Genomic DNA, 72,089 nt, shown 5'->3' on the forward strand with positions numbered 1-72,089 from the left:
TGGAATGGCAGTTGAATGTTGGTGTTGGTGGTGGATATTTGGTGGTGCTAGTGGTGGTGGGATAGTGGTGATGGCGGACGGTGAAGTGGTAGAGAAAGAAAATTGTTGTATTTTGAAATAAATAAGTAAGGGCATTAAGGTAATCTATTTTTAAATGAATAAGATTTTTAAATGATAAGAGTATATTTATTGTTGTATAAGGGTATATTTATTGGGTGTCAAAATTAGAGGTATATAATTAATGTAAATTAGGGGTATATAATTAAGGGAACATTATCTATATACCCCTACTATGAGGCCCCTTGAAATATACCGTTACCAGCTTAATTTATACCCTTAAGCTTAATACATTACTAAAATACCCTCTTTTATATGATGTATATACAAAACCATTATCACTACACTATTCAAAAAAAAAAAAAAAACACTCTACTGCTCACCATATTGTCCACCACCGTCAACCACCACCACCACTGTCTACCGCCGCCGCCCTCTACCAACCACCACCACTTTCCGCCACTGCCATCCACCAACCACCGCCGCCGACCACCACCACCATTTTCCGCCATCGCTGTCGCCAATCACCACCACTTTCCGCCACCGTCGCCGCCAACCACCACTTTCCGCCATTACCGACCATCAGCCACCACCACCACCGCCGACCACCACCACTTTCCTCGTATCCTCCATCCACCGCCGCCAACTACCACCGCCATGTGGAGTCAACTTGCTGAAGTTGTGTCCATATCAGAGGCAACTAGCTCAAGTTGTCTCCAACAAATAGTGTACAGAAACAAGTTGCAAAACAAAATGGAGCCAACTAACTCAAATTGTCACTGAATACGAGGCAACTAGCTCAAGTTGTCTTCAAAAGTGAAGGCAACTAGCACAAAGTTGTTTTCAAAAATGAAAGCAACTAGCTTAAGTTGTCTGCAAATATGGAGGCAACTAGCCTAAGTTGTCTCCAAATATGGAGGAAACTATCACAAGTTGTCTCAGTGCAACTGCACTATCATCAATTCATTTACCACCTACACTTCTAGCTCAGTGCAACTGCACTATCATCACCAGTAAGCAGACTCACATCTTCAATTGCAAACCCAATAAGCAGACTCATATATTCACCATACTGCAACTCTACCTGCAACAGCTTCATGACCACAACCATCTACAAGAACTTGCAATATGAGCCAACAGCTGCAATCACTTTCATATCCCTTACTCAAACACCATCAACATCACACAACCAGCAACAACTCCTTGTTCTGCTCTTCATTGCCTGGATACATATTCAGTCCCTGCTCAACACACAAGTTGTCTTCAAAAGTGAAAGTAACTAGCCCTAGTTGTCTCCAAATATGGAGGCAACTAGCCCAAAGTTGTCTTCAAAAGTGAAAGCAACTAGCCCAAGTTGTTTCCAGATATGGAGACAACATCAAACTGTTCACCAAGCTTCAGCTGCAACACCAAACTTTTCTGCACCTCAACTCTCATTTATTCACTGCTTTACCAACTGCAACATTGTTCCACAAAGTTATAGCTCAACTCCAACAAAAACAGCTGCAATTTTGCGTTTGCAACATCACCAAAACTGCAATTCCTGCACTTGCATCTTTACCAGTAACAGTTACTGCAATTCCAGCTCATTCACTCACTCCTTGGCTTCAAACGCCATCTGCATCTTGATAGACACATTTTTGTGTCTGAATTGTCCTCAGTGTCGCAATTGCTAGTGCTTGATTCTATACTTATTATGGTATTTTTATGTTTGTGTAGGTGTTTTTGGAGAAATACACTTATGTGGAAAAAGTTGGTCAAAAAATGCTATTTGGACCCAGATTTGGCTAAGGGGCACCCAAGGTTATGCGTAGCCCAAATTCATCCGCAGCACCCATCTACTATTCGCACTCCCGGATTGGATAAGGGGAAGTCATCTTCTTCGTTTGAATTTTGAATTTTGGCGGGAAAATGGTTGCAGATTTAGGGTTTGATAATTGAAGTGGCTTCATCGAGACTAAAGCGCTGAAATTGTATAGGCATCTTCCTTAAGCCTAAACAAGCCTGGTATGATCGATATATTTGATCAACATTGTCTAGAATGGTGATTTGAAGCAAACAGATTGAAAGGGAAAGTGGCGGGAAACTGGTTCTTGAACTGGCAGAATTAGGGTTCGAATTTTAATCATGTTCTAGGGAGATTAAAGGGCCTAAACTCATTGGGTTTGTTTCTTTTGGATTAACAGAGCTGGTAATGGTCGTATTTTGGACCAGAATTGGCAAGAATGGTGGATTTAATGCTGGAACAGGTTCTCGAGTTTTCTTCCTGCGGAAACTTTGTTAGGAATTTTGACAAGTTTCAGTGAGACTCGACCAATGGTTTTGGTTGATTCGGGTCTGTTTTGACCAAAAAGGAATGTTATGGTCGCTGGAATCGATCTAGTTGGGCTGGATAATCATTTGGAAGCAAAACAGGGAGTGAGGAAAAACTTGTGTTTTCCTGCATTTAATTTGTGAAGATTGATGAAGATATTTGGCGAGATTCTTGGCTTGAACTGGATTGGTATTGATATGTTACGCTAAAACAGGGGTGATCACTGCATTTGATTCAGAAAAGGAAGGCCGATTCTCTCATTTGAAGAAAACAGGGCCCATATATTCTTTGTGAAATATTCTCGGGACTTCTCGTTATTTTGGGAAGTTATTTTGTTATTTTGATATGTTATTTTGTTATTTGTTATTTTGTTATTTTGATATGTTATTCAGAGGCGTGTTTGATGTTATCTGGTGCGTGTAGAATCTTTTTGGAGTGTGTTACATATGTACAGACGCATGAGAAGGAAAATCAGGGAAGAAAATATTCACGAGAACATTTTTCTTCACTGCCGTATAATGGGAGATTTCGTGGAGTAATGAGGGGTTATTCTTGGCCCCGTTGAGTATAAATACGACTCTAGGTAGCATAGAGAGGGAAGGAGAGTTTGGGGGAGATTATAGAGCTGTGAAAGTCGAGTTGCAGAAGAATCACCATTTCTGCTGCTGTGAAGAACACCAAGAACATTAGGCGCGCAACAGCAGTCGTTTCTCAACAATGGAAACGACACACAGGCGAGGGTCGAGAATCAGCGACAGTACTCTGTTCTATCGTTCTTTTCAGTTTGTAACACTTATAACTGTTGCAAACTCGGTTTTTAATACTTTTTCTCCATTTCATTTTTGTAAACACCCTTTGAGCAATAAAAATGAATTTTGAGTGTGTTTTCAACATGATGATGAGCTAATTCTCCCACAACCAAGGCAATGAGGAAGCTATTCACGCATGAATAATTGGCAACTATTTCATTTTCTCTAATTTTTAATTATAATCACTCAATCACTGCTCTTACAGAGTTTTTAAATGTTTACATAATTTTCTTAATTACTTGTGATTCAATTTGATAGATTATACTTTGTTTAATCAATTGATAGTCTATTCTTGGGGAATACAATTAATATTTGAGAATATGTTTGATTAATTGTGAATTAAGAAATAAGGGACTTAAAAGATAATTAGAGTTTTGGATTATTTTCCATAATTTATTCATGTGTGATAGTGGAATCAGTGTCTTGGTTATTCCTAATAATCTTGAATTAAGTTTTGTTTGTTTTTAAATTTCATTAAATCTAAAAATCTATTGCTTTCACAAGTCTCAACGAACTTTTTACTACAACTCAATTTGAAATGACATCAATTTTTGGCGCCGCCGACGCGGACTTTTCTTTAGGCTAGAGTTTTTAGATTTTTTTTCTTTTAGGTTTTTATTTGTTTTTCATTTTTATTTTATCTGTTCTTCTTTACGTTTTTGGGTTTTCGTCTTTTCCTTACAGATTTTGGAATTTGGAGCGAAAGAAAAATTTGCCAAAGCTTTTAGTGAATACTTAAGGATTTGGAGTAAAAGCAAAGCGAAAGGAGCGAAAGAAAAGGAGAATAAAAATTAACTAAAAAAAAAGAGAGAGAGACAAATTTTTTTTTTAGATTATCTTTTTCTTTTGCACTTTATTTTTGGACTTTGGACTGTGGACTTTGGGACTTTATTTTTTTTAAACCCTACGGAAGGGTAGTTCAAATATAAACTGTTTGCAGAGAAGGACGGCGATTACGATATCACCTCGGCCCCTCGGGTTCGTACATGACATAGGAGTCGTGGCCCGAGTTGACTTTAGTGGTTCATCCTCCGTCTGGTACGGGAGGTAAGTTTGTCGAAACACTCGCGAATCTCCTGTCAGCGAGTTACTGTATTCCTTCGTTTGCATATGTGTTGAGGATTTGAAAACGGATGCTTTAATTTCCTAGTAAAGGCCAAGGATTGGCCATACAAGATAAGGGTTCGGATTTCATCACCGTTCCCTTCTTGTCCGCCTTAGGAAAACGAAACCAAACGCGAACCTAAGCCTAAAATTTGACTATAACGAGACCTATAGGGTAACGAGCTTAATAGGAAAGTCATTCGAAAAAATATTGGTTACTATTTTAAGCATGCTTCAAAGTTCATGATGGTTTATGTGAGTTGAATACACCGCCTTGTAACGCCGGTGAGGCCTTGGGTATCAAAGCTCCATTGAGCTTCCCTCGTCTCGATTCAACTTACTTAAACTCGGATTGATTCCAGAGGGGTTTGCTTAAATTGTAACGAATTTCCTTTCGAAGGATTAGAAGCCGGTCTAGAAACAATCTAAGTGGATCCATCATGCTTTTTGTTTGCTAAAAATCAGTAGGTTTGTTGTGGTGGAGTCAGCCTTGTTTGTGGTTGCATAGAATTTCCCTTCCTTTTAGGATTTATTTCTTTATCTTTTGTTTTTCTAGTGTATGCCCAAGGTTATTAAAGAGCAGGCTTGGAAAAGAAACACTCTAGGTCGTTTGATTAGTGATAAACCTAATAGTTCTTCTTGTGAAGGCGGTGAGCTCGAAAACTCTTCTTTTGAGAGCCTTGTTTTTGGAAACTTCAGTTTTGAGAATCTGTCTCTTCGTGAGGAAAATACCCCTAGTACTTCAGCTGTGCCAGCAATGGAAACTTTGAAAGATTACATGTTCCCAACTAGGTCCACCCGAGCTTCGTGCATTAAATTGCCAGCCACTACGGCTAATTTCGAGATAAAACCTATTATTCTTCAGATGATCCCTATATTCTTAGGGAAAGACGATGAGAACCCTTATTTTCATATTAGGGACTTTGAGGAAATTTGTGGGAAAATTAGAATAAAAGACCTTACTAATGAAGTCTTGAAACTTAAGATGTTTCCCTTTTCCTTGAGATATAAAACCAAGACCTAGATGAACAACCTACCATCTGAATCCATTGAAACATGGTAGGAACTTATTGTTGCTTTCTATATGAAATTCTACCCTAAGCATAAAACTGCGTCTGTTAGGCAGAAAATTAGTGCTAGTGTGCAACAAGAGGGAGAGTCTCTTTATAGGTTTTAGAGAGATTCAATGATCTCCTATCCCAGTGTCCTCACCATGGATTTGATAAGATGAAACTCGTAGAGATTATTTATGATGGTTTAGACTATTCAACCAAAGCCATGGTTGAGTCTATGTGCGCTGGTGAGTTCACTAGTAAAAGTGTTGATGATGCTTTCACCTTCTTAGGAGCTGTCGCTGAAAAATCCCAACAGTGGGAGTCTTGTGTTGAACCCCCAAAAGACTCTTGGTCAATAGAAGTAGCACCAATGTGGTAGATACAAGCTTCGGGTCTGATGCTAAGTTTGTGCTTTGTCTAGAAGGTTAGAAGCTTTGGAATTGAATCATCCTAAACATAGGTCTCTTGTTGAACCTGATGATAGGTTTAGAGCCTCTCAAGTGTCTAGTTGTGGAGTAGAACCCAATAACTCGTTTTGGGAAGGTCAGGTTAGTGAAGAGCAAGCCCATGCTGTCTATAACAATGCTAGGTTTGAGAACCGTCAGAAGTTTGACCCATACTCAGAGACTTACAACCCTGGTTGGAGAAACCATCCTAATTTTTCTTGGTCTAAGGGTCAGAATCAAGGACACTAGTAATTCTCAGCCTCCCCCAGGTTTTGGTTATGCTAAGAACTCTTCAGGTCAACCCCAGTTTCAGAATGAGAAAAAGATCTCCACCTTAGAAGAAACCCTTACTATGTTAGCAAAGAACCATGAGATGTTATCAAAGAACCACTATGGTTTTCAAGAAGAAACCAGGCAGAATTTTAAGAATAATTCCCAGTCTCTTGCTAACTTAGAACTTCAAGTCGGCCAAATAGCTAAGTTTCTTAGTGAAAGAGAAGATGGAAGATTCCCTAGTCAAACTGATCCTAACCCTAAAGGAGAGAAATCGTACAATCATGTGAATTCTATAACAACCCTTAGGAGTGGAAAGAAAGTTGACAATAAGGTTGCCATGCCTGATAGTGAACATGGTAGTTCACCCTTCTGAGCCAGAAAATGAGGAGACTGATAGAGTCTCCAAAGAGACCAATGAGGGTCATGCTGAGCCCGGCTTTGTTCCCAGAGCCCCGTTCCCCAGCTGCTAGTTCCAACTAAGAGGGAGTCCAACTTTAATGATATATTGGAGGTTTTTAAGCAGGTTACTATCAACCTCCCATTGTTAGATGCGATTAAGCAGATTCCCGCTTATGCCAAGTTTCTTAAGGATATGTGTACGCGAAAGCGAAAACTTAGTGTCCAGAAGAAAGCCTTCCTAGCTAGTCATGTGAGTTCTATTATTCAGAATACCACTACTCCTAAGTATAAAGACCCAGGGTCCCCTACTATTTCTTGCACAATAGGTAAATACCGTGTCGAGAAAGCTTTGCTTGACTTAGGAGCCAGTGTGAACTTACTGCCATACCATGTGTACCTTAAGCTAGGACTTGGTGAGATGAAACCTACCCAGATGACACTTCAGTTAGCTGATAGGTCCGTTAAAATTCCTCGTGGTGTGATCGAGGACGTTCTTATTGAGGTCGACAAGTTTATTTATCCAGTGGATTTTGTTATCCTAGATACCCAACCTGTCCCTGACCCAGAGAACCAAATACCAGTGATTTTAGGTCGCCCGTTTTTAGCTACATCCAATGCGATCATTAACTGTCGAAATGGTATTATGAATTTGTCTTTTGGTAATATGACTATTGAGCTGAACATTTTTAATATTAGTAAGCTACCCTCTGAACTAGATGACTCGAGCATAGAAGAGGTGAACATGATAGGAACATTAGTCGAGGAGTCATTACCAAACACTTTGTTAGAAGATCCATTAGAGAAATGCCTAGCCCACTTTGGGATTGATTTTGATGATGACGATGTGATTAATGAGGTGAATGCTTTGTTAGATTCAACCCCTTTGATAGACACTAGTAATGGCTGGAAACCTAAGTTCGAACCTCTACCCGTTTCTGAGTCTACCCTAGTTCCTTCGTTAGAAAAGCCTCCTAAGTTGGACCTTAAACCATTACCAGATTCCCTGAAGTATGTGTTTTTAGGCCCATCTGAAACTTTACCTGCGATTATAGCATCCGACTTGGATAGTGATCAGGAAAGTAGGCTAGTGACTGTCCTTCAGAATAACAAGGAAGCTTTAGGGTGGACCATAGCAGACATTAAGGGTATAAGTCCTACTGATTGTATGCATCATATCTATTTAGAGAGTGACACCAAACCTTCTAGGGAGATGCAACGTCGACTGAACCCTAATATGAAAGAAGTAGTTCGAACCGAGGTTCTTAAGCTGTTAGATGCAGGCATTATCTACCCCATTTCAGACAGTAAGTGGGTCAGCCCCGTTCAGGTTGTTCCCAAGAAATCCGGTATTACTGTAGTCCAGAATGATAACAATGAGTTAATCCCAACCCGGGTGACCACGGGTTGGCGTGTCTGTATTGACTATAGGAAATTGAACAAGGTCACTAGGAAGGACCACTTTCCCCTTCCCTTCATCGACCAAATGCTAGAGAGATTAGCTGGACGTAGCCATTATTGCTTTTTAGATGGATACTGCGGTTATAATCAGATTGTCATAGCCCCAGAAGACCAAGAAAAACCACTTTTACCTGTCCCTTTGGTACCTTTGCGTATAGACGCATGCCTTTCGGGCTATGTAATGCCCCTGCGACCTTTCAGCGTTGTATGCTGAGCATATTTTCTGACATGGTAGAACGGTTCTTAGAGGTCTTTATGGATGATTTTTCAGTGTTTGGTTCGTCTTTCGATGAGTGCTTGCATCATTTGTCATTAGTTTTGACTAGGTGTAAGGAAAAGAATTTAGTGCTTAATTGGGAGAAATGTCACTTCATGGTTCGTTCAGGAATTGTTCTAGGGCATATCGTATCTTCGAAGGGTATAGAGGTAGATAGAGCCAAAGTTGACCTTATTAAAACTTTACAGGTCCCAAAAACCGTAAGAGATATTAGGTCATTCTTAGGGCATGCAGGTTTTTATCGTCGATTCATTAAGGATTTTAGCTTAATTTCTAGACCTCTTTGCAATTTGCTTGCAAAAGACGTTAAGTTTGTCTTTGATGATGCTTGTTTAGAGGCTTTTGAGAAGCTTAAGAATTTACTCACTACCGCCCCCATAGTCCAGGCACCCAACTGGAACCTACCCTTTGAGATCATGTGTGATGCTTCAGATTATGCTATTGGTGTTGTGCTAGGTCAGCGAGAAAATAAGTTACTTCATGTGATTTACTATGCTAGCAAAACTCTGAATGATGCCCAGTTGAACTATACCACTACGGAGAAGGAACTATTAGCTATTGTGTTTGCCTTAGACAAGTTTAGATCCTACCTCTTAGGTTCTAAGGTCATAATCTTTACTGATCATGCTGCTTTGAAGTATCTTCTTTCCAAGAAGGATACTAAACCTAGATTGATTAGATGGATCCTATTGTTGCAGGAATTTTCCTTAGACATTAGAGATAAAAAAGGTGCAGAAAATAGTAGCAGACCACTTGTCTAGGCTTGTTGTGGATACCCTTAATGATTCTCCTCCTGTTAGGGATAGTTTTCCTGATGAACAACTGTTCTTTGTTACCCAAGCACCTTGGTATGCGAATATAGTGAATTATCTTGTTACTGGTCGAATGCCCCAACATTGGGGTAAACAAGATCGTTCTAGGTTTTTAGCCGAGGTGAAGCACTTCTTTTGGATGATCCTTATTTGTTTAAGTATTGTCCAGACCAGATTATTAGGAGATGTATACCTGAGAGTGACCAGTCCAGTATTATTTCCTTTTGTCATGATCATGCTTGTGGGGGTCACTTTAGTGCTAAGAAGACTGCTGCTAAGATATTGCAGTGTGGATTCTATTGGCCTTCATTGTTTAAAGACTCCCATAGTCACTGTGTTACTTGTGAGTTGCCAGAAGTTAGGAACCATTTCCCGTAGGAACATGATGCCCTTGAACCCTATTTTAGTTGTTGAGGTCTTTGATGTGTGGGGTATTGACTTTATGGGTCCGTTTCCTAATTCTTTTGGTAACCTTTACATCCTTGTCGTTGTAGACTATGTCTCTAAGTGGATTGAGGCGGTTGCGTGTAAAACCAATGACCATAGGGTTGTGATTGAGTTCTTGAAAAATAATATACTTACACGTTTTGGTACACCGCGAGCTATAATTAGTGATGGAGGGTCGCACTTTTGTAATGGACCTTTTAGACTTTTGATGAAGAAATATGGTATTACACATAAGCTACCCCATATCATCCACAGACTAGTGGTCAGGTAGAGGTTTCCAATAGGGAGATAAAGCGTATATTAGAGAAAACAGTTAATCCTAATCGGAAAGACTGGTCGTCTAGGCTTACTGATGCCTTATGGGCTTACCGTACTGCGTTTAAGACCCCCATTGGAATGTCGCCTTATCGGCTTGTGTATGGCAAGGCATGTCATTTACCTGTTGAGTTAGAACATAGAGCTTATTGGGCTGTTAAGCAGCTAAATTTTTCACTTGACAAGGCAGGAGCCCATAGGAAACTCCAGCTCAATGAGTTGGAAGAGATTCGTATAGATGCTTACGATAGTGCGAAGGAGTATAAGAACAAAATGAAACTTGTGCATGATAGAAATATTTAAGGAAGTCATTTTCTCCAGGTCAAAAAGTTCTTCTGTATGATACCCGCTTGCATCTTTTCCCTGGGAAGTTACGTTCTCGGTGGACGGGTCCTTTTATTGTTCGCACTGTCTTTCCTCATGGAGCTGTTGAGATTGAGACACCGGATGGTAGTAGTTCTTCGAAGGTTAACGGTCAGAGATTGAAACCCTTTTTAGAGCCCTTTCCTACAGGTGATGTTGAGGAGGTCCCTCTGGAGGACCCTGTTTACCCTTGATTGACCATCGAGGCGATTGTATGTTGTATATTAGTTTTTGATTTCTCTCTTCACCCAGGTACTATCTTTCCAACTTCTCCTCGTGTTATTTTACTTTTGGTACTGCTCTTTCATTAGAAACATTGAGGACAATGTTAGATTTAAGTTTGGGGGTGGGGAAGAACTTTTTAGTTGCATTTTTGAAACTTCTAGCGTCACATAGTATCCGGTTAGCTAAGTTTACATACGGTTTCTCACCGAAAAGATGGAAATTGGAATTGCTAGGGATAACATTCTTCTGAGACATTAGAGAAAAAGACATTGAGATCTTTGACATTCAGGAGAGAACTTGTTCCTTTTAGAGGGTAACCGTGATGGACCTAACCATCCATGATGGAAAGGCAAGTAGGTCAGAAGGAAATGCCAGAAAGACAAAGCAACCTCACAATGTAGTCTTAGTTACTGGATTACGACTCTCTCTCAGTAGAAACTTATCATCATCAACAAGCGGAGCGACATAAAAATCTAAGAAAGTTGAAGACGTTTAAGGTTTAGAAGCAACAAAAAAAAAAAAAAAAAAATCAAAGTTGAAGATTGAGTTACAAGAGCAAAGAAAATCAAACGATATACGTTGTTGAAGTTCATGATACCAAGACATTACAAGTTCTAAAGTCCTTCTCTAATGGCCATGTAAATTGTTGTCTTTATTTTTCAAAAAAAAAAAATACATTTAAATTTTGTTTAATAAGGCCATAGGGAAGTAGAAATCTATAAGGAAGTTTCAAGCAAGAAATCGAAGAGAAGAATTAATTGTCAAGGTTCTACGAAGTTCGAGAGTTTATCATCAACAGTTGAAGACCGAAGAAGACGTTGTTTCTACTGAGCACTATGAGAGAGTCGAGGAGAGATGCATATTGGTTGTTTTGTTAGTCCGCTTTCCATCTGACACAAGATCTTTCTAGCACTGGTTCAACTCATGACACGTAATTAGTCCAGCTGTGTAGCAGATGTCCCTCTCATTTTTATCTCTCCTAATCTTATCCAGCTGTAAAGCGGACGCATCTTACAATGTTTATCTAGCTGTGTAGCGGAGATCTCTTTATCTAGCAGTGTTGCAGATGTGTCTCCCCTATTCTTTGTTTAGCTTTAGAGCTGGCACCTTTAATTTCTCTGGCATTCTAGTTACTTGGAGATAGGTTGAGAATCTGCATGTCCTCATAGCTCTTTGGATGCTTGTGACCAATTAGAAGTCATGGTTTTGTGGGTACACCTCTGGTAAACCCTCCCGAGACTATATCTCGGTCACTAGGGAAACCTAGTGAGTTAGGCTTTTATTTTTATTAGTTTTGCTCGAGGACTAACAAATAATAGGTTTGGGGGTATTTGATAGACATATTTTTGTGTCTGAATTGTCCTCAGTGTCTCTATTGCTAGTGCTTGATTATGTACTTATTATGGTGTTTTATGTTTGTGTAGGTGTTTTTGGAGAAATACACTTGTGTGGAAAGAGTTGCTCAAAAAGTGCTATTTGGACCCTTGGAGGACATTTACTATACGGACCCCAGATTTGGATAAGGGGCGCCCAAGATTATGCGTAGCCCAAATTCATCCTCAGCACCCAAATTTGTCCTCGGCAGCCATTTGCTATTCGCACTCATAGATTGGATAAGGGGTAGTCATCTTCTTCGTTTGAATTTTGATTTTTGGCGGGAAAATGGTTGCAGATTTAGGGTTTGATAATTGAAGTGGCTTCATTGAGACTAAAGCGCTGAAATTGAATAGGCATCTTCCTTAAGCCTAAACATGCCTGGTATGATCGATAGATTGGATCAACATTGTCTAGAATGGTGATTTGAAGCAAACAGATTGAAAGGGAAAGTGGCGGGAAACTGGTTCTTGAACTGGCAGAATTAGGGTTCGAATTTTAATTACGTTCTAGGGAGATTAAAGGGCCTAAACTCATTGGGTTTGTTTCTTTTGGATTAACAGAGCTGGTAATGGTCGTATTTTGGACCAGAATTGGCCAGAATGGTGGATTTAATGCTTGAACAGGTTCTCGAGTTTTCTTCCCGCGGAAACTCTGTTAGGAATTTTGACAAGTTTCAGTGAGACTCGACCACTGGTTTTGGTTGATTCGGGCCTATTTGGACCAAAAGGGAATGGTATGGTCGCTGGAATCGATCCAGTTGGGATGGATAATCATTTGGAAGCAAAAAAGGGAGTGAGGAAAAACTCGTGTTTTTCTTCATTTAATATGTGAAGATTGATGAAGATATTTGGCGAGATTCTTGGCTTGAACTGGATTGGTATTGATCTGTTACGCTAAAACAGGGGTGATCACTGCATTTGATTCAGAAAAGGAAGGTCGATTCTCTCATTTGAAGAAAACAGGGCCCATATATTCTTTGTGAAATATTCTCGGGACTTCTCATTATTTTGGGAAGTTATCTTGTGGTAGAGGCGTGTTTGATGTTATCTGGTGCATGTAGAATCTTTTTGGAGTGTGTTACATATCTACAGACGCATGAGAAGGCAAATCAGGGAAGAAAATATTCCCGAGAACATTTTTCTTCACTGCCGTATAATGGGAGATTTCATGGAGTAATGAGGGGTTATTCTTGGCCCTGTTGAGTATAAATACGACTCTGGGGTAGCATAGAGAGGAACGGACAGAACTGTGAAAGTCGAGTTGCAGAAGAATCATCATTTCTGCTGCTGTGAAGAACACCAAGAACATTAGGCGCGCAACAACAGTCGTTTCTTAACAGTGGAAACGACACACAGGTTAGGGTCGAGAATCAGCGACGGTACTATGTTTTATCGTTCTTTTCAGTTTGTAACACTTATAACTGTTGCAACCCCGGTTTTTAATAGTTTTTCTCCATTTCATCTTTGTAAACACCCTTTGAGCAATAAAAATGAATTTTGAGTGTGTTTCCAACATGATGATGAGCTAATTCTCCCACAACCAAGGAAATGAGGAAGCTATTCACGCATGAATAATGGGTAACTATTTCATTTTCTCTAATTTTTAATTATAATTCACTCAATCACTGCTCTTGCAGAGTTTTTAAATGTTTACATAATTTTCTTAATTACTTGTGATTCAATTTGATAGATTATACTTTGTTTAATCAATTGATAATCTATGCTTGGGGAATACAATTAATATTTGAGAATATGTTTGATTAATTGTGAATTAAGAAATAAGGGACTTAAAAGATAATTAGAGTTTTGGATTATTTCCCACAATTTATTCATGTGTCATAGTGGAATCAGTGTCTTGGTTATTAATCTTGAATTAAGTTTTGTTTGTTTTTAAATTTCATTAAATCTAAAATCTATTGCTTTCACAAGTCTCAGCGAACTTTTTACTACAACTCAATTTGAAATGACATCACATCTTACAAACTACTTCGTGACCTGGCCACTGCATCACCAATTTTAGTTCAAGATTAATTTCAGTTTCATCATCTCTTGTAAAAGCAACACCACCTCCTACTACAACAACATCAATCACCATCTCCATACAACACCACACCACAGAACACAACATAACTCAGCTCCTTACATATCTCATCGCTGAATCCACTCTGCAGCTTCAATAACAACCACCAGAACCAATATCGAAACTCATTTCAGTTTACTATTCTGTTGAAATTTTGTATCTTCATAACCAACCCATTGAATCACTTACAGAACTATCCCTCAACACCCTTCATCTGTATCAACTCATAACATCACAAAAATCTTAGCCCAACACCCAGATTTCTCAACTTTCAATCACAACCAATACTGCATCCGCAAAAATCAGTTCAAGACTGATTTCAATCTCACTAGTTCTTGTAAGACATCACCACCTCCACTGCAGCAAACATCAATCACTAGTTCAACACTTTCTGATACTGAAGCACCACCATTTTCCTCCAGTGCAGCAGCAACCTAACATTCATCTAACTTCAACTCTGGCATCACTACTGCTAAATATTCTTCAGCTCAATCATCAAGCAACCACCGCAATACAACCACCACTAAAAATCATCTAAATTAGTACTTCATTTCAGCTTATCCTTCACCATCTGCATCAATTGAGTCCAAAACCACTAAACCAACAACAAAAACTTCATCTCAAAAGCCAACACCAACTCAATCTCGTTTGTTGTCATCAAATCAACCAATTACAGATTGTATTTGCACTTATATCTCACTAGAACATACAACAAAAAATAAGAATTAAATTCACCACCTAAAAGAAATAACAATCTTACCTGTTAATCTCGGGATCAACTTATATAACTCTACGAATCTTCAAATTGAAATCACCAAATCTTGGAACAGGATCAATTATCAAATTTTGTTGCTCCTGCTGGTAGTTGATGATTTCAACCGAATCATCCAATCACTCAAATCTCTCTCTCGACTGATAATCCATTTTTGGTGGTGGTTGTATTTTCAGATAATCAATTTTTGGTGGTGGTTGATAATACCACCAACACCAGCAGAAACTTCAAAGCAAGAGAAAGAAGGTAATCCATTTTTAATCGTTTTGGATGATTGGATTTTCAGATCCAACAAATTGATAACGATTTTCATTTCGTCTTCAAATCGAAGCGAAAAAATCTGTATTAACAAATTGATAACGATTTTAGGTTTTTCAATCCCAATCCAGTTAAAATCGAGATAAATTTGAAGTTTCTGATGCTTTAGATTAGGTTTTAGTCATCAAGTTATCGACAGTGCGATGAAGATGAAAGTGTCGGAGATCTGGTGATGTTGGTAGCGGGTATGGCGGCGGAGAAACGCTGCTGATGATGGTGGTGGTGATGAGTGAAAGTGGATAAGAGCACACATACAGTTGCATTAGAGTTAATGTTCACGAAATAATTCTGGTGTTGTTTTCTTTAAACTTAATGGGTACTTACGGAATTATAAAAAAAAAGATAGTTTCCTTCTGAAAGATGAGGGGTATATACATAAAGGATAAGGATGCTTATGAAAGACCCATGGATAGTAGGGGTCTTTATAACATTCCTACTATAATTAATGTACCCAACTATGTAATGGCTAAAGTTTAATCAATTCAATCTTTCAGTTTAATTAAAAAAAATAAAAAAAATAAAATTTTTGGTCCGATTTTTGTTATGAATAAGATCGGAAAACAAAAATAAATCACTAGATAATTCGAATATATTTGTTGTTGGTGGTGGTGGTGGCGGCGGGGTTGTTTGCTTTAGTAATCGGAGAAAATCATCGAATATATTTGTTCACTCTACTAGAAATTGGGTGATTACTACTAAACAAGATTAATACACGCAGGGGGGATTTTGGGAATTTCGGAAAGCATGTCGAGTACCTAGTGATGCACCTGAGGCTAAGTCCAAAATGGATGATTTACCATTGAATAAGGGAATGGTAAAAAACACTTTTAGTGGTCGAACCCTCGACACCTTCCACCTCTATAGCGAAGGAACGGTCTTTGTTGTAGAAGTTACACCTTCATAATTCTTTGTTGTAAACATATCACTAAAACCAATTAGATTATTCACTGATCAGATATCATTGTTATAAAAAGGTATGGCCTTTGTCTCTAAGATGATAAAAATTATCAGACGGACGACGTTAAATATAGAGCCGATCTGAAGGTCGGGATATTCGGGATGAAGTAGTCATTAGACGGTTAGACGGTTGGGAAGGACTACCGGACACGAGAAACCCGCACTGTTTACCTTAAAAGGGTCTCCTGCCACTTTTATGGTCGAATACTTTAAATACTTTTGACTCCTGCCAAAATTTTTGGATTCGAGCAAAACTGAAAACACTCACTCTCTTTCCCTCTTTCGAACACAAGAATACAGATTTCTGTAGCTTTTGTTTAGATTTTTCAATCTTTGTAGTTTATTATGGTTCGATTGTTATGATGCAGCGCTTCGAAGAGTTCTAAATCGTTAAGATAATCTACAGAAAACATTTGTTGTATCAAACCCTAATTTTTCAATTTCTTATATTATATCAACATGGTTTTTAAATTTATTGTTATTTTAAATTATGGGGTTCCTCCTCTTCATGGTGCTCGGTTTAGGCAAGATCAGTGTCGCTCCTCTTCCTGTTCAAATCAATCTGTTTGGATCATTGCAGCCACTAATGTTGTTTGAACCAATCTCTATGCATCAAATCAATTTTATGAGGTATTGTTATTTGATTTGCAACATTGTCCTTTTCCTCTCCTTATTCACTTAAACTCTATATGGTAAAATCTATGTTATTGGTGCTCAAGATGGTGACTGATCAAGCTGAATCTTAAGAATCGTAAGAAGACCCTATTGTTTTGATTCTAAATTAGACTGACTCTGAGATTTTTTTTGCTGTTTTGTTTAAATTTAGTAGAAATCTTGTGGATTTTTGCTAAATTGTTGAGTTTGTGATTGTACAAGAAAGGTACAATTTTTAGTACTGCAATTCTTCGTGTAGGAGTTTTTGTTTTTCTTACAATTTAAGATTATTACTTTAACTCTAATGCAACTGTATGTGTGCTCTTTTTAGCCATGTAGAGCTTGGAGATTTTAAAGCATCAGGCAATACGCAATGGGGAGGACAATGTCAAAGCTTTGTTTTGCAAGGACAGGTCAGTCTTTCTCTAAATAACACAAATTCTTGTACGAAAGAGCAAGCTCTTAAGGTTGTACGTAGATGAGCATTGTTCCTACAGAAATGATTGAGGTCATTGCGCAGTGCATTGGGATTACACCCGTATTTTGATGTGCCTTCTGCCGTATTGGTATTGCGATGGAGATAGCAGAAAAACCATAGCACAACTACTCATTACCAAATTGGACCTGCACACTGTGTAAAGTGTTGCGATACATTTCAATTAGGCGCTCTAATTTTCTCCCAGTGATACCATCGACTGCATCTGATTTTTCAAATCACTAACCTATTACCTATCCATGTGTGCAAGCTGCTAACATGTTCATGTTCAACGCCAGGCTACCAAAACACTTACAGAAAATGGTTAATATTATTTTGGTTGGCCTGGGTGTAGCAAGTAAGAAAGGTATTATGTCACTCAATGGTCTTAATATGTTTGCAGGTAAGTCTTCGTAAATCGAGAAGTGGTTAGTCTGTTAATTTATCAGTATACTCCATAATTCCATTAGTTTATCAGTATATTTCATTCACAGCTGATCGTAGTCATATGGGCTAATATTTCAGTTTTGAATTTAATTGTTATTCCACTCTGAACTGCATGCAGGAGCGTTTCAAATACTATCCCCCCCAATTGACACAACTACAAACAAAACGTTGTCTATGGACTTAAATGAATCCATAGGGATGCTAGACAGAATTTTACTAGGCTCTCCGATCATATCTCTATTAATACCGAGTCCTTCCTAAGTAGAATTAAAGGACAAGAAATCAATAATTTGATAGGAACATATCCTAAACCTGGAATTGGACATCATCGTCCTTGACCTGTGATGAAGATGATCAAGAGAAGGAACCATCTACTACGACTGGGTAATATTACAGTAGTTCTTCACTCGGTGTTGACGAAAAATAATAATGTCTCTCTGAGTAAATAATAGGTACACGTCTCTCTGAGTTAATAAAATGGCTACTTATGATATTTTCGTAATTCCGGTTTGGATTACAGGAAAACAAAAAGATCTCATAAAAGAAAAAACATGGCATAAAGTGGCTTCAGGCACCAGCGAAGATAATGCGTCTTCTGATATGCAATTTTGTAAGTATGATTTCTACCGTGGATGCTTTAAGAGTGCGACCATATTGGTTCTTGGTCGTTGTGTGTGTCAAACCCTGATGAAACCATACCTAAAAAGACTTCAAAAGCAGTTATGGGACAACAATTAGGTGGTGAGTTTGTGAGTTTAGGTCGCCCTATTATGTAATATCATCTACTTAGGGATTGTAGGTGGAAGACCTTAAGTAAGGTATACAGGTACAGAAAACTTGAGAATATGTATTATGTATTAAGTAAGGTACTTTAGCATTATTTGTAATTCATTATACATGTAAAAATTGCATTCTTAACAAAAAAATTTTATTTCGGTACAGCTATTGCCTTTTCAGTTGTTACTGCTTTGGTTGTAATCCCATTTTGGAATTCGTTTAAAGCGGCCCAAAATCTGAAACACTTGAATCGGTAACGAAGTGTGAGTCGATATTTGGGATTGGGGGGTCCTGACAAATTCAGTTTTCTTGAATCTTTGAATATTGTTTCACTACCACACATGTCGTATAGTATAGCACCTAATGTGTATTTTGCCGTCAAAGTTTAGGAACATATAAACTCTATCTCCGCCTCTAAAGAATTAGAATAATATTGTTTTTCCGTACTGATTAAAGTCTACGGACATGGTGAATCATTTATGTTGGAAGAGGCTAATTTCATGCATTTTCCTTTAATATAAGTAATTCTTATGCATTTTTTTCATAAGTAAGGTTTCACTTCATGTGAATACAAATAAGCACTGCGTAGTGGATACAAATAAGAAAATTACATAGTGTACCGTTTCTGACCATGAGAATTTATCATGTCTGAGAGTTTATCAGCCCTAACACCCAACTATAAGCAGTAGACAGACCTTAAGAAGAAACTCAATGAACCCAGTAATCTTAAACACGGCTGACCTTAGGTTTGAAGTGACCAAGTATCCTAATATAATTTTATTTCCCGTCCTAACTTAATTCCCTAATTAAAATCAGCTGACGTTAATGCTAAGTATTATTTGTCACTTGGTCTTAGACTCTTAGTCCAGAAGCTAAAGTTTATTTGAGCACCAAGGTTTTTGTGAAGTAGTTTATGTTAGATCCAATTTTTGTGTTGTACTTTCCATGCATTACTAGCATAAAAGTTGTATTAAAATGAACTGGGAATATCTGAAAAGTTGCAGTCAATCTGTAATAATTCACACTTTATAATTTAAGAAGGGGAGATATATGGAATCACTAATGCTAGATGTACCGTGGAATTATAAGTTTCCACCAAGTTGTTTCGTTTTATTCATATTCTGAAATGCGCGGCCTAAATAATCTTTATGGTCATCTAATGCAACTTATTTCTGTCAAAGAGCCCCTAGGCGATCTACTACTCCATTAGTTCTATTCGGATATTTTAATTAATTAATTGTGTTTTTACCATTTCAGGTTTTCGAAAGAAGCATCAGCTATGGTTTTGACAAGAGATAATTTCATTACTACTGTGTCTGCTGTCGCCAAGGGTTGATTGATTTACAATAACATGAAAGGTTTTATCAGGTACGTTCCGGAGCTACGTTTTTTTTTTTTTTTTTTAATTCGGGATAGATATACTCTGAATGTCCTTATATATTATGGATATCCCCTGTATGCATAAGCGTCTTCTCATTTACTTGGTTGTGTGTAGCATGGTTCACATCAAATTTTTCTGTTCTGATTCACACATTTCCAATTTGGAAAGACTTTTTTTTTGGGTGGGGGAAGGAACTTAATAGATAACTGTGTGTTTGTTGGCGTATATTGATATATGTCATCGATTTATAATAACATGAAAGAATAGCCTTATCTAGCTCAACCTGATGTATATTGAAATGGTATGAGTGCTGAAAGAGGGAAGATACCACTTAAACATGACCAAACTTTGTAGTGTTTGTCTATTTGATATTTGTGCAGTTAGACATAAATTTGTTACTGAGATCCTGTACATCACAATGTCATGCTTCACCCAGCGGAAGTTGGGTGGTGGAGCTCGATAACTGTCTGGAGCTTGCATTTTGTTAAGAAAACTTATTGAGTTGTTTTTTCTTTATCCAAACTCCGATGAAGGACAGCATGTTAAGCTGTGGCAAAATTAAGATCAAGAGTCTCTAAATACCCATCTCTCTCTTTTTTGTATATATGGATGCAATGAGGCCTTTTTCATGCTTGAACGCTTTACAGTAACATAAAGTTTTACCAACAAATGTTCATTTCAAGGATGATCCATATGGACTGACATACGTTAAGCATTAACCAATGAACTATGATAATTGCTGGATAAACCCGATTATTCTGGGTTGATGGCATGGTGATTTGAATTTCACTTGGATACAACGGATGTGGAGAAAATCAATGATTACGCAGATGTGGGCATTTATGAACATGCCAATTGGAAGCGAAAATGACTTTAAAAATATTACAGATAGTAACTTCTCAAGGTGAAGAACCATCTTTTGATTTCCCCTCTCTGCGGGTAAGCCTTTCTTTCGTAGTTTGCTGTTATTAGAATTGATCTCTTACATATCTGTGAATGGTGTTATTATGTGTGCGAAAAAAATTGATGCTGCTATGAACATTGAACATATACGTGAATGATGTTCTAAAATTTAAATCTTTACTCATAACTGCAGGTATATTGAGTACCCACGACCCTTATTTGGTGGTGAAGAAATCCTGGAGTTAATGAATACCAAAGAAGTTAATTTTTTTAAAAGCTTAACACTCCAGATTTGCAAAGGTGACAAGGCTTATCGGAGATTGGCTTAAATAAACTTAAAGCAGGTAGATCAGATTTATAGTTAAGGAACAAAAATTCAAACGTTATTACTGTAATTGTTTCTTTGGATTTTTCTGCATTTTTGCTTTCTTTAAGACCAAGTTTAGTAAGTTGGATATCTAGACAGCCTTGCAGATTAAAGAATTAGGTTTTTTTAAAGGTAAGCTCCATTATTTCGCTGCCGCTGAATGGCATTTGCTTCTATAAGCATGTGGGTTTCCTTACATTTTCCAGATTTTATAGATCATTTACTCACAGAACTTGCCTACACAATGACGACATCATGTTGGGATTATGTTTTTATTCTTCAAGCAAAGAGTAGAAAAGTTTATCAAGGTAAAGCTGATTTTTTTGATCTAGGTCTAAATCTGTTAAGCTACTTACTCAACAGATTAGGATTTCATCCGAAAAATCTTCCTTTTGTCTTCAATTTTTGAATTATTAAAATGGGTAGTGAGAAATTACTTTCTACCACATTGGCATGTAGCGATCTTGCTAAAATATGAGATTGGGGATATAATAGATGATTAAATTCTATGGATTATGGGTATTCAATACCTATGTAATTATTTTCAGTATGATTTGACATTTTTATTTTTTCAGTTAATATTGGTTTAGAGGAGAATAATTATGAAACCCTAGATTAAAGAAAAAGATGAGATCTCAGATTTTCCAAAGAGGAAAAAAATCAAAAGAGAGATGAGAACTTCCGTATACGATTTGAAAGAGATGTTATTGAGAAATTGTGTCTAAGCTTATTCTTTTGCAGTTCCCAACAAAAACGAGAGGTGAAGGTGCCGAGAGACCCTACAAACAGAAGTTATAAAAACTGTACTACCAGAAGTTATCAAACTGGAATGGTCGTGCGTTTGAGAATGTTTTATTCTAAATAATTAAATAGCAGCTGTTTTAGATCAGAACTGTCACTATAAGAAAGTGGCCACAGAAGAGTAACAGTTTATAACTGTTATTGTACATCAATGTAGAGTGACAATTTTATATAAAAACAGTCATTGAATAGTTATGCAGTAACAGTTCTAAAACTGTCACAATTATTCAGCACTATTAGTAAGAGTTTTGTTAAGAAACTGTTATCTATATCACGTAGGTAATTCTTTTGTAACAGTTAAGTAGTGAACTATCATGGTATTAAAATTTGAATTGTCACCAAAGTACATATTTGTACTAGATATCTGTTCCTAGTAACAAGCCAGTGGAAGTTGAAATAGGTTTCTATGGTAGTATTGGACGATCCCTATGAAGATCATTATATATCAATAAGTTTTAAAAAGAAAAAGGAAAAACTTTAGCGTGTTATATATCAAGGTAGTATATATAGTTTTTGCTCCGCATAATATATTGAACCATTAATAAATAAGTTTAAAATTAGTCTGATATGCACCTATTTCACAACTTTAATCTATCTTGCTTTTCTTTGTGCTCGGATAATAGAATATGAATACAGATTATGGCCGAGAAACAAATTGGTTTAAGGTTATCTCTTTAAGTCTTTCTATGGTTATGTGGTTTCTTTGTAGATATTTTTATTCATACTGATTGTTGATTATGTATTTATCTATTGGCTGCACCAAGTACGGTTTTTCATTCTTGCCGCTACCGTTGTTTTTATTGAAAAGATCTTCGCTCACAGGGATCTGAGCAATTCGTCCCGTTGCTTTTACAGAACTTCCCTCTTGTATCATTAAACCGTCACCCATTAATACAACACCAACATTATTTGATTCCAAATTAAGAGAAACTCTGTTATAGCCATTTCTGTACATTCAATGTACTCTACGGATAGAGGAATACATAGAGTTGAACAGAGTAAAATAAGAAATTGAAGCACCATAGATGCATACTGCATCTGTCCCATATTAAAATAAATGGCGCAATGGTAGCGCATCTGACTGGACGTCAAAAGGTTGCGTATTCGATTCACGTCAGGTCCAATCACCGGTCCAAATAATTGAAGTGTTATTTTATGTTTTGGTTGAGATGTGCACTGTTTAGTATATTATATATTTGGTGTTTCGTATATATGTTGTTGTAGATCCTCACAACATTGAGAGAGAAGCTAGTTTGGCTATAGAGAGGTTACTTGCTTCTTTGGTTGAGAAACGGAGAAAGTTCATGGAGACCTAAGCAATGCCAACCATTATATTTACTTAAGTTCATGGTAGAAGAAGGATGCAGAAGTGATATTAAAGCTTGGCAGCATGCCAAACAAGCGTGGGTGGTATTAATGAGAGAGAAACAATAAGGAAAAGGTTTGTCCCCGTAACTGTTAAGAGCTAAGAGTACATTGCAAGTTCAAAATCAGATTGCTTACTGCATTGAGCTAAGAGTACATTGCATAGTTCAAAATCAATTTGCTTATTGCATTCAAGGAGTGTAATCAGGGTCCTAATCCATTAGAGGGTGTGGGTATGTGTTTTAAATTTGATTTTTTGTTGCTAGATATGTCTTTATAGATTGTAGGATAGGATGAGAAAGATACGGTTGATGAAATCGATTATAGCATCACTTGACTCTAAAACTGCAGGATTGAGTGTATGTAACCCTCCATCTTTTTCATACATATAACTCCTTACCAAGTTACTTGATAGACTAAGAGATTACAGATTTTCAAAGTCTTCGTAAGAAATGTGAACTGCCCAAGCACCTTAGGAAGCTGATAAGGCAAGACTCGGGTACTTGATAGCAGTGTTGCCATATTATTTTGTTAGTATCAAACCTTTTAACACATGTTCGCTTTGAAGGAATATGATCCATATTGTTTGAGTTCCAAATTGACTTGGTTGATAGAAAATTGTTGTTAGCTAAACTGGGAGCTCAGGCATATCAGACGTATTGATTTCATTAGTGTCATGTTGTTGTAGTCCCTGCACTCCAGCAATACATGTCCTTTGCGTAGTCTCTCCCTAGCTTGACCAAATTTGGCTCATAATCACATGTTATCTTATACACATTTGTTTTGCTAAAAAATAATACCAAAACTGTACTTTCGAAGTAAAGCACCTGGAATTTATTTTTTCTTGGAATTGACCGAAATTGAGCACTTCTGTTCTTATCATATCCTAAATATATTTTGTAGAGAAAAAGGTCACCTCATTTGTTGCTCTCTCATCCTTATCACCATTATGTTACTAAACTAAACAAATTTATAGTTACAAATTTATGTTACCAATATGGATCTAACTTTTCTTTTGATTTTTTTTTGAATTTCGGTCTTTGATAGCGATTATTGGTTTTAAAACTAATCAAGGATAAATATTGATGAAATTAAATCAAGTGATTGATATTTTTTTTCCAAGATATATTTTTGTTGGAACCGTGTTTAAATATAAAATGAATCTGTTAGTACTGATGTTATGCGTACTGGAATGATATAAGTTATCTATTGTATAATTTATTAAGTTATAGCCATTTTTAATGTATTGCTACAAAAAAAAAATGCACGATAAAGCCTATAAGGAAAGATTTAGCCGGGGCCGTAAGTCCCCGGAAATACCTAGTTCACTTAGAAAATACAGTCTTTCTTGTGAGCCAGACAGGATAGGTGATGAACATATTTTTATTTTTCCATGACATAATTGCACAAAAGGTCTAAATAGTCATTTATTTAATGTTTTATCTTTCCATCTAAATAATAATAATAATTATTCGTATTATCTTCCTGTAATAGCACGTTAATTACTTTAATAAAATCCATGCTTCAAAAAAAAATAAAATAATAATAATCTAAACGTAGTATTTCTGTTGACTTTTAAAAAGAAAAGGAAAAAAAATCTTTTTGTCCGCTCCGAAATGCACAAGTTAAGAACATAAAAAACGCAGTTACAAATTATTGCAAATCTTACCTTACAGTGAGTTGCGTAAGGGAGAAGAAAAAAATATCGTTGCATGGAACACAAGGACAACCCAAGTCAAAGATAACCTTCACCAATAACATGCGAGAAGAAGAAAAAAATGAGTTGTCAAGAAAACACATCCCAGTTAAATGAGACTGACTGAGGTTTGATGAAACAATTTCTAAATGACACCATTGAGCAAAATCGCATGAGAAAAAAGCTAAGAAATCTCCTTTAGTAAATGAACTGGTAGAAACACTGGTCCACTGCTAGTCAGATTAAAATCCAGACAACAAGATAACTACAATTTATACGTTTATTCAACAACATATGTAAGTTCAAAATAATGACATGTTCTCTGACCCTAAGGTTTAAGATTGGGCATGCTCAGGTTTGTGGGTAAATTCATAATCAAGATGAACAAAGGCGCGCTCAATCTCTGGCAAGCGTTCAAGTTTTATCTGCAAGGACTCTCCGACATCATGTGCCTCCCTCAGTGGCATTGCAGATGGCAAAACGATGTCGACCTCAACAAAGTAGTGAGATCCAAATGTGTAAGCTCGGACAGTGTCGATGTGCATTATAGCCTTGTGATGGTTCCAGCAAAGGTATGTTAGCTTCTGGAGATACTCAGGTGCTGCTGATCTGCCTACAAGTGAGTTCACATTTTCAAGTACTGTTGATGACCATGTTCGAATTGTGTACAGTGCTAACTGCAAGAAAAAAGAATCAACAACAGTCATGAGAAAGAGATGGTCATCCTAACAAAAATTAAAACCACCATTATGATTTAATATGATGAATATTGGGATTCAAATCTCTAACCATGTGCTCCTAAAAATATGCTGCCTAGTATTATATTCTGTCAATTATAGCAATTGGCTTAGGCCTTAAAACTCAATAATTGTTTAACATTGTGGGGATCTAGTTGAGATAAAGAGTACTGCCCCTAACATCACATTAATCCTCTGAGAAAGAAAGAGAGAAAATAACAAAGCATCACTTACAATTATAGCCCCAACAGGGTCCATCCAATCCTTGAAGTAATTTGCGAGGATGGCAGCAACTAGACCAATGATGTTGGTCACGACATCAAAGAAATGATCCTGAGCATAAGCTTTGACAATTTCATTGGAGAAAGTGCGACAATAAAGCATCAGGCAAAACTTAACCAACGTTACAGTGCACATGATCCCAATCACCCACAGCTGTTGCACCTTAGTCAAGTTGAAATCATGCTGTGGAAAAAAAAAAGCAATAAGTCAGGGTTTAAAACAGAGATGGCCATGCACAAGGCTGCATCATATTTCTCAACAACAAAAAAATATATCAAGGACATCACATTATGGTTCTAGTCCCGAAAAGGGTAACTACCCACTTACATGAGTTATCAGGGTACGTACGGACTCCAAAATAATCTGCAACCCCAATGTCGCCATTACAGAGGCAAAAACAATGATTCCCTGCAAAAGTCATTTGAATCCAGGATTTAATAAATAAAGCTAATGCTTTTGTTAGTAATCCCAAAAGGTCATCTCAGGGCCATGCATAAAAACACATTGACTGTATCAAATCCCATAATAGTTATAAGAAAACACAGGATTTTCTTATTTGAGCCCAAGAGAAAGGAAACTGACCAATGGTTGCATGCGTTTTTTCCCAATAGGATATCGGTAGGGGTTTGGGGTCTGCATAGAGAATGAGGTGAACCACAAAATGAAACCTGATAAGAGATCAAGAAGTGAATCCAGTGTAGACGCTATTATAGACAATGAACCACTATGGACTGAAGCAAAAACTTTTCCAGCAAAAAGAAGCATATTTGCTATATTTGATATTCTGATAGCCAAGTTTTCACTTTTAGCCAAATTTTCTTGCTCCTCCTGAAACATTAAAAGAAGTTCATGTTTCAACTCATGGAGCAAACCAGTCAAACGCCACGTATTGAGTTTTCCTGGTCCTAGAAGCAGGTGTTCAAACCTTTGTCATTCCGGGGAGAAAATCACGATCAGTTAACGCATCCATCTCACTGAACCCATCCAACATTTGTACCTGTTGCTGGTAATAAGTGGCCACCACATCTTCTGGAGCTAAAAACACATCAAAATGTGGCAAAAATAAGTTAAGGTTATGGGATTTCTATGATATATAACAGATGTTACCACGCGATCACATGACTGATAACACTCTATTTGAATCTATCATCATTACTAACACAGTCAAACAAAAACAATTAGGAAATCAAAACACGTGAACAAATCTACCCAGCCAGACAACTTTAAAATCAGTTGACATCAAGTAACACATAATTAGTGAACTAAAACCCCTCAAGGTACCCAAAAATTATTACTGAAGTGCCAAGTATCTATTCTAAGTTCCATGAAACCTCCCCATACCTTTATAAAGGCCTGTTAAAGCACACAAGTTTCGGATCATGGTCGTAAGAACACAAAATCAGATGTCTCTGAAACCAAAACTTTTGCATACGATTCTAGTCCATCAAATTGCTTATAAAACTGAAATTCCAATAGGAAACAAGTTGATGAAAATTAAAATAATTCTAAACCAAGAAATAAAAGAAGAACCAACAATCTTCTCGAAAAAAAGGAATAGATTCATTAGACCAATATATACTGAAATAGAAATTTCTGAGTATAGATTACTCATTAAAGAATCTAATCTGCTTTTAGAAAATAGACTAACAAGATAAAAAAAAACTAAATTAATTAACTTTTTAATATTACCTGATGTACAGAATAACTTACGTTTAGGAAAAAAATACAAATTAAACATGTGTTCTTTCTCAATCAGTAAAATCCAGCAAAATTTTAATATTCTGCTAAAAAAAGATCCGTCAGGGAAAATGGACAGAATAATACTAAAATCAGTGAGAATAAGAACAACGTAATAAAGAGTAAAAAAACAAAAAGAAGCAGAGATAACCTGAACAAGAAACACACACACATGATGATGATAATAATAATAGCCATGATACAATTAGTCAAACAAAAAAATAATTCTAGACACAAGAAAAAACATATAAAATCCAAATCAATTTTTTTACCTAAAACCTCGAGACACTTGTGAAAACATTGAGTATTAGTAGTTCCTCTTCTTCCTTGATGATCATATCTTTCAAAATCATTAAAATTTAATCTCCATTGGTTATCGTTTTCTGAGTCCGGTAACAAGCGTTCTTCTGTGTCTCCAGAAATTCCATCGCCGATTATCGGATCCACCATATTCACCTCTGAGTTAGAGATAAAAAGAACACAAACCTAGAGTATAACGAAAGGAATTGAGGAAAGGGGAGTGTACACTTTTATATTTCTGTTAACTAGTAATTTTAATTAGGGTTTTGTGTGGCACTAAATGAGAATTAGGAGCGATATTTAGAGAAAGATAATGTTGTTAGGACATGCGTATTATTTTTGTGGGTCACAGCTATAGTGATTTTTTTTTGGATATTTTTATCGTCTACACTCTACGCAGATAGTGTACGTTTTCTTTTAACTAGTGCTGCCCGCGGGAGAGGGAGAAAGATAGGTACAACTATAGATGTTGGATACGGCTGAAATTCATTCGAATAGTATTTATATCATGTCATGGGGAATATTGCACAGCAAGCACATGACCTTCTTGTTGGAAACCAAACGAAAATGACCACCGTAATTGTTTATGACACCGATGTTATTTAGTGAAACTTCCCAGCACTTTCTTTCTTTTGTTACCTCCACTCATTTGAAGTGCTAAGTCATATGATTTTACTGGTCAAGACATTAAAACATGAATTACAATCCGTTTATATGATGTATTTAACTAGTCGTTTGTAACACCGTTAGCCAAAACGTGGATATACAATACTTATATGTAATTTATACCTGACTAATTATTTACACTTAGTTTACACCAAATACTTAACTGAACGTTACTAACGCCGTCTGAGGTAGACAATACCTCCATCAAAATGTAACCCTAAACGTAATCAAAACCGTAACTTGATTTTTCCGGCCGCTGCCGACTTTTCTTATATCGATCTAAAAAGAGAAAGCACCCTCCTTTTTTCACACTTTTTTCTAAAAACTCCGAGCCAGAGCACACGAAACAGAAATTTGTACTCATGGAATGTAGGGCGTGTTTCAAAGGGTTTATGAAGAATTAGAAGGGTAATGAGGTGTTGGTTGTCTGTTTTGAATTTGCGGGAAGGTAATTGAGAAATTAAGCTATAGATGAAGCAGATGGATTCGATCTGAGATTTGAGAATCAAGGAATTGTTGGTAGTGATGTTTCTGAGGTAATTCAGTTCTATGATTTGATGGAGTTGGTGATTCAGAAAATAATCAACCAAGAAGGAAATCACTAATTCGTCTTTGCAGGGAATTAGGGTTGGGACATCAAGTCTATCCAGACTTTCATTGTAGAAAACTAAATCCGGGTTCGTATGTTAATTTTATTCATCGACTGATTCACCTCTTTATGTAAAGTGATGGAGCTAACTTTTTTTTTTGTTTTTTGATTTTGCAGGATTTCTAAGGTTATTGATTCGGGAAATGATGCAGAACCAGATGATGTTGAGATGAAAGGACCTGAACTTAATGCCAAAGATGCCAAATGATTCGAAACTCCCTGGAAACTATTGAGAAAATTATTGCTGCTAATGTGCTTGATATAATGGTTCAATGAGGATGTAAGCTTGTGGGTTGATTTAAATGTGGTTTGTGTTTTGTTTTTCATGGATGAAAATAGGTGGTCAGTTGGAGAAACTGAATTTAAAGTTTATTTGAGGAAAACTGGATTGGGATTAACAGGGAAGAAAAAAGTTCTTATGGATCGAATTAAGGAACATCTTGGGTAACAATGAATTACATTGTATTGTATCTCATTTGGTTTTTTTGATATGATGTTGCATTGATCTAATTTGGTTATTCACTATGTGTAAGTGCAGGATCATAGATGGTGGCGGAGAACAGAAGTATCTGGTATCTAGCTTTGTGTACAACTGCAAAGGTCAGTATGATTGATAGATTTTATGGTGCTCTTTTTAAAATGCTAAGGCTCACAGTGTTTTGAATTTTAACAACCTTTATACTCCCGGCTCACAAATTCACCCACCTGTAGGCTGTAGTGACAATTAGCTCTTATTTTCAGTTTGTGAAATGACATGATTTATGAATATTGTATCCTTAAGTTTGATTACAATTCCAATACCCTGGTGCTTCACGTCCTTTATGCCTCTAAGTGATCTCTACGATCTTAGCAGAGAATTTCTTGCTATGATACAGTAATCATTGAAGCCGAGATTATTGTTCGTAAGGTTGTGGATTATTGGAGTTATAATTCAAAGAAAGAAACATGCTTTGCTGGTGTTAAGAATCAGGGTGCAACATGAACTCTCTACTTCAGAAAGGTCAGATTTTCATCTGGAATCTCATTCTCATAGATAGGCCATCTGGAAGCATTCCTCTGGCTTTGCACAACATATTTTACAAGCTTCAATACAGTGACAACAGTGTTGCAACTAAAGAGCTGACAAGATGTTTTGCATGTGATATGTATGATTCTTTCCTGCAGCATGATGTACAAGAACTCAATAGGGTTTTTTTCTGAAAAGCTCGAGGATAAAATGAAAGTAAGCACTTTCGGCTGATCTTAAACAAATTTACAGAGTACTTTAATACCTAGAGATGAATTTTGTTGGTCTGTCTGATATCTGCCACTGATTTCAATTTGATCTTTGTCTTTCTTGTTAGGGGGGCTGTTGTGGAGGGTACTATCCAGCAATTTTTGAAGGACACAAAATGAACCATATTGAGTGCATCAATGTGGACAACAAATCTACGAGAAAGGAGTCATTTTATGGTATTAATAACTATTTCAGTTTATGTGTGCTTGACTATAATGCCGGAAATACAGCCATGAAGCTGCTGCTACTGTTATTGAGGAACCGTAATGGATGAAAGAGATTAGGACAGGGATTTCTAAGCTGAAACGAAGAAGATAGAAGATTTGTGAAGTTTTTGAGTGACCATCTATTTGAGATGAATGGAAGGATATTAACAAGCTCTTACGAGTCGGTGATTAGATCAATGGAAGTGTACCTAAAGTGGGAGGTGTCAAAGCTGATGGAATGGAAGTGTTTCCTTCTTCCTAAGCTTTTGGATTTATTTGCTATCTTTCATTCAAAATCCTTTCACTTTTTTTTCAGTTTTTTTTTCTTTTCTACATATTGATCCATGGTGTATATTGGAGGCTCTCTTTTAAAGGCTATGGGATGAATCATCAGCGAAATGTACCTTCTGTAATGTGATTTTGTGTTGTAATTAGGAAGTGAGAAATTTCAATTCTTCCTTCTTTTCCCTATCATTCGTCTATCAAGTGGCCATCTCCAAACGACAAGTTATTGGCTGGTGGCAAAACAATGAAATAAATTAAAATTTAAATGTGACATCTTCAATGACGCTTGAAATTATGTCATATGTGACAGACTATTACAAAATGCCAACGAATCTTTTTTTTACGATTGTATTATGAATGAGTCACTATGAAAGCAAACAAAGATCAATTTGTGATAACTATTTTTTTACAAATCCACTTACTTCACCTGTATAATCACTCATTGATTCGGGGAGGCGAAACTGAGCCACACCAAATTAAAAATGCATCTCGATAATATAAAAATTTTAAACGGGCGACATCAAATCAAAAAGATGGCCGACATCAAATCAAAAATCTTAAACGACGGGCGAGGTGAAACCGAGCCATTTCAAATCAAAAACCGTAAGCATGTATTGGGACGTGGCGAGACGAAGCCGAGCCATACCAAATCAAAAATCCTTGAGGCGAGAAAAAGTAGTGTTTGTCCAAACTAAATAAAAAATCCTAAGCATGCATTGAGACGGGGCGAGGCGAATCAAAGCTAAGCATGCATTGGAACGGGGAGAGGCGAAGCCGAGCCACCAAATCAAAATTCTAAGTGATTGACGGGGTAAAGTCCCGTGACACCAAATAAAAATGCACTATGGGGCGAGGCGAACCACATTACACCAAACCAAAAATATAGGTAGAAGTTTTTTAAAAAAAATAATGGGTGATTTTCGGGTCCGCCCGATACGTAGCACGGGCACAAAATCTAGTTTTTCTTTTTACATATGAAAGAACAAGGGCTGATGCTTATTTTGAAGGTGTGCTTGCAACTAGCTTGCAAAACAAGTGATACGGAGAGCTCACAAAACGTACGTTTATTTCACGCCTGCACGTACAAAATAGACTAAATTTGTTAAGAAAAACAACATAAGTACGTGTGCGGGCGAATATAACTAGCAAAGATCGAAGAGCCCAAAAAAACAAGAATAAAGTTTAAAGTAGAAAAATTCTAGGAATACAAAGAGTGTCAACAAAAGAAGACACAACTTATGAAACCTAAAAATCAAAGGACAACTTGCAATCGCAATGAGGACCACTGCCTGTTATCAATTATTAGGACCAAGTCGTTAAATATTTCTTCACGATTACTCTCCAAACAAAGTAGACTAAACTTGTTTTGGACTTACCACCAAAACGTAGAATTTCATTTTTATTTTTATTTTTATTTATTTTTGTTTCTTTCTCTTGAAGTGAGAGATTCTACGTCAATGTATAACTGGGAATCGTATTGCCAAACGTTGGATACTTCATTGGTTGTGGATCCAGGGTTCGTGTAAAACTAGTTTAACCCCTACCAGTTTTACAACAGGTGAAGGCTCCTGAACCCTCTCAACCTCTACCTCATGGGGAGGAAAATAGGAATCCATCGTGCTGAATGATGGTTCCTCGTGAGATGAGAGCTACTTCATAATTTTGCCGAAGGATGGTTCCTCGTGAGATGAGAGCTACTTGATAATTCTGTTTCTATCGTATAATCTCTAAATTATTTTACTGCCGAACTATGATCTGATTACAAGTAGCACAAACAACAGTCTCCCCTTTACGCTGCTAACAAATAAAGAAATTGCTTTGGGGCAAGGAAAAGAAACAATACATCACTTCACTATATACTACCGAAGTTGGAGCATCTATCTGAGGGAAAAAAATAGATAAACATGTAGTATCAATTATGCGCTGCCTCCAACAAATTTACCTTTTGTTGCTACCATAATTGAACCTACAAGTGAAAACGCTAGGCTTCACCGCTGCCAAGTCAAAAACATCCTCTGTAGAAAAATAGATAGTTAAACATTGTACACACACAAAAAAAAAGTCCAGCATACATACTCAAAAAATGTGGAGGCATGCGGGTTGGTTGGTGACGCAGAGCCTAGCAGGTAGCACGTTCCAACTCTGATCCTAAAATAATGTCAGTTATTGCCAAAAGAAATAAAAGAAAGAGATCCTTTTCTCATTAACAATTTGCAAAAAAGATAGGAAATTCAATTGCAACTCATGGATAAAGCAAACAGTTCAGAAAAGAAAAGCAATTCTTCCAGCCAAGCACAAAATAGTAGTAACTTTTTTAACAGATGGGAATACTTCTGTAAGTAATTCAAAAAAAGAAAAAGACCAAACTGTTACAAGAAAATGAAGAGCAAAAAGAAGAAGGCTAACATGAAGTAACAACTCCCAATATAATATACATCAGTATTGTTCTTACAATTAATTCAGGAAAAACAGTATTCCCACGCATCTAAAAAATGGTTTGCACTTCCTTTCTCAATATTGTATGAATTCTTTCAGCACATGCGACTCGAAACCCGAACGAGAGTTCAAAGTAGTTACCAGATTAAAAGAAACGGCCACCCCTTCTAAGGTCTCTTGTGAAGAAGGGATGTCTTAAAGCTTCCCTTGCTGTTAGTCGGACAGATGGATCGTACCGCAGAAGCCCTTGCAATAGATCTATTAGATCCCCTGCAGAATGATCTACGTGCTGCATCACCAGATTCTACAAAACAAAGAACAAACAGATGGTTAGTCCTCCAAGATAGTCTCCTCCGGAATCATTGTAACCCCAGTCTACAGCTAAACTTTTCTAGTTCTGACAACACAAATGGAAATAAACTTTACTTGGAGGCGAGGCAATTTCCAAACTGCCCTCATGCTTTCCCTTGAATTTGCACCTTCAGGCCAGTCCAATCGACAGCGTGCACCCCTTCTGAAGTACTTCTCAGCTCGTCGACTTGAACAAACAAAGATCACTATTATTATTTTTGAAAAAATCAGGAAAATATATATTAAATTAAAAACTACTAAATTAAAAATGTTTATACTTACTCAGCTCTAACCATCATGTGCGGGGGTAGTGGACCTAACACCCTCTCCATCATGGCTAGATGTTCCAGGTTTTCATGGGTCTGAAAAAGAGCCTCTCCCTACACAACCAAATTGACCATAAGATAACCGGACAAGCAAAAAAGCACATGCTGAAAAGAATGGTGTCTGAACTGAACAAATATGATGTCTCAAATGTTTATCTGTTGCAAGATCTAGGTACCGTCTATCTGGACTCTAAAGTTATAAAGAACATTTGCCATTATAGCATAAAGCAGATGGAGTAGACACAAAAATTTAAAGATATTCAAAGCTGGAGTAGAGAATTCAATCAACTGCACTCACCGAGCAAAGCTCAACAAGTATGCAACCTACACTCCATAAATCACAGGGGTAGTTCCATCCAAGCCCTGCACATAACAACATGTAACCACAATCACCATATGCAAGGGTGTATTTGTTGGCATCAGAAAATTAATAAAAGACGAGGTATTACCTAATATGACCTCTGGGGCCCGGTAATGGCGCGTAGATACCACATATGTGTGGTCTTGATGTTCAAATGTTGTACTTCCGAAATCAATGAGCTTGATAGAACTAGATAGTGGTAAATTTCTGAAGTAGCAAGCATCTTTAGTGGTCCGGGGCATATACTATATTATGACCAAAAGGTAACAAGGAAAAGTAATTAGTAAAAATATTTGAAACAAAGACAGAGCATATAGCCATCAGAACAATGAACGTGGATATCACTTATCAATACCTTGTAATCGGGCACCCTGATGTACTCTGGAGAAACAAACAGAATGTTTTCTGGCTTCAAATCGGTATGAATGAGTCTTAGATCATGCATAACTGCCATATTAAAGCAGTAGCAAACTATGAGAAAACAGAGCAAGAAATATATATACATACGCGTCTGTGTGTGTGTGTGTGTGTTTGTGTTAACTGGGAAACTTCTTTTAACAGAATCATGAGATCACTCCAATTCAAAAGATCTAGTGATCTACCCAACAGGGAAGTCGGTAGACTGATAGAAATGGAGGATCCCTTAATGCTCAACTGCCAATTTCTTATGAGATCATTTGGACAGCATTAAAGGAAAAAGTTGCAAGTATATCCCACACACATGCTACAGACTCCAAAAGCTGTCTGCCAAGCTCCCGAACAAGATCGATGGGAAAAGAACGGTAGCTATTTTTGCGAAGAAAATCATACAAGCTCGGTCCAAGCTTCTCAAATACCTGTTGAAACCATCCCTCAAATTTTAACTCTCACACAGGTAGACAAAAATGCACTTTCACTCCCAAATGAATAAAATAAACATCATTAATGTACTTACGATACAAATATGATTACGATAGTCAAACCAATTCCGTATTTGCACACAACTGCAAAGAATAAAACCATTTATACAAAATACTTCTCAAAGTTAAAAAATAATGAGTATGACAGAAACCCTTACCGAGCGCCACCGACATCATGTCTTGCAAGCTTTTGAAGAACGTCAATCTCAATCATGGCAGCCTCACGATACTTTTGAATTGAACGTACAACTTTAATAGCAACAGCTTCTCTCTTTTCATTGTCCCAACATTCTAATACTTGTCCAAATGTCCCTGAATTAAATTACACCAAACAAAGCATAACATTAGAATAGCATCCCTTCCAAAAATTGCACCAAACACTGAGAACTGTAAATTAAATAAAGAAATACTGTGCACTAACCTTCACCCATTTTACTGAGAATTTTATCTGCAGAAGGAAGAAACACAAGAGTTCAAAGGGCAAACAACGAAAGGAAATAGAAGAAACAAAAAGCTGACTGTAGTGAGAGAGCATTACAGCGAAGAGTTAAATTCTCTCCGATAACAAATACATAGTGTCCATCTTTATCATCATTCCTCCAAGGTGGAGATCCATTCCGAATCTGTGATTTGTAATACAGAGGAGCACCAGTATTTCTGGAGCCAACCCCGCTCATAAACTCTTGTCCGCAGTATATTGCAGGCAGTGCCTAAATGAAGCAAAACAGTAGTCATCAGTATATAAATAATCACAACTCCGTATCAAGATAAATCCAGTCATCAACCAAAACAATAAATTCTGAAATAAGCTGAGAACTTGATCATTTGGACAAATTGTCAAATTCCAATCATTCATCCAAAAAAATAAGATCTTAATTTTGTAAAACATAGATTGCCAATCCCCAATTTAAGGTTTCATTTACAAACAGACAACCAAATCAAAACATTCAACAACAAAAAAGTAGATAATCATAAAACCTGTCGAAATTTGCATACATAACATACGAATCCTTACAAAATGAAATTTAACAGAAAAATCTGAGCAAAATAATTGAAATTAAAAAATGAAAAATGAAAAATGAAAATCATTCAGAAGGGAGAAAATTATACCTTCGGAGGAGGTACAGGAGGAGGAATATCCCAAGCTAATCTCGGTCTTTTTCTAGGTCTTTTATCCATATTTGTATGAGGAAATTCAGTAATCCATTGAGTCTCCATTGATTAATTGAATCTTATACTTGGATCAAATTGAAATTGCAGAAGATAATTGAGAAATGATAACGTACAGAAAGAGATCCCATAGAGAAGAGAAAGATATTTAAGAATCCATAGCTTTTCTTCGTAACCCTAGTTTTTATTGGGTATAGACTAATCTGTAAAGAAGAAACTAACTACGGTCAAGTTTGTAACTTGACCTTACATACATTCCTCGTGTTTGATTCTAACTAGAGTTATTAGCTAGCTTGAGCCGTTATGACTCTTCCACGGAGCCAACTCGGGGGAGGGTATTTATGAGGTCATCGGTTTGAGCTCAAACAGTGGGTCGAAGTGTGAACTAAAGCATTCAAAGATGAATTCCTTGACTAACTGATCCTATTTCAGGGAATGTAATAGGTTGTCGTGCGGATTTTGGGTGGATTCCAGATGCAGTGGGTGCTGAAGGTGCTGTTCTATTTTGGCGATTTTTTGGGCAAAAGAGATGAATCTCCCTAAAATTGTCTTTCTCAGTGACTGTCTCCAGCTGGTCAGTTTTGTGAATGTTGCTACTTCGGACTTTAACTGGAGAAGTATAGACCTCCTGAATCGGTGTAGGATTTCCATTGTTAGTAATGTTTCTTTTAAGCTTTTGTATGTAAAGCGGTGTGATAATTCTCTAGCTGACCGGCTTGCACGTTGGGCTAGAAAGAACCTTCTTAAAGGTCTCTGACATTCCCTTCTTTCTTTTTTGGACAATATTGCTAGGAAGGTGAACTTGTCTTCTATTTGTAAGTCCTTTCTTTCTTAATGCAATGGCGTGTTTCTTAGCAAAAAAAAACTAACTGAGCTAGCCGTAGTTGCTACGCAGGCAGAATCTATTCAATTTCAAACTACTGGATATATCTACTTATTGCAGGGTCGTGCTATCCCACGCGGCAGTGCGGCAAGGCTTTGTAAGCTAGCAGATTGTTAGCCGTTCGATGGTATAAGATCTCTTATATTCTGTTTTCTAGGATTGACTTGTAGCAGGTGACAACTTTCAAAAAATATTTATTTCTAACGGATCCTTAACTTATTTCACTTTTACTAATTACTCCATTTAGTGGGTCAAAGAAAAATGATCTTCGGTTTTGAGGAGATTCCATTTTTTTGTGATTGTATTGTAAAACTTAATGTAGGTTTGAATCAGTTTACTAAAACGAGGATCATCAGAAAATAATAATCATAAAAAGAACGAACAACATTTGGAAAACAAATTCAACCGGATAATCTCTTTATATCAAATTTCATTAATGGATCTGATAGCCATGAACTACCAGTAATGGATTAAATCTACCAACGGTACCTGGAAAATTCTCTAATCATCTAGTGATTTCATCGATTGAATTAACCGAAAACAGAAACTTCCAACTCTTCCTCTTTCACCCATCATTGAAGGAGCAGAGGGGGCAAATTTAGTTTCCATCTTCTTGTTGACTCTTTAATCAAAACAATTCCAGTGAATCTCTACTGCATGTGAATCTCTTCATGTGATCACATTAAAGCAACTCTAGTATTTGCTGGAGTTGGTTCTTATCAGAAACCAAAGAATTGTTCTCTTCTTTTGAATTTTTAGAAAGTAGTACTACTTCTGCAATTTTAAATGGTTTTTCCTTATTCGTGAGCATTTTCTAGTTTTTCTTTGTCTTTGATAATCTCATTCCTCCTTTGGGTTAGGTGACTTAAAATTAAACACTTTTTCTTGAGTTTAACATGACCCATACATGAAATTTTTGTGAATTTTAACTTTATTTTCACGGGGCTTGAGCTTGTTGTTTTCTCTACCTGCACTAAATGGATGATTTGATCCTACCAGAGTAAGAGAGTTACACTTGAGAGTTATATTCTTTTAAAAACATTAAAATATGGAAAAGATCCCAAATTCGATATATTAGATTAAAATTAAATTAAAGTAGAGACTTGTTAACAATTAAAAACATTGACAACTGTTCAATAATCGTCAATGGATAAAAATAACTGTGGATTATCATCCAACGGGTTATATCCGCTAGCTTATACAAGCGTCCTGCAAAGGCGCGCGTGCTAGTATTTGCCTTTATTCCATGTAGAAAATTACCTAGATGTAGATGTGTAGCAGAAAAATTACTTATGTTAAGCACCGTCATGTGTCATTTCCCTTAGCTATAGTTTATTTGAAGTTAAAGGAAATGGGTCTCAGCGCAATCTCATTATAATGTTGTGTCATTCTTTAGCTATAGTGCACGGAAATTTAGTTTCCGTATAATAGGTTAAAAAAAGAATTTTAGTGAAAAAACAAAAGAGTGAAAAAGGAAAATTTTAGTGTAACACTTGGAAATCCAGAAACGGATACTTGGTTTCCGAATAAAAGGTCACGAATACTGAGTATATGTTCCAATTGGAAAACACGAACTCAGTTTCCGTAAAATATTAAAGCACACGGAACTTAGTTTTTTTTTTGTTTCTTTACTAGTAGCTTTAGTAACATTTCGAGTTTGAGTCTATAAATTTTCTTGCGTTTTTTTACTAGTAGTTTTGGTAACATTAGTAGTAGTAGTAATCTCTAGTAGTAACGTTATCAGTATTATTCTCGAGTTTTATTTTGTTTGCACCAAAACCTTCAAGGACATTGATCTGAGACTTCTTCAAGCAATAATCAGAGCTAAAGGCACATTTGGAAGATATGGATCAAGCCGAAGAAACAAGAGATACAAAAATATCATTCGGGCAGTACTAATTAGCATATGGATGCAACTTCTGGATTAGCAACTCCATTCAACTGCATCAAAATTCCCATACCATCAACTAAGTTTCTATGGACACAACACATTGATCGAAGGCCTTTCGACCTTCGACTTCGACTCCAACATCGATGCAATACCAATCTGAAGACTGCTATTCACACTTTGCTCCATTATGATATTGTAACTGATAAATCTTGGGGTTTCATTACTCTAAAAATCTTACTAGACTTAACCTGTGTCGTAACGAGACGGCTTGATAATAAGTAATTGCATATGTTTTAATTTTGATTCGTGTTGCTCATCTGCAGTTATTAAATGACATGGCAATTGATTCCAGTATTTTTCTTAATTGTCATGTATGATAACCGAGTTTATTTAACAGTAAAATGATCAACCGTGTTTTATACTTTATAATATTACACATTTTATAACGTCACGGAATTAACATGGTCTATTATTACTCACCAATACCCGCCACCACTACAAAACCGCATGATACCATTTATTTATCCACGATCACCCAGTGGAGGAGCCAAAGGTTGGCTAACTTGGATCTAGGCTCCTTTAAAATTCTAATAACTACATAAAAAAATTAATTTTTCCTATAAAAGTACTTAATTAGCGCATCTATATTTAAGGTTTAGTCTACCAAAGTTTACATGTTTCTTTTTGAAAAAAAGTTTTCCCCTCAATGTTAATTTCTGACTCCACTACTGCCATTGGTACCACGTACCACTGTCGTTTACCCCCGCAGTTTGTGAGCGTAATTCTAATTTTCAATCACAAACACCATATATGAGGTTTAGACTGAACAAATTTAGGTCGTCAACTAATTTATTTCATTATTTTTTCCCTTAATATATTCTTTTTTTAATGCAATTAATTTTATTTCAATATTAAAAACCATAATTTATACATGGTACCAAAGATATCACGCGTACCATTTGAATGATCCAGCGATTATGAACATTTTCGCTTATATAATTTGATATCGTCCCTGTAATGTATGTTATTTTTTTTTTTTCTGAATCACATTTTATATATTGATAATAAATTTTGTTTTTTAGAAGATTACAAGATAAATTTCAAAAGAAAAGAGAGCCAACTACATAGGCTTCAGAAAGATCTAGCAAAACCTATAATACTCAACATTTGGTAACTCTATTCTTGCTAAAAAACTTGGCTTCCCATAGAATATTTTCCTCTGACCTGCTACTAATTTAGTACCTCTTTTTGCAGCTGTATTTGCTGCAAAGTTAACTTCCCTTAAATTGTGCCAGAATGTTATTGACTGGATTTTACTTACTTCCTTTAGCCATCTCATCTTTACAAACCATGGCATCTTATTTCTGCAAATTCTGATATAACTGTTTTGGAATCTGAGTTAAGAATTATGTTTTGCAACTTCCAATCAACAGCTAATTCAACTGCTCCAATGATTTCATACACTTCTGCTATGTAATTAGTAGCAATGCCAAATCCCCCTATAATGTCTCCCAATACCTGACTCAAGTGATCTCTTATTACTACACCAAAACCAGCAGCTCCTGGATTGCCAATGGATGCTCCATCACAGCAAAACATAACATAACCAGCACTTGGTGGTATCCAGAAGCAAGGTTTGATGTGTTGAAATTTAATTTTTCTTGCTCCCAGATTAAAGAAGAGAATTACCTGGTTATCATTGTCATTATTCCACATGTTGCTTTTTATTCTGAAGCCTCCTTCATATACTGCTTTTTTGATTCTGCTTTTAAAGCTTTGAATATTAGGTTTGACTTGCTCAAAGAGCATCTTATTCTTTTGAAACCATAGCTCTTTTAGAGTTGCACAAGCAGCAATAATCCAACATTCTTTGAAAAAAGGACTTTTACCTTTTGCATTGCTCCACACTACTTCAAGAGAATTTGGGACCTTTAGTTGAAATATTGAGCATATCCATTTCCAAATTTCTTTACTGAATTTGCACTCCCATAATAAATGGTGCATATTATCATGTTCTTCTTCACAAATGCAACATCTTGAATCCAAGTCATACTTTCTTTCAATCAATACTGAATCATCGACATATGCCCCCTGAACTATTTTCCAGATGTTGCTTGCTATAGCAGGATGCAAATATGAGTTCCATATATATTTGTGACAATGCAAGGACTGTTCTTTATTTCTCACTAAGTTGATTGCAGAGGAGGTTGTGAGGTTACCTTTTATTTCTCCTTTCCATATTAAGCTATCAGCTCCAATACCAATTTCTGGTAAAGTGTAGGTGGAAATCAGTTGATTAATCTGCTAAGGTATACACTATTCTCCTCTAGTGATCAAATCTGACACTTTCATGTTGATATTAGCTTTAACATATGCAGTGGAACCAACTTCTTCTATAAGGGGTGAATTGCTAATCCAGGGATCAAACCAAATAGATATCAGATGTCCGTCACCAAGACACCATCAAATATTCTCCTTTAAGTGATTTCATGCCCATTTTAAACCAGGCCATATAGATGAAAGTTGCCAGTTATTCTTCCATTGGTGATACTTATCTTGAAATTTAGCCTTGATAACCATTTTGTATTAGAATTTATTATTCTCCATAGAATCTTCATCAGTAAGACTTTATTGAGTACTTCTAATCTTTATAATCCCATACCACCTTCACTATAAGGGGGAGCAGACTTTTTTCCATGAAAGAGTTTTATATTTTCTAGTTTCACCATCACCAGACCATAAGAAATTTCTTACTCACAGATCTTGATCACTGATTTTGGCCACATAAACTGACATACTATAAATTGGTATACTGCAAAGCACTGATTTTATGAGAACCAATCTATCATTAAATGACAGCAATTTTCCTTTCCAAGAAGCCAATTTCTTCCACATTATCTCCACCATTGGCCAAATTGTTGAAATTTTTACTCTGCCAGATTGTAGAATTACTCCTAAGTATTTGTCAGGAAAGTACTTACTTCCATTTGTACCATTCTTTAATTTGCATTATCCTTGCAGTAATTGTGCCATTTACAAAGAGCTTGCTTTTACTTTTGTTAATTACTTGTCCTGAGCTTTTCTGGTACTCTTATAAAAGCTTCACCAAATTCAAAATGCTCTTTTTTGCTCCATTGCAGAAAATGAAAACATCATCAGCAAAAAATATATGAGTAGGATGGATTCCATTCCTTATTACCATTAGACTTATCTTGCCTTATGCTACTAATTTGGATATTTTTTCACGAAGGACATATTCCATAAGCAAAAAAAGTATAGGAGATAGAGGATCTCCTTGTCTTAACCCTCTACCCACTGAGAAGAAGCCATTAGGTCCAACATTTATCATGACTGAAATTCTTGCAGATTCAAATATAGTGTAGAGCCACTTGCACCATGAATTTGGAAAACCATATTTGATCAACACTTGAAACAAGAATTTCCAACTCACAGAATCATAAGCCTGAGATATGTCCAATTTTAGTCCAATATTGCCACCTCTTCTTTTCTTCTTCATTTCATTGACCATCTCAGAAGCAAGAACAATATGATCTTGTATATTTCTCCCTTTGATGTATGCTGCTTGCTGAGGTGAAATGAGTTTATTCATAAGCCTTGACATTCTTGATGTGATAATTTTGGTAAAATTTTTGAAGTTGACATTACTGAGACCAATTGACCTGAATTGATGGGGAGATCTGGCACCTTCAACTTTTGGTAAAAGTACTAGGAAATTAGAATTCAAGCCTCTTGGTATGAACCTTATTTTACAACAAAATTGGACTGCAGCTACTACATCAGTTTGAATTACTTGCCAACATGCTCTGTAGAAACTTCCAGAAAAACCATCTGGCCTTGGAGAACTATCTGGATCCATTTCAAATATAATTTGCTTAATTTCTTCAGAAGTTGGAACTGCATCTAACATGTCTTGATCATCTTCTGTTATTGTTGTAGGAATTGTTTCACGTAATGATTCTGAAATTTCCACTTCCTTAAACTTAAATTTTTCCTCAAAAAAGTTAACGAGAGTTTCTGCTATTTTACTTTGATCTGTGATGATTTCATTATTACCATTCTCAAGTTCACTAATAAAATTTCTAGCTTGCCTACCTTCAGATTAGTATGGAAGAAGCTTGTATTGGCAGAACCTTCTTTGACCCACTTAGTTCTAGCTTTCAATTTCATCACTGTGCTTAATTGCACTTCTTTTGAGTTCAAAATGTTTTCTACTTTCACTAAGTTGTCTAAGAGCTCTTCATTATGAGGATTGGCATCTGAAATCTTCATGGCAGTTTGAACCTCTTTTGCAGCTTCTTTAATTTGTTCATTGACATTGCGAAACACCTTCCAGTTCCATTCTACTAGCACCTTCTTTAACTTTTTTAACTTGCTTTGAAATATAAAAGCTAGATCACCTGCTACATTTTCAGACCAACAATTAATGACAACCTCCATAAAATTAGGATGATCAATCCAGATTTTTTGAAATTTTTTTGGAACATTTTTTGGCTTAGGATAGTTAGCACATCCCCCAAAAAGTGGAGCATGATCAGATGCTCTTCTCATCCCAACTTTATATCCCCACCCTTAATGTTTTTGAAGCCACAAATTATTAGATACTGCTCTGTCCAAATTGCATAAAATCCTTTTATTGCCATGTTGGCAATTTGACCAAGTAAATTCACATCCAGATTTTGGAGCTTGCTGTACTTCACACTTGTCTAGACATGTATTAAACTCAAGCATGTTTCTTATATTAGCATGCCTTCCTCCAACTTTTTCCTCTGCTGTTGTGATGGTATTGAAGTCTCCAATAGCAAGCCAAGGAAGGTTTAAATTACTTATCATTTCCATCTCAGACCACAAAAATCTTCTTTGCACTGCACTAACATGAGCATGAATTCCAGAAACCAGATTGCCTCCAATGTTGACAGTTATCATTTGACTTCACATGGATACCACAGTTGGTGTAGGCAGATTCTTGTTCCAAAATAACCAAATGTTCCCTTTTTGATTTTGAATTGAATTATGAATTACCATATTTTTCATCCCTGGTAAATTCAACTTATTGCAGAATGTTGCATTGCAACTTATTTTAGGCTCTGCTATAAAAACTAAAGAAGGTTGAAATTGATTTATTAAAGACCTTAATTTCTCTTGAGCCATAGGTTTTCTCAGGCCCTTGAGATTCCAAAATAATACTTTCATTATAAGGATTGGAGGTCCCTAGTACCTCATTTTCCTTGATTCTTCCTAAAGTTATATTTATTGTTAACTTGTTGAGCCTTTACCTTTGTTGGTGCATCCTTTTATTGGTCAGCTGGAATGGAGTTTGTGTTTGATGAGGATGGATTTTGAACCACTTTAGACCAAGAGGTTGTTGGCACTCTTTCCTCTGATACTGAGCCATCTTTCCCATTTATAAATTTGATGATACTCTTATCCACTGCATTATCCTCTGTAATTTGAAGTATTTTTGCTGGAGAAAATGTTTCATTCCTTGTGCTCATTTGTATCTCTTTTTCTTCTTCTACAGTACTAAGAGTTTCAAATCTATCAGAAGAAAGATTAACAGTTGTACTGTTAACTTGAGGTGAAATGTGTTGACTTATAGATGTAACTCGAGTAAAACATATATCAAACTTTACTTGTTCATTCTGAGTTGCTATTTTGGTGTTGTTGTGCCATTTGAAGTAGATAAAATATTTGTTCCTGTATCACTCTTCTCAGGATAACTTGGTTTTAAAAAAATTTTTATGCAGTCTTATGCTTTTCTTGACTATTCCTTTCTTCTGCTTCAGTTGTTATCTTTACTCTGCATTCAGTTTGTAAATGACCAACAATTTTACAGTGATGACATAATTTTGGCACCTTAGTAAGTAAAACATCTTGCATAAAACCACCAAACTTTGTTTTATTCCCTAGTTTAGGTGGAATTTTCTTTGCCAAATCAATTTTATAAGAACTCTACCATATAAACCATTCTCAAAATTCAAAGTAGCCTCATCTACTTTTACTGGATCACCCAATGCTTTGCTTATAGTCAACAATGTTTGTTCATCCCAATATTCCAAACTTAGGCCATGATAATGTACCCAAATTGTTGCAGTAGATGTTCGGTGAAGCTCTGGACGAAAATATGGTATCCAATTACGAATCCATAAAGTTTGACTATAAACTTCCCATTGTCCTGCTTTGATATAACTTTGATCTCTTTCATTATCAAGCCTGACGGTGAAAAACCCTTTCCCTAATAGAATAATTATGCATTGACCTTCTAATTTCCACTGAGATTTCATATTAGATACAACAGCATAAAATTTCATTCGAAGTAAATCTAGACGTCATATTAAAGAAAATTTTCACACATCACATCTTTCTTCAGTGCCATGAACCAGATCGATTTATGGACTTTGTTCAACAGAGATATTAAGATCCACCACTGATGGATTCATTTTTGAGTTTTGATGATTTTCCATGAAAAATTAAGGTAAAACACATAAAAAGCAATAAAACCAATCAACTGAATTTAATGAACACCAATCATTTGATGTTTTTAGGCTAATTTTCACCCGAATTAATGAAGAAGATCTATAAATTCAACGCTGAAAAACGAGAAAAAAGAAGAACGAGTTAATCGCCCGATTTGCAGAGCGCGACTCGGCCTAATAAGGTCTGACAAAAAATTTCCTAACCAAGTTTTTATGCGTAATTCCAGTTTTTCAATTATCAAATGTATGGTATCTGACGTTATCAATCGTGCTAAAAACAACCAACCATATCTTTCACAATACAATGTTATCTGTGTTGTAATGACGCATACCTAATATTATCCGACACTAATCACCAGAACCCACCGCTACTACTTCATCCACAACCGCCACCAGGGGCAAAGCCTCGATTTTGAGGAAGGGGAGCGGAAAACTTTCTCAAGTTGGATATTGGTGCAAAATGGACCTAATATCCCATTTTATGGTAAAAAGACCGAAATAATCACAATCGGGCTTGGCTCCGCCCTGACCACCACTAATGTTTCCGCCTCCACCACTTTTCCCTGATCCATTTTTATGTGAAAGTACTATATGGCTCCGTAAGTTTTCTTATATTGAGCATTTCCGATCAAATTAATCAATAAGGTTTTCTTGTGGTTAATTTATTCGAGTTTACTGGATACAAATTCATGTGATTTGTTAATGTCCAAAGAAATCCTTCTTTTCTTGTAAAAGTAAGGTCGCTCATGTTGTTCTCTTGGGAATGACATCTAATGGAGGAGAGTTCTTAAATGAACTTGTGCTTAATTGCCATATCTTCATGGGGAGTGCGGCTGTGGAATATTGTAGGATTTATCTTGTATCTTTATAAACTCCTTGATGAATACACTAAGTTTCGACTATGTGAAATCATCGAAACAAAAGTTGATATGTTCTATTTTAGTTATGAACTATCTTTTTGAAAATTTCAATATGATCCCGTAGTTTTCGTACCTTTGCCAATTTATATTGACAAAAAGGGGGAGAATTATTTGGTAGTTTACACTACTTACATATGGTTTACGGCTCATTATGTAAGGGGGAGTGGTTTTCATTGTAAGATGGAAGTATTGACTAAGGAGGAGTGACACATATCACCATAATATTATTTCAAATTTGTGATACAATTGGACTTTGATTCTCTATAATAATACTATGATAGTGTATAACAATGATTGAGAACATATATTTTCTTGTTGTTATGGATAAAGATCTTCAACAACAATGATGCTGAGTTGAACACGTTCAAAATCGTTGGAGTACTTGGAGTAACGAAGAATTCAAGGAAAGTTGAAGAACCAAGGAAATCAAGCATGATGGATGAGAAGCTACAAAGTTTATTCATTTTGTAATCCATATGTATTGATAGTTTTGTCACTAAAACTGACAAAGGGGGAGATTGTTAGAGCACTGATCGGTGGAAGTCGCAAGCGTTGCTATCTCAAGATTGTTTGTCAAGTTTAGTTGATAAAAACTACATACTTGATTTCTAGTCTACTTATAGCTATGTCTCGGTTTAGGATAGAATGTGTAGTTAAGTTTATACTTCACGGCGTTCACCAATTGAAGACGAAGATCTACTAAGAAAATTGGAGAAACTTCATCAACAAAAGGTATATGGAGACTAAAACTTATCTATCACTCAGAAGTCTATTCTATTCTATCCTCCAATGAGACTAAGTCGTATATCTATATAGACTTTTACATTATACACATTTGATATTTCAAGCCGAGTTTATCTCGCTTATCCACTTCTCGAAATATGTGTTGGAAGCTTTTTGCGTTAGCTATGTTCATTATATTCCTGACGAGTTTAGTTGGAAATTATTTATTTGTTGGAAACTAAATATAATGTCAAAAGATGATCATGTGAAAATTTCCTTGAATATCTTATATGATTTGTGTGAGACTGTCATTTGATGTTAGCTTGGGAAGTTTCGTATTGATCATTTAATCACTTGAAAATTACTTGAAGCTAATGGTTTGTGTGAGACAATCATTGTCGTCTTCCAAGGATGTTTCAATGATTGAAATGCGAGTTTATAACGATTACCCCTGTATGGATACAACATGGTATACATACCTAGTATGCGAACTGTATTGTGATAATTCAGGTCAGGAATTCTTGTTTGCGTACCTAGTATACGAACGTATTTACCTGAGAATGTCCGGAACTCTTGTTTGTGTACCTAGTATGCGAACGGGTTTACCTGAGTTGGGGCCGGAACGGTTGTTCGCGAACCGGGTTTGCGAACGGCTTGACTGGGCCAAGGTCCGAAGATGCTGTTCGCATACCTGGTTGGCGAACACAGTGGTGGAGTTATAAAATCGGTAATGTATGATTCTCATGCTCATGAACTGTAACATTTATGTTCTAAGTAATGCAATCTTTGCAAACCGTGGCTTAATGTTCATTACTTGATTCTTGTATAAGTACTTTGTACGATTACGAATCAAACTGATTTCCATTCAATTTGTTCATATATATTTCTATGAGATAGTGAACAATTAAAAAACTCTACTTGAAACGCTATTAGACTCATTTGATTATCTTTCATGATTGATTTATCATCATATTTTATCTATAAGTGTTAGATGAATACGGCTAAGACAAAAGTGTTCATATGGTAACTTCGCTTAAATGTTATTGAGCCAACTCAATATACACGTTTAGGTACGGTAATCCATATCCAAAATGAAAGTATATTTCATTTGTGTATAACAAGCTAAGACCATCTAATGGTGGAGATTGGTTGCTTTATTTTTAAGCAGATTTAACTTGAATCTTAAAGCAGGATTCCATCTAACGCTGAATTTGAATGCTTCGTTATTAAGCTATCTTAGCTTTGATTGAAAGCAACCCTAATTTGAAAGACTATATAAGGGAGAACTCTAACAACTGGAAAACCTAGTCCCCACATTTCTATGTGTTCCTAATTGTAAACTAGAGTCGATTCTCTTTTAACCTAGGTTTTTCCAAAACCATTATAGGTTAACGACTTGAAGACTTCATTGGGATTCGTGAAGCCATATCCAACTATTTTCTCTGTAGTTGCATATTCTGATCTTACTTGTTCTATCGTATTGAGTTTTATCTTCTTTAAGATTTACTCGAGATTTATCTCCGATAGGTAAGATATAAAAATTAATCAGAACAGTTCTTCGTCTCAGACTCTTGTGATTCCGCAATAACTTTTCCTGTTAATCAGTTGGGTTATTGTGAGGTAACTAATTTTTTTAGGATGCTCTTGGGGAGTATAAGACCGGATTATTAACTGGTTCGTGTTCACCTTGATTTATCAAAAGACGGAACAAAAACCGAATAAAGAATAGACATATCTGTGGAGACAGATTTGTTTATAAGTCTTCGACTTTGGGTCATAACAACTCTTAGTTGTGGGTGAGATCATCTAAAGAAATCAAGTGCGCAGAATCCGGTGTGGTTCTAGAGGCGTAAGGAACGCGACTGTACTTTAATCGGTGTGAGACTTGGCTAGGGATCAACTACATTCTAGTCCGAAGTTAACTTGTAGTAAGCTAGAATCTGTAGCGGCTTAATACAGTGTGGTGTTCAAATCTGGATTAGGTCCCAAGGTTTTTCTGCATTTGCGGTTTCCTCGTTCACAAAATTTCTGGTGTCTGTGTTATTTCTGTTTCACATTATATTTGTTTATATAATTGAAATATCACAGGTTGTGCGTAGTTCAATCAGTTGATAAATCCGACCTTGTTTGTTGGATAGAACTTGATTGACACTTGGGCATTGTTCTTTGGTACCGTCCAAGTTATTTCTCATATCAATCAGGCTCGCAGATTTCTATTTATTTGATTTGCTGATTGTATTGAGAAAGAAAAAAAAACTCTTTAGTATAATTCTTGATTAAGTCTCGCTTTTTAGTTGGTGCTCTCATAATTATATTGGAGCTTATTCCAAACAGATTGTCGAACGAATTATTGGGTGTGGTTTTTATATCCCCGTTTTTTCAGTATATATAACAAATAATCAAGGAAATATAAATAACAAGGACAATTTTGCCATTATATGAAAAAATACTGGAAAAGAGGTTATGAACTATGACTATTCCATGACCTCATTTTGTTTTATTCAATAAGGCACGAAAGTTTTGAGTATGCCCCATATTAGGATCCAAAAAAATATTATAATATTTAATTAAATTAATTTTCATTTTTTATATGAATAATGGGATGCACATAAACCACTAAAGTGTGGTCGTAGATAGACATGTAAAAGTTTGGGTTAGGTCAAATAGACACTAAAAGATTTAGTCAATTATATTTTTACTTTAAAAAAAAATACTCTTTTTCTATCTCAAATTTATTTTTTATCTCTCCAATTTAAAATTAATCGCGAAAAAAGTCATAACTTTCGATATATAAGATGGATCTTAATAAAATTTTATTTTTCAGAATGGGCTCGAAATATTCTACAAAGCAAGAAGAAGAAGAAATATTATTTGAAACAAGACCGAGGATATATTATGCACTCAAGTATAACCTGGCCAAAACTTATTTCTTATAAGAATATCCATTATGTATTCAGATGCATCTTCCCAAAACCTATTACCTATAAGAATATGCAATGCACACAGGTGTACCTGGCCAACATCTTTTTCCTGTAAGAATATACATTATATATGCGCGCAGGTGCATCTCGTGTACTTAGTAGACAAATCTAGGTTTATCCTAGTAATCACCTGTAATATATTATACAATCTAAAATCTCCAGTTCATGATCTCGAACAACATATCCACCACCATTACCATCACATTCACCATTAAAACATCAAACAGAAATAAGTATTAAAGAAAAAAAAATGATAGGAATGACAAAAAAATTCAAAAATATGCATCATGCACTCGGGTCTAACTAGCCTGGGCCAAAACCTATTTCCTGTTAATATGTACATTATGCACTCAAGCACATACTATGTACTTAGTGAATAAATCTCAGTTTATTCAATTAATCACATGCAATATATCACAGACAACCAAAATCGCTAGTTCATGATCTCGAGCAATAAATACATCACCATTACCACCACATTCACCAACCAAAATATCAACCAAAAACAAGTATTAAAGAGGAAAAATAATAGGAACAACAAAAAAGTATAAAAAATATACATTATGCACTCGGGTGCAATCACGCCAAAACCTATTTCCTATCATAGTCTATATTATGCACTCCGGTGCACCTTGTGTACTTCGTGGATATATCCAGATTTAATTCTAGTAATCACCTGTAATATATTATATACAGTCAAAATTACTAGTGCATGATCTCAAATAATTGTGGCGTTTTTAATAGCCATCGCCGCGGTCATCTTACAACAGCTTCCCGGGATGTCACCCATCCCTGGATTACTTCCGCCCTAGCACGCCTAACTGTAGATTTTCCAGCCAACTCTAGTGCCAATTGTGTTGAAAATGTTAGAGCATTGCTCAATTGAACCCGACAAGGTTGGTATGTTTTCATATTTTAGTATCAAAACTTAAAAGTCTCTTGATTAGATTGCTAAGAGTCAACTTTGTTATGTTAGACTAGAAAGTCTAGAAATGTCGAGATATATAATTATTACTCCGAAGACCTGGAGATTCTGAAGATGCATCGACATTAGTGAATACATCATCATTTTATTTGAGGTTAGTAATACAAGACTTGACCTGTTTTCATGTATATTACGTTACTTTCAAGTTTTTTAGATTGAAAACACACATGCGAAGTTATATATATGAAACTCTACTATTAGAGACATAGACATAATTTTTGTAACTTGCTTATTAGATTTGTAATGAACTTAGGATTGATTTCATGCCTAGAAAACTATGTTTGATTACATGAATTTAGGGAAGTAGCTAGACTTACGAACTTGTTTCGTAGTTGAAATAAATCAATATGATTGGTGGTCCGGTTTTCTATGAAGATCTAAGGCAGGACCGATCCCTACTATGTTGGGAATCATGGTAGAGCCGATCCTTACCTATGTTGGGAATCAAGGTAGTAACGATCCTTACCTATGTTAGGAATCAAGGTAGTAACGATCCTTACCTATATAGAAATCAAGGTGGAACTGATCCCTACCTATATTGGGAGTCATGGTAGAACCGATACCTGTGTGCAAAACCCTTTTCTATGGTCACATACATGGTTTTTAAACTCGGACGAATCACGAGTTGACTCGTACGATTCGTTTTATTTTAATCCAACTCGAGTTGAATCGCATGCCTGAATCGTGTTTTTTGAATTTTTCTTAAATCGTTGACAAGTCAACCTCTTGGTTTCCACTGGTAATTTCTAAATTAAATGTTTGATAAAAACTTATAGTAGAAAAGAGTTTGTCCATGATTGAACCTTAGACCTCACAGTTCGTTCACCTATCCACTAACCACTAAACCAAGCTTTCATTTGTGATTAGTATTGAAACTACATAAAATTTATAAGTTACTAATGCAAAAATTATCGAAAGTAGGCTCATACTTAATACTTTTGTTAAATTTTTCCCATAATTCAATATTACTTGTAAAAAAATATACGTTTCAAAAATAAACCATGAATACGATTCGATTTTGAAAAATAAAAAACCGATTCACGTTTCGATTTACGATTTACTGGTCACATATACTTTAAGGTTTGTGTGATTTTGGAAATTGGGTTTGCAAAATAGGAAAGTTCAATATGTCGACATAGTGAGTAATTTGAACATGTGCACAAATCTTATTTTTATTGTTCAAAGATATTCCTTGATACTCAAGCTGAGATCCCAAACCTAAATGTTTGAGAATCTTTTTGTTAAGATTTTCGAACATATATGTTTTGTTTTTCCAGCAAGCAAAACAGATCTCTGGAATATATGTTAATTAAGTATCTTGTATACTAGCTAATATTGAGTTGTAATCCAAGACGAACTTCGGTTATACTTGGTTGGAATTAGACAAAACCAAATCTAGGTGCTTATGGCATATCTTGAGAATATTTTTGGTTATAGAAATTCCTTGGTGTCCAAACTACCTTGGTCTTTTAATAGTGAAGTTTGTTCTTCTTACAAACTTACCTGAGGCAGGCACTTCATTTTGTAGTCACTGATGTAGCCGACGAATAGTACTACTCGTAATACTATCTTGGAGAGAAGAATAACCTAATTAGGCGAAATCTCTTATGTCTGCTAGTTTAAAGACTTCTTTGGGATCAAGAAGCGTCTACTAGTACCGCCAGTGGAAAACTAGGATTGCATTGTTATTTTAGTTTTTGATTTGATGACTAACGATTGTCAACTCTTGATTGCATCTAGTTTGATTATTCTTTAAGAACCTTCTCTTCTGACATGAGGTCACTCATACTAGATTAAGGGATTAACGGTAGTTCAGATCCATCTTTAGATCTGACATTCATTTGTGATCATCCATTGTTTACAGACTCCGTTTTGTGCTTGATCTAACATAAGTTGGAATCAAGTATGGTTGTGCAGGTGCAGAAGAAGACATTGAATATTTGAAGACAAAAAGAATTCTTATTGGTTTCATATCTTTGTGATTTGCTTCGTGCACAAACTTAATCGTCTCGAATCTGACTATTGATAGACACATTTATGTGTCTGAATTGTCCACCATTTTCTATATTGTTAGTGCTCATTTTTGTACTTATTATGGTGTTTTATGTGTGTAGGTATTTTTGGAAAAGAAACATTAATAGAGAAATTGGCTCGAAAAATTGTTAAAGGCACCCTGACTTTGGATAAGGGCACCCCAGAATTGTGTTAAAAACGCCCTAGAAATCTTGTAAAAAAACACTCAAGGAATTTGTTAAAAAAACATAATTACTAAGGGGTACCCCAATTACTTTCGCCACCCCCAGCAGTTGGTTAAGGGGTAACCTTCTCCAACCTTTTGAAAATCAAAATTTGGCGGGAAAAACGTATTTTGAAGAAACAAATTTAGGGTTTAATTTTTTAGGGTCTTTTACGAAGATTAAATCGCTGGAATTCATGGGGAAGGTTTGACTCGTCAAGACAGGGATGATATAAGCTTTAGAATTAGTTAACTTTGGATGGATAATCAAAAACAAATTGTTGCAGTCACCAGAAAAATTAGGGTCCAATATTTGGAGTTGTTAGAGGGAGACTCGATCGATCAAATTAGTTGGGTTTGTTCTTGATGGTTAGCAGGACTGGCAATGGTCTCAGATTCGTTTAGAATGGGTTGGATAATCACCAATTGAACAAATATAAGTCTCGGGTTTACTTTGCCCCGAAAAGTTTTGTATGGATTCTGGAATGGATTTGATGCGACTTAATCACTGGAATTGATTGGTTTGGTCATGTTTGACTAAAACAGGGATGATATATGCATTAGAATCGAGAAAATTAGGCTAGTTGATCATGTGGAAGAAAACAGGGAGTCTCGGGTTTTTCCCACTTCTTCTCGAGATTTCCTGTGTATGGCATGAGTCTGGATGGAGAAGGACACGATTTATAAGGTGTTGGGAACGAAATAGAGTGTGCCAGCTGAAGAATAACACGTGAAAGTGTTAAAAATGGAAAATCCCATAACTTTTTGGAGAGAAAATATCTTCTTTACTGTCAAATATTTGGAGTAATTATAGCGAGATTCGAAGGTCCTGTTGGGTATATAAAGAGAGTTAGGATACCAAAGAAGGGAGACGGAGAGTTTGGAGAGATAATAGAGGCTCGGAATCGAGAGTTTTAGAAAATTGTTGTTGCTGCTGTTAATCAAGAACACGAAGAACAAAAACCAGTCCAAGTTAGTCGCAGATTCAGTCGTTTAATCAACAATAGTTCTGTAAGTTTCAATATTGACTTAAAATTCTTGTGACTGTAATGCGTTGGTAGCTAACACTTTTAGCCAGAGTTGTCTGAGTCGCTGGAGACTTTTAGCAACTAAAAATAGTTGTAAGCAAATTTAATAATTTAATCAATTTTACTATATTTTTCGATTCATGAGTAATTAAATTATTATCTAGAATTTGGAGGAAGTTTTTTTTTTATGTACTATCAATAGTTTTATTTCTTAGACAATGATTAATTTATTATTTATGCCATTCATGACTAATAATTTCTCTTATAAATATGTTTTATTTTAATTGTTCTGGACAGTGTTTAACTGTTGATCTTTTATAAGCGAATGAGGTTATAATTTTGTGTAAAGACAAAAGTCGCATAATTAATTTTAAACGTTTTATCTTCCAAAACATGAGATTGGGTTCAATATGGTTTTGAGTATTTTATGAGTAATTGTTTGAGATAATAAATTATTCATTTGACAAACATCAGAAGTAGTGGAATCCAAAACCCTAGATTCATCTCTCCCTGGTAAACCAAAAATCAAATTTAATTCGTTTTTCTTTAGTATTTTCCTTTAATTAATCTTAAACCAAATCTTAGAAAATAGTCAGAGAATCGAACCACTCTTATTTACCACTTGTAAAACTGCATCAGTTTTTGGTGCTGCCGACGCAGACTTGCCTTTAGGTTAGGTTTTAGATTTTTATTTTTTAGTATTTTTTTTAGTTTAATTAAAATATATCATACAAAGATTTTGGTTGGTAACCTAGAAACAAGCTGGGCTCCAACTCCCCTCTGAATAGCAATGCCTAATCTATAAAAAATAAAACTACCCAAACCGCTACTAGCGTCATTGCTGACAAGAAAATTCTTCATACGCTTGAAGAAACTCAAAGTGTCATCGCCGAGTTCCCCCAAAGTGGAGAAATCTAGGACGCCCATACCATAGCCATGCGAAACACATTTATCCAAATATTTAGTACGTTTTCGCGAAACCGCATTAGCAATAGCTTTTCCATGGACAAATGAGCGAACACCTTCACCAGTGAATGACGAGACACATGTAACATCCATACAGACATCCTGTCAATTATCCCAGTTGAGAACAAGGATATCGACAGGTTTTAGATTTCTGTCATCATCATTCAGAAAACCAAGAGAAACTTTCTTGCGTGCAGGCACACTAGTTTTGTAACAAATGTCAGCAATAACATCTCGAACAAGATCATGTCAAAACTTATAGCCAATATCTTTAGCACAGTGAAGCACATGATCACCAAAGATATCCATAGATTTGCTACAAAAAGATTTGAGTTTAATTAAATTTATTTTATTTTCTTTGATTTTACTTGGGTATTTTGTTTTGTTTTAATGTGCAGGTAATTTTCTACATTTATTGTGGAATTACCTACCAAAAAAGGCAAGTAGTAAAACTCAAATCTTTTTATTAATTATTTCATTATTTTTTTAGAGTTTAGAATCAATGTATATTTATTTTAGATTTTATTTTCCTTTGTATATATTTATTTTATTCTTTAATTTATTTATTTTTATAAAAACACGTGCACAAACCAATTGCATTTTTTTTCGCCTGACACCGATTCTAGGAAAACACGTGGTTTAGTATGGTGAACCCTCTGGGCATTATCACCCGAAACACCACAAACCTCAGCTTTGTACCTATGACCAGTCTTTGATTGTCGGTATATTTTGCTATAGGTAACCCAAGCTTACCTGAATTAGTGAACCCCAACATTTGCATATGCACGATTTTCTTGTTGAACACTAGTATTCTTGCTTGTGTATGTGTTGTTGGAAACATGTAGGAGATAGACTTGAAGAGAACGACTTATTTTATTTGAGTCCGACCCGTTACACGGATTTAGGTGGTACATCTGTCTTTGTCGACACGGTTAATGATGTTGAGGTCCGGGTAAACAAAAACCTTAGAGATAGGATGAACCCTTCCAGAGTGGTACGTGACCCATGGGTAGTTTTACCTTCCACTATTGTCAAATTTGACATTAAACCTGGGAAAATTAGCATGCTTCGAAAATTTTGGGCGATAGAGAATTTGAAAACCCGTATACCCACATAAGAGACTTTGAAATGATCTGTGACACGATGAGTTACACGAATGTCTCTAAAGATGTGCTTAGGTTGCGTTTGTTTCCTTTCTCCCCAGAAGAGAGAGCTAATGAGTGGTATAATTTAATTCCTTTTAAAATAATCACCACTTGGGATGGCCTTGTATAAGCCTTTGTTAAGAAGTTCTACCCATACCATAAGACTGCTGCTGTTCCACAGTGTATTCAAACCTTTAAGCAAAAATTAGGTGAACACCTACACAATTAAGTAGAAAGTTTTAATGAATTGTTATACCAATGCACACATCACGGCTTTGATAAAGCCCACATGGACCAAATTTTATAGGAGGTCCTAGATAGTGAAACCCGAATGAAGGTAGAAAAAAATGAGTGGTGGAGAATTTACCCATCAGGACCCAGGTGTATGTTTTGACGAGTTTGTCGAGCTAGCTGAAAAGACTAGACAATGGGATTCAATGAGGGAGCCTGATAGGTGTCTAAAACACCTTGATATTTATCTATTGTTTATGATTTCGTTGCTAAGTTTTCTTGTAAAATATGTAGCTTATGTTTGCTTTTGAGTGTTTAGGTACTTTGGAGTCATTTGGAACAAAAGAAGAAGAAACGTTGCTTGAAAGGCAAAAAGGTGCAACTGTTGTTGGAGGCAGATTATTTCTCATTATTTGCTTTTATTTCTTCATCTCTGTCTGAAAAGTATGTCGGCTTTAATGATGCAAATTTCTGTCTGAAAAGCACGAATACTTTAATGATGAAGAGACATTGAAGAGAAGAAGTGAATCTGAGAAATAAGAGACGGTTGTTGTTGTTGGAGGAACTCGAAAGAAGGAGAAAGCGTTCAATTGGAGCATAAGGGAGCAGGAAAGTGAAATGGGAGTCGAGCAAAGTCAATATAAGGGCTGCCATTTGGTTGACCCTTATCTTATCTATGGGTGCCTTAAGTCATCCTAGATACCCCTTATCTACTCCACCTGGGTGGCTATATCCACTCCCATTCCTACAGAAACCTAAAAATCCAATTCATTTCCTAATTTTTTTTTTGACTCAAAAAGGGCAGATTTTACCAAAGAACCAATTCATCACTAAGGAAGTAATGAAATTGGAAAGAAAAGTACAAACTTAAACAGCTGAAACAGCCATGAAAGTGAGGAAAAACCAAAACAGAAAAAAGCTAAAACTGTTTAATGAACTACACAACCTCCCAATTATGTAAGATCATACTTAACAAAAAACCTTCAAAATTTTTTGTTCCCACACACCAATTGTAGATGAAAGTCTCCACACTATCCTTCAAATTCTCCACAGTGCCATACCTTCCATTAAAAACTCTTGCATTTCTCTCAAGCCAAATTTCGCACCAAATGGAAAATGGTATAATGTCCCAGATTTTGTTTTTCAAGTCAGGTTTCTACCTTTCTTTCTTTCCCATTCCCATATTGTGTTTCTAACACTGTGTTGAAACACCCACTGGAAATTGTATCCATCCAAAATGTAATGCCATATTTCTCTTGTGATTTCACACTGCAAAAATAAATGTTGATTTGATTCAGCACTCTTCTTACACAGTAAGCATCCATTCACAGTAAAAGAGTTTCTCAAATTATCCATTGTTGGTGCAGCATTGTAACACAAAGACCAAACAAAAAAGATTACCTTCTGTGGAATATTTGGGTTCCAAACACATTTGTAAGGAAACAGAAGCAGCCCATCTTCCTCTAGAGATTTGTAGCACTCTACTACTGAAAAACGTTTAGTGCCAGTCTTTCAAACTTTATGATCAGCACCAACTCCTGTATTGAATGTAGAAAGCAAATCCAGTAAGTGTGCAATATCTTCAATTTCATTATCCTTCAAGCTTCTACAGAAAGCAAAATTCCAGCCATTTCCTGCATTTAAATCCAACATTTCTTGAATTGTAGCATCCTGCAACCTGCTTAAATCAAAAAGATTAGGAAACATGGATTGTATAGAATATCCATTCATCCAAACATCCTTAAAGAATAGGCATCTGTCACCACTTTGAACTTGAATATGCATATTTTTCTCCACATGATCCCTGCTTTTCAAGATTCCACTCCAAAGACTCTTGCCAACTGAATTCCTTGTTTTATTTGGGAGAAAAGCCTTCTCATTGCCACCAAATTTATGATGAATAATCCTCCTCCACAAAGCTTTTTCCTCATTACCATATCTCCAAATCCATTTGGCATGTAAAGCTTTATTCATTAGCCTAATCTTTTTAATACCTTCTCCTCCTCATTCTTTTGGAAGATTTACCTTTGTCCAACCAACCCATCCTTTTCTAGGCTTTTTTTTGACAGAACCCTAAAGAAATTGTCTCATAATCCTTTCCATTTGCTTCTCAAATGACTTTGGAATTTGAAATAATGATAAGTAGTAAACTGGCAAGCTAGACAAAACACTTTGAATCAACATGAGCCTACCCAATTTTGAAAGATATTTCCTCTGCTACATACTTAGCTTTTTCTCAAAATTTTGAAGAATAACATCCCACACTCCCACTGCCTTAGACTTACTCCCTAAAGGTATTCCCAAATATTTCATAGGAAAAGAAGTAATTGGACATCCAAAAATAGTAGCCCCATCTACTGCATTTACAGCTTCACCTACTGGCACAAGAGCACTTTTTTGAAAATTAAACTTCAAACCAGAAACTAATTCAAGGCCCAATAACACATTCTTCAGATTATGCACTTGCTCACAATCATCATCTAAGAACATTATTAAGTCATCTGCAAACTGCAAATGATTGATCTCAAAAGCTTCAGATGATGGTTTGAATCCAGCAAGTAAATTCATAGAAGCAACTCTTTTTATCATTAAAGATAACACTTCCACCACCAGAATAAAGAGGAAAAGAGACATATGATCTCCTTGTTTCACTCCTTTTGTACTTCTAAACAGATATGAAGCCGTACCATTAATTGCCATTGAAAACCTTATAGTAGAAAAACACTATTTTATCCAATTCCTCCATACATTATCAAAACCAAATCTAGATAAGGTATAATCAAGACACCCCCAATTTACATTATCAAAAGATTTTTGAAGATCCACTTTTACCACCAAACCTGGTTTGCCTTCTCTTTCCCTTGAATCAATTAATTCTGCAGCTATCAAAATACCATCAGTAATCTGCCTTGAATCCACAAAAGCACATTGGAACTCAGAGATAATTGAAGGAAGGACTTGTTTTAGTCTATCATCCAGAAGCTTGAATATGATTTTGTAAATTCCACCAATAAGACTAATAGGCCTAAATGAGTGAATAGACAAAACACCATCACACTTAGGAAGTAGGATGATGTTGGTACAATTTAATCTCCAATCAATGTTGTCAGTGAGCTCAAACTCCTTCACAACTGCCATTAGTTCCACTTTGATGATGTCCCAAACAGCTTTAAAGAACTCCATAGTGAAACCATATGGCCCTGGAGATTTATTTCTTCCAAAATTCCAAATCACACTCTTCACCTCAGCCTCCTCAAATGGTTTTCCCAACCTAATACTTTGAATGACACTTAAACTGGGCATTTCAAGTTCATCAAAAGTTGGTCTGACCACAACATCTTCTTTGAATAAATCTTCATAAAACTTTTTGGCTTCCTCATTAATCTTGTCCTTATCATGACACATTTCTTCATTAATAACAAGTGAATTGATTGCATTTGCCTTCTGTCTGTAAGAAGCATTCTTATGAAAAAATCTTGAATTCCTTTCACCATCAACTAACCACTGTCCTTTTGCTCTAGAGAACCACTTTCTAGAAAGATTCAATGTAACTTTCTTATGATCAGTTCTTGCCAACTCTCTAGCTGTGAAATCCTCAGTACTGAGAGTGTTTATTTCCTCAAGACAATCATACACATCAATGCGAGTTTCAAATTTTTCCACTTCTTTCTGCAGAGAACCATAAGTTTATCTACCCCATTTCTTTATGAAAAAATTAAGTCCTTGTAATTTTTTTGCAAGTACAAAGCTAGGACTACCATAGAAAGTAAGATTAGCCCACCAAATTCTCTTATGATCCAAAAATTCAGGATGATCCAAATAGTAATTTTCAAATTTGAAAGAGGGCTTAGAAGAAGTACCAACATTGCAGTTAAGAAGTATGGGAGCATGATCTGAGGTTGGTCTTCTTAACCTTATTGAACTAGAGCAAAACACTTCTCTTCCCAATCAGTTGTCAAAATAAACCTATCTAAACGCACCAAAATTGGAGGATTTTGTGACTTATTCCAAGTGTAACACCCACCAACCATAGGAATATCCACCAAATTAGTTGCATTATACCTCCTAAAATTCCTTCTGTTTGTCAAACAGCCACCAACTCTATTTCTCTCAGACTGATAGAGTACAACATTCCAATCACCACCTAAAAGCCATGGTCCTTCCATGAGCAATCTCACATCTTGGATTTCTTTCCAGAATTGTGCATAATCCTTTGGATCAGTTGCACCATAAACAGATGTAAAAATCCATGTGAAATTGTCATTTACATTACGAAACTTCAAAGAGACTGAAAAAGCTCCTAACAAATTATCTTCCATTACCACCACAGAAGGGTTCCACATAACTAAAATGCCTCCCGAATTTTCTTCAGGCGGAAGAAAAATTGAAGCACAACCATTATTACCCCCCAATCTTCTTATTACTGCATTGTCTATGAACTCCTTTTTAGTTTCTTGAATCGATACTATAGAAGCCTTATTTATACGGATTGCATTTCATACTGCAGCTATTTTTAGATCATCACCTAATCCTCTAATGTTCCAAGAGATAATTCTATGATCCATTTACCTCCAATGAAGTCCCGAGATTATAAGAGGAAGAATCGTCTGGAGTAGAATTAAATTTTGATGGAGAGCCTTCCATACTACGGTCACTTAGGGTACCTCGTGCTTCCTCTGCTTCCCAATCTTCATCTCCTGAATCCTCATCAAACTTATCAAGCCCATCATGTTGTAAGATTTCTTCTCCATGTTGCAAATATGCTTTCTTCAATTTGATTAACATATCTCTACACAAAACTTTTGAGACTCTGCTGTCGCAATCAATTCCCAAATTTTTGTAGAACTGAAGCTGTTGATGCACCAAATTATCCATTTCTTTAGTTTGATAAAGCATAACTGGTGGAGTAATCAATGAATTGGAAACATGGCTATCCATTGAACGTTCAACCACATTTGGATTTGAATTCAATGGTGTTGATGATGAAATATTCAACGGTGTTGATGAAACCTTATCCAACGGTGTTGATGAAGCCAGAGGTTGTTGTGATTCAGAACTCGAGGAATTGTTTGATGAACGAAGGACAGATGGGCTCTCTGCGTTATTCACCAAACTATCCAACTTACTAGATTATGTTGGATCATGGGCAGGCATGAATGGAGTTATCTTACACGAGTCGGAACCCGACGAGCCTCCAAACAAATTCTCGCCCATATATTGACCCGACCTAACTGAGTGAAGAGATCTGTTAGAGCAATGCTCGGTCAAACTCGCATGCGTTTCTATCTCAAGCATGTTTGTCAATGTTAGTGATCAAAACTATAAGTCTTGATTTCTAGTCTATTATAGCTAAGTCTCGGACTAGGATAGTAAGTGTAGTTGAGCTCAAGGAATTCATGGCGATTCATCATATAAGTGGAAGAACTACTCAAGGAACCAGTGGAACTTCTCGACAAAAAGGTATGTGAAGACTTGAACTTATCTGTCACTCAAAAGTCTATCTATTTTATCTCATACTTCTTGAGACAAAAGTCGTATGCTATATATATAGACTTAGATTATACACATTTGGTATTTCGAGCCGAGTATACCTCGCCTATCTATATCTCGAAATATGTGTTGGTAAGCGTTTCGCTTCGACCATGTTTTTCTTTACCCAGTGATGCAAGTCATGTATGTTTCGATCATCTTGAAAATTGCTTTGACGAGAAATATGTAACAACTATATAACGTCCTCTAGAACGTTTCAATGATTGGAATGAGAGTTTAGATTACATAACCATAGTGGACATAAGTATGTCGTGGAAACACATATGTGCATAAGTCCCATGCTGGAAATCGGCTAGTAGCCAAGTCCGCGAACGCAGTCGGCGAAATGCCGAAGTTCTCAAACCCGAGAATTTCTGCTGAGTTATCAAACAATGTTGCGTGAGCCAAGTCTGCGAACCAGCGAAGCTCTCGAACCCGAGAATTTCTGCTGGAGTTTGAAAATTCTTTCTAGTACTTCAAGTCCGCGAACCTAGTCTGCGAACTTGTATAGGTTATATATCTAAAGATGATTTCTGAACTTAACTCATAAAGACTAAGGAATGCTTTTGCAAACCGTGGCTATAAAGTTCATGAACCGATTCATGTGAATCGAATCATCTTTGCTTCAATTGTGTCTTGTGTAGTAAATGAGATTTCCTTGCAATTGAACAACTCTCTAACTAGTTCATGTGAGTCATTTGAACTAGTTATGGTGAAAATAAAATGGTTGGTATGAAATGCTCAAATGGCTAACCTTTTGGTTGGCTATTATTGAACCAACAATGCATACGTTTGGGTACGGTTAACAAACCTAGAAGCGTGCAAATAATTTGTGTATGGCAAGCTAAGATTTCGATCTAACGGTTGAGATATATTATCTTGAATCTAAATCAGGTTTTCATCTAACAGTGGATAACATTGCTTTGTGAGCAAGACGAAACCCTGATTTGAAAGACTATATAAGGGGACATCTAGCAACTCTACAAACTAATCCCCACACTTCCGTGTGATACTAGTTTGTAAGCTAAAGTCGATTCTCCTTTAACCCTCTGGTTTTCTTTTCTCAAACCGGGTTAATGACTTAAAGACTTCATTTGGATTGTGAAGCCAGATCGATACTACTTTTATCGTAGTTGTGTGACCTGATCTTACATATTCTATCGTACAAGTACAATCATATTGATTGGATTGATATCGTGAGAGTTCTCTGATGGGCAAGATCTAAAAGTAATCACAAACATCTTCGTCTCATCGTTTGTGATTCCACGACGTCTTGTTTCGCTACCATACGATTAAGATTGTTGTGAGGTGATTAATTAATCTAGGATGTTCTTCGGGAATATAAGACCGGATTATCAATTGGTTTCTGTTCACCTTGATTATATATCAAAAGACGAAACAAAAACTTTTGGGTTTTTCTGTGGGAGACATATATGTCCTTTGGTAGACTTATCTGTGTGAGACAGATTTTTTTATTGTTAAAGCCTGTGATTTTGGGTCGTAACAACTCTTAGTTGTGGGTGAGATCAGCTAAGGGAATAAAGTGCGTAGTATCCTGCTGGGATCAGAGGCGTACGGGTGCAAATGTACATTGGATCAGTGGGAGACTGATTGGGGTTCAACTACAGTCCAGTCTGAAGTTAGCTTGGATTAGGCTAGTGTCTGTAGCGGATTAATACAGTGTGTATTCAATCTGGACTAGGTACCGGGGTTTTTCTGCATTTGCGGTTTCCTCGTTAACAAAACTTCTGGTATCTGTGTTATTTATTTTCCGCATTATATTTGTTTACATAATAAAAATAATACAGGTTGTGCGTTAGATCAATCAATTGGATAGTCCGACCTGACGGTTGTTGATTGATCCTTGGACATTGGTCTTTGGTACCGTCCAAGTTCATCTCTCTTTGATAAAGATTCACAGATTTCTATTTGCTTGAGTAAAGATCAAATTGAGAGATTGAGATATTAACTCCTTGAGATACTTTTACCTAGATTGAGTCTGACCGTCTAGTTGATTCTCTAGAAAGTATTTCGGAGTTAGTCCATACAGATTGCTAAGCGAAATATTGGGTGGTGTTGTTATACCCCCGCTTTTTCAATTGGTATCAGAGTAGGAAAACACCGTAAACCTAATAAGTTTGTGTTTGTTCGTTCCTTATAAATTTCCCTATGGGAAATTTCTTTGGAAAACTTGCTCTTGGCATCTGTAACGCACGCCAGAATTCCGTAAAGATTGTTCAAAAATTATTATGATCAAAACCTCTGGTTTTTCATAACAATCTTACTTCATCTAAAAGGAAAGTTTTAGATGATAAGGATCAATCAGAAGGAATAAATAAAAAGAAGGAAGGATTGAGAAAACGCTCAATACGCTCAAGGATATGGAACCTCACTAGAGTAACTCTTGATCTCTACGAGGAATACTATCGCAATAGAAGAAATTAAATCGGTTAAGTCTAAGAATCTTTCCGAAAAGGGTTCTGTAAGTGTTAATACTCTGCAACCCATAAAACGGAGGCATCCTTCTGCTAGCCTAAACAAACAAAGGATAGAAAGCTCTAATTTCCCTGACTATCATTATTATTTTGATTATACAACAGGTACTGTTCACACATATCAAACAGAAATGTCGCATGAGAAGTCCTCTGCACATTCTGCCTCTTGGTAACAAGCTGGCAATTCCCCATTTGTATATATCTTGGAATGGGGAAAGAAATGGTTTGTGTTGTGTACAGGTTTGTTATTCGTTTTAGCTTTCCATTCACATCCGTTGTCATTCACTTGTGTTGTTACGGATTGCATATCCTTTGTGCAAATGGCTAAGGAAATCCTATCCTTCTTATGGATTACGGTTCATAAACGGGCCCAAGCCCATATGTGATCTTTTTAAAGAAGAAGTTCGCGCACCCTAGTCTTCTTCCTTACCCGTCCGCGTACGTGAACCTAGGGTTTTGTGTTTTGCCTCCATTAAAGCTTCTTTGAAGTAGTTGAAAGAAAGGGTGTTCAATTCTCTTTCCAAGTAAGTAATATCCTCTTGCTCCTTTCAATTTCCTAGATCTATGATGTATTCTAAGGGCACAAAAAGGAGTTCCAAAAGGTCAAAATCCTCTAGTTTGAATCCATCTTGTGATCAAAAATCTCTTAGAATTAGGTTTGTAGATGATTCCAGTGCTAGAGTGTTTGATAAAATTGCTTCAAAAGGTTTCATTCTAGAAAAGAGGTTGGATCTCTCTAGTATACATGAAGAGGATTTGGTATGTTTTTCAAAATTTAAGCTTGGAAATATCTTTGATGGTCTTGGTCAAGGATTTGATTCTCTTACAAGGATTTACTATGCCAATATACATGATGTTGATTACAACAAGATGGAATTCAAATCCATGATTGGTAGAGAAAGGTTCCTTGTTGATAGACAATTAATTTCTAGGATTACCAAAATCCCGTTGGGAAATGTGCGTCTCCCTAGACCTTGTGATGAACGCCCATCTTGTGATGATATCTCGGTTGGGCTGTGTGGAAAGAAAGTGGTTTGGAGTCAAGGAAAGTTTCATACTAATGATCTTAGTATTGCCTTGATGGCTTTTGGAAAACTTGGTATTCCCAATCTTTGTCCCTCCACAATTGAAAATTCTTGGTGGAGTCGCGAATTTGCGGAATTGGTTTACTTTCTTGATTTGGGTATTCCAAGTCTCGATATTTGTGGGTTCATTATCTTTCAAATGATCTCAATGACTTCACCCGTCAAAATGTTGGGTTACCCTTGCTTGGTTAGTCGTATTTGCCATGATCGTGGGTGTGATTCTATTGGCAACTCTCTTGGGGTCCCCAAACCGGTTCGTCCGTGCACCTTTAGGCGTGTAAGGGAAAATGCTTACAAGCGACAAAGAATTGCTTCTCTTGATTTTAGTGACCCTACCACCGTGAGCCTTCTTCAAAAAATTCATAAAGGTGTGTGTAAGGTCGATTTAACTGTAAAGTGTGTTCAAGAACAATTGTCCTTGGTTGCAGCGAAGTTTCCCGAGCTCAAGGAAGATTTGAACGCAATTCAAGCATCTTGGAGTATCTATGATGAGGAAAAAGATGAGTAATTCGTGTTCTTTTGTTGCCTAGTATGTCTTCTTTTTGGTTTAGTTGGAAGAATAACTAGTACTTTGAATAACGATGATTGTGACTACACATAGCTATTATTTTTCATCTTCTTGTTTCTTTTTTTAGGGTTTTTGGTTTAAAATTCTAAAAATATTTGGAGAATGATGGTTTGCAATATTTAATCTCATGGTTTGTTATATTGCAATGTTTATGGGATTTGTGTGTTTACGTCCGTGAACTTTGTTGTCCCATATTTTGTCAAAAGTAAAGTCATTCATGATCAGTATTCATGTATTGATTTAAGGATGAATAGACTTTGACATACACAAAAGTTAAGCCTATATTGTCAATTCTTTGATGGAAGATAGGTTAAAATCTTTTGTAAACAAGGATAAAGTCTATTATTTTTATGCAAATAATGATTGAAAATAGAATAGATCCTTGTATATTTCACAGTATTGATCTTCATTGATTCATATCCTATGAAATACTACGAGGCTCCGTAATATGTCTTATGTTGAGCACGATACGACTAAGTTGATTATTTTTGATTATCTTGGTTGGTTGTTCCGTAAGGTATGTTATGTTGAGCATTTGTAAACTAAATTAATCATCTCGTTTGGTTATTTAGTTATTTGATCCGCAAGTTCTCTTATGTCGAGCAAAACAAATGACCATTAAATTGATTACTTTCGTGATTAGTTTGGTTGTTTGTATTCCGATTAGATTAATTATGGGTTCTCTTATAATTAGTCTAGTTGAGCATCCATATATTCCATAAGATTTTTCTTGTGTTGAGTATATGAACGGCTATCCTAATCATTTTCTAATGATTTTGGTAGTTATATGTTCCGTAAGTTTACTTATGTTGAGCATAAAAAATTAAGTTGATCACCTTGTGTGTTTAATTTGATTGCGTATACCAACTAAATTAATCATGAGTTTACTTGTGATTAATTTGATTGAGTTTTGGATATAGAAAATCACTTATCATGGTTTTTGGTGTCCAATAAAAATCATTCTTTTCTCTCGAAAATAAGGTCGCTCTTGTTGTTCCCTTGGGAATGACATCTAATGGGGCAGAGTTCTTTTGAACTTGTGATATAATGGTCATATCTTGAGGGGTGTGCGGCTGTGGAATTTTAGAGGGGTTATCTTGTATCTTTAAACTCCTAGATGAATGCTATTAGCTTCGGCTGTATGATTGCATCTAAATTAAGATGATGTGCGTCTTTTCGTTTAGTCATGAAATGTCTCTTGTGGAAATTTCATTATGATCCCGTTCTTGTACCTTTGCCAATTTTATTGACAAAAAGGGAGAGAATTATGTAGTTCACACTACAAATACATATGGTTTTCGGATCATTGTGTAAGGGGCAGTGGTTTCCATGATTGAGATGGAGTATTGACTAAGGGGGAGTGATACATATCACCATGGTATTATTGTTGAAGTTGTGATACAATTGGGCTTTGACACTGTGTAATAATACTATGACACTGTATAATGATGATTGAGAATCTCGAGTTCTCTCATTGTTATAGCTATGGATATTCAACAACGGTGATGCTAAACTTACAACCTTTGGGATCATTGGAGTACTTGGAAGGACGAAGATTTCAAGGAATCTTGAAGATTAGACTTATGGAATAGGAGCCACTAAAGTTTCTTTATATTTTTTTGTATTCCATATGTATTTATAGTTTTGTCACTAAAATTGAAAAAGGGGGAGATTGTTAGAGCACTGCTCGGTCAAACTCGCATGCGTTGCTATCTCAAGCATGTTTGTCAATGTTAGTGATCAGAACTATAAGTATTGATTTCTAGTCTATTATAGCTAAGTCTTGGACTAGGATAGTAAGTGTAGTTGAGCTCAAGGACTTCATGGCGATTCATCATACAAGTGGAAGGACTACTCAAGGAACCGGTGGAACTTCTCGACAAAAAGGTATGTGAAGACTTGAACTTATCTGTCACTCAAAAGTCTATCTCTCCTACTTCTTGAGACAAAACTCGTATGCTATATATATAAACTTAGATTATACACATTTGGTATTTCGAGCCGAGTATACCTCGCCTATCTATATCTCGAAATATGTGTTGGTAAGCGTTTTGCTTCGACCATGTTTTTCTTTACCTAGTGAAGCAAGTCATGTGTGTTTCGATTATCTTGAAAATTGCTTTGATGAGAAATAGTGTAACAACTGTATAACGTTCTCTAAAAATGTTTCAATGATTGGAATGAGAGTTTAGATTACATAACCATAGTGGACATAAGTATGTTGTGGAAACACATATGTGCATAAGTCCCATGCTGGAAATCGGCTAGTAGCCAAGTTCGCGAATGCCGAAGTTCTCAAACCCGAGAATTTCTGCTGAATTATCAAACAATGTTGCGTGAGCCAAGTCCGCAACCCAGTCCGCGAACCAGCGAAGCTCTGAAACCCGAGAATTTCTGCTGGAGTTTGAAAACTCTTTCCACTACTTCAAGTCCGCGAACCTAGTACGCGAACTTGTGTAGGTTATATATCTAAAGATGATTTCTGAACTTAACTCATAAAGACTAAGGAATGCTTTTGCAAACCGTGGCTATAAAGCTCATGAACCGATTCATGTGAATCGAATCATCTTTGCTTCAATTGTGTCTTGTGTAGTACATGAGATTTCCTTGTAATTGAACAACTCTTTAACTAGTTCATGTGAGTCATTTAAACTAGTTATGGTGAAGAAGAAAATGGTTGGTATGAAATGCTCAAATGGCTAACCTTTTGGTTGACTATTATTGAACCAACTATGCACACGTTTGGGTACGGTTTGTAAACCTAGAAGAGTGCAGTTCATTTGTGTATGACAAGCTAAGATTTCGATCTAACGGTTGAGATATATTAGCTTGAATCTAAATCAGGTTTTCATCTAACGGTGGATAGCGTTTGCTTTGTGAGCAGGGCGAAACCCTGATTTGAAAGACTATATAAGGGGACATCTAGCAACTCTACAAACTAATCCCCATACGTCCGTGTGATACTAGTTTGTAAGCTAGAGTCGATTCTCCTTTAACCCTCTGGGTTTTTTTTCTCAAACCGGGTTAACGACTTAGAGACTTCATTGGGATTGTGAAGCCAGACCGATACTACTTTTATCATAGTTGTGTGATCTGATCTTGCATATTCTATCGTACGAGTACAATCAGATTGATTGGCTTGAGATCGTGAGATTTCTCCGATAGGAAAGATACAAAAGTAATCACAAACATCTTCCTCTCATCGTTTGTGATTCCACGACGTCTTGTTTCGCTACCATATGATTAAGATTGTTGTGAGGTGATTGATTAATCTAGGCCGTTCTTCGAGAATATAAGACCGGATTATCAATTGGTTTATGTTCACCTTGATTATATATCAAAAGACGAAACAAAAACTTTAGGGTTTTTCTGTGGAAGACAGATTTATCCTTTGATAGACTTGTCTGTGTTAGATAAATTTGTTTATTGGTAAAGCCTGCGATTTTGGGTCGTAGCAACTCTTAGTTGTGGGTAGGATCAGCTAAGGGAATAATGTGCGTAGTATCCTGCTGGGATCAAAGGCGTAGGGGTGCAAATGTACCTTAGATCTGGGAGACTGATTGGGGTTCAACTACAGTCCAGTCCTAAGTTAGCTTGGATCAGGCTAGTGTCTGTAGCGGCTTAATACAGTGTGTATTCAATCTGGACTAGGTCCCGGGGTTTTTCTGCATTTGCGGTTTCCTCGTTAACAAAACTTCTGGTGTCTGTGTTATTTCTTTTCCGCATTATATTTGTTTATATAATAGAAATAATACAGGTTGTGCGTTAGATCAATCAATTGGATAGTCCGACCTAACCGTTGTTGATTGATATTGATTGATTCTTGGACATTGGTCTTTGGTACCGTCCAAGTTCATCTCTCTTTGATAAAGACTCGCAGATTTCTATTTGCTTGAGTAAAGATCAAATTGAGAGATTGAGATATTAACTCCTTGAAATACTTTTACCTAGATTGAGTCTGACTGTCTAGTTGATTCTCTACAAAGTGCTTCGGAGTTAGTCCATATAGATTGCTAAGCGAAATATTGGGTGGTGTTGTTAGACCCCCGCTTTTTCAAGATCCATGGGCAGGCATGAATGGAGCTCTCTTACACGGATCAAAACCCGAAGGGCCTCCAAACTCCAACTGGCCCATATAGTGGTTTTCTTCCGAGTTGTGAGTAAAACCAGTAGCTGGTGGAGAGATCCATTGGTTTGTCTCTCTTTCATTTTACCTGAATTCAAGAGAGGAGAGGCGGCACCATTAAGATGCAGAGAAATTGCGAGAAAGGGAGGAATCGAGGTGCTGTGAAGCTGATGCTATTTGAATCTATAGTGAGAGCTTCGAATTGAGACATGGAACAACGAGAAGATGCATATAGATCTGTTTGTGCTGCTACTGATCGAGAAAAGAGGGAAGAGTTGATGCTCAAATTCAAGAAGGAAAGTGTGGTTGCTGTAAAGGTCCATGAAGTGGGTTTTCTTTGAATTCTGTGTAAAACCAAGATGGAAGAAGAAATGATGTGGAGAAAAGATCTAGCTCTGCTGGTGATTAGATGAGCAACTCAACTGTTGCTGTTGGTTAATGGAATTAGGGTTCTACTGAGTTTGAATTCTCGAAAAGCTCGGCTGAAGAAGGAATTAATGAGTTATAATGGAATCTGTGATGAGTTGGAAGTTAGGGTTTGATGGAAATAGTTTTGTTACTGATGATTTTCAAAGGTTTGTATGAGATCTGAAATGGGTTTTGTTGGTTGGATTTGGTAGAGAATTGGGTCTGTTTTATGCTTGAAATTCAGGTGGAGAGAAGCTGTTGAAGACATGGCTTTTGTTGAATGTTTGTGTGAATCTGTGGCTCGAATTAGTGTGCAGTTACAGCTCAAATGGAGGTACTGCAATGAACCAGTGATGCTGTCTAGATGAATGTTAGGGCAGGTACTTGAGCTACAACGGAAGCAGCTAGGAGGACTGTTGGTGGTCAACTACAGGTGAATAAGAGATGAAGCTGCAGCTGAGTTGTGCTGTATCCTGTGATGGGTATTTTGCAGGTGGTATCTGTGGTCGAGTTCAGAGCTGGACATGCTTATCTGTGGTGACTGAAGTTGCAGGTGCAGTGTTGAGAAGGTGAATCTGTCATGAGCTCGAGAACGAGTGAATGATGCTGCTTTAGGGAAGATTGGTGCTGGTTGTGTTTGAATGGAACTGCGAGAAAGTAAGCATTGCAGTTACGGCTCAAATGGAGAAGTGCAGGGACAGGTGATTGCAGACAGGGATTGGCAAGGTTGCAGCTGTGAGTGTGATGGCTTGGAGGTGAAGATCAGGTAGTCACATTACAAGTTGTGTTGTGCAGTAATGGAAATGAAGTGCAGGTACTGGTGACAGTGAAGCTGCAGTTCAGTGAGGTGGTCATGGGCTTGACTGAAGGGAAACAAAAGGTGTTGCTGCTGGTGATGTTTTGAGCCGAGAGCAATGGACATATGGATGAAGCTGTTGCTGTTTGAACTGGATGCGGAGACAAGAAAGTGCCAGGGAATGTATGAACT

The 72,089-nt window shown here is 36.3% G+C and overlaps 4 protein-coding genes and 2 long non-coding RNA genes across 23 annotated transcripts; 2 read left to right on the plus strand and 4 right to left on the minus strand.

The window, feature by feature from the left end:
* Positions 1–16,096: 16,096 nt before the first annotated feature.
* LOC113343047 lies at positions 16,097–21,888 on the plus strand. Of its 10 annotated transcripts, none has more exons than XR_003357002.1 (5): positions 16,097–16,490; positions 16,846–18,046; positions 19,471–20,533; positions 20,691–21,172; positions 21,606–21,888. It is a non-coding gene; the product is annotated as an uncharacterized LOC113343047 (long non-coding RNA). The 10 variants fall into 10 exon arrangements; XR_003357008.1 differs by having other exon boundaries at positions 20,691–20,841; XR_003357003.1 differs by lacking the exon at positions 21,606–21,888 and adding an exon at positions 16,687–16,740 and having other exon boundaries at positions 20,691–21,443.
* A 3,011-nt stretch (positions 21,889–24,899) lies between these two features.
* Positions 24,900–28,072, minus strand: LOC113343046 (metal tolerance protein 5-like). 2 transcript variants are annotated; one of them, XM_026587375.1, is made up of 6 exons: positions 27,755–28,072; positions 26,671–26,780; positions 26,328–26,573; positions 26,073–26,153; positions 25,698–25,928; positions 24,900–25,403 (listed from the first exon to the last, which is right to left on the minus strand). In XM_026587375.1, exons 1-6 carry the CDS (start codon positions 27,930–27,932, stop codon positions 25,062–25,064), a joined length of 1,188 nt encoding a protein of 395 aa, XP_026443160.1. In that variant the 5' UTR covers positions 27,933–28,072; the 3' UTR covers positions 24,900–25,061. The 2 variants fall into 2 exon arrangements, with proteins under 2 accessions (XP_026443160.1, XP_026443161.1); XM_026587376.1 differs by lacking the exon at positions 27,755–28,072 and adding an exon at positions 27,087–27,259.
* A 667-nt stretch (positions 28,073–28,739) lies between these two features.
* Positions 28,740–31,050, plus strand: LOC113342990. 3 transcript variants are annotated; one of them, XR_003356966.1, is made up of 7 exons: positions 28,740–28,984; positions 29,067–29,125; positions 29,215–29,541; positions 29,636–29,697; positions 29,973–30,097; positions 30,262–30,319; positions 30,441–31,050. It is a non-coding gene; the product is annotated as an uncharacterized LOC113342990 (long non-coding RNA). The 3 variants fall into 3 exon arrangements; XR_003356965.1 differs by having other exon boundaries at positions 28,740–29,125; positions 29,951–30,097; XR_003356964.1 differs by having other exon boundaries at positions 28,741–29,125.
* Positions 31,051–32,669: 1,619 nt separating this feature from the next.
* Positions 32,670–36,611, minus strand: LOC113343027 (serine/threonine-protein kinase AFC1-like). Of its 6 annotated transcripts, none has more exons than XR_003356988.1 (14): positions 36,348–36,611; positions 35,776–35,947; positions 35,659–35,685; positions 35,396–35,549; positions 35,273–35,321; positions 35,060–35,174; positions 34,694–34,785; positions 34,427–34,583; positions 34,276–34,340; positions 33,934–34,031; positions 33,727–33,838; positions 33,442–33,604; positions 32,941–33,006; positions 32,670–32,879 (listed from the first exon to the last, which is right to left on the minus strand). XR_003356988.1 is itself a non-coding variant. In XM_026587362.1 (13 exons), exons 1-12 carry the CDS (start codon positions 36,453–36,455, stop codon positions 33,446–33,448), a joined length of 1,308 nt encoding a protein of 435 aa, XP_026443147.1. In that variant the 5' UTR covers positions 36,456–36,611; the 3' UTR covers positions 32,670–33,006; positions 33,442–33,445. The 6 variants fall into 6 exon arrangements, 4 of the variants coding, with proteins under 4 accessions (XP_026443147.1, XP_026443146.1, XP_026443145.1 ...); XR_003356987.1 differs by having other exon boundaries at positions 32,941–33,012; XM_026587362.1 differs by having other exon boundaries at positions 32,670–33,006.
* Positions 36,612–40,522: 3,911 nt separating this feature from the next.
* LOC113343014 lies at positions 40,523–41,761 on the minus strand. The gene is made up of 2 exons (XM_026587350.1): positions 41,686–41,761; positions 40,523–41,448 (listed from the first exon to the last, which is right to left on the minus strand). The coding sequence occupies exons 1-2, from the start codon at positions 41,759–41,761 to the stop codon at positions 40,523–40,525; spliced, it is 1,002 nt and encodes a 333-aa protein (XP_026443135.1).
* Positions 41,762–59,107: 17,346 nt separating this feature from the next.
* Positions 59,108–59,590, minus strand: LOC113343016. The gene has a single exon (XM_026587351.1). It carries the CDS (start codon positions 59,588–59,590, stop codon positions 59,108–59,110), a length of 483 nt encoding a protein of 160 aa, XP_026443136.1.
* Positions 59,591–72,089: the final 12,499 nt, after the last annotated feature.

Source organism: Papaver somniferum, unplaced genomic scaffold, assembly GCF_003573695.1.
Source record: "Papaver somniferum cultivar HN1 unplaced genomic scaffold, ASM357369v1 unplaced-scaffold_52, whole genome shotgun sequence".
NCBI classification, from domain to species: Eukaryota; Viridiplantae; Streptophyta; class Magnoliopsida; order Ranunculales; family Papaveraceae; genus Papaver; species Papaver somniferum.

Coding starts and splice junctions, on each gene's coding strand:
- LOC113343016 (XM_026587351.1), bottom strand. CDS start 59,590: ATGGCAATTAATGGTACGGCTTCATATCTGTTTAGAAGTACAAAAGGA.
- LOC113343046 (XM_026587375.1), bottom strand. CDS start 27,932: ATGGTGGATCCGATAATCGGCGATGGAATTTCTGGAGACACAGAAGAA. Junction 26,781..27,754: donor CAAGTGTCTCGAGGTTTTAG/GTAAAAAAATTG, acceptor ATGTGTTTTTAG/CTCCAGAAGATGTGGTGGCC. Junction 25,929..26,072: donor TACGTACCCTGATAACTCAT/GTAAGTGGGTAG, acceptor TTTTTTCCACAG/CATGATTTCAACTTGACTAA.
- LOC113343014 (XM_026587350.1), bottom strand. CDS start 41,761: ATGGTTATCAAGGCTAAATTTCAAGATAAGTATCACCAATGGAAGAAT. Junction 41,449..41,685: donor ACTTTCATCTATATGGCCTG/GTTTAAAATGGG, acceptor ACACTTTACCAG/AAATTGGTATTGGAGCTGAT.
- LOC113343027 (XM_026587362.1), bottom strand. CDS start 36,455: ATGGAGACTCAATGGATTACTGAATTTCCTCATACAAATATGGATAAA. Junction 35,175..35,272: donor ATCGTAATCATATTTGTATC/GTAAGTACATTA, acceptor TGGTTTCAACAG/GTATTTGAGAAGCTTGGACC. Junction 34,584..34,693: donor TCAGGGTGCCCGATTACAAG/GTATTGATAAGT, acceptor GTCATAATATAG/TATATGCCCCGGACCACTAA.